The sequence below is a fragment of the Triticum dicoccoides genome, chromosome 4B (assembly GCF_002162155.2).
Source record: "Triticum dicoccoides isolate Atlit2015 ecotype Zavitan chromosome 4B, WEW_v2.0, whole genome shotgun sequence".
NCBI classification, from domain to species: Eukaryota; Viridiplantae; Streptophyta; class Magnoliopsida; order Poales; family Poaceae; genus Triticum; species Triticum dicoccoides.
This window is the reverse complement of record NC_041387.1, coordinates 461,758,630-461,830,718: the sequence shown is the minus strand read 5'-3', so window position 1 is coordinate 461,830,718 and position 72,089 is coordinate 461,758,630.

Genomic DNA, 72,089 nt, shown 5'->3' with positions numbered 1-72,089 from the left:
GCCTAAAACTTCTAAAATTCATAGAAATTCAACCGTAACTCCAAATTAAATAAATTATATATGAAAAATTATCAGAAAAATTCAAGGAATCCATCTGTACCATTTTCATGCATGTTAGAACAACTTATAGCTGCTGTTTAGCACAAATCAATTATATGGCATTTGAATAATCACATATGGAGTTTGAATTTGAATCTTGTATTCAAACCAACTTCATTTAATCTGTTGCTAGTTGCATTAGCCCAAAACACATTCATTTTGCCATGTCATGATCATGCATCATATTGTGCATTGCATTGATTGTGTTCCCTTCTGTGTTGCCGGTATTTGTCCCCTCTCGATAGACGTGATACCGATGATGTGATCGTTGACACTGATGAAGACTCAATGTTATCTTCAGAAGTGCCAGGCAAGCAAAACCCCCTTGTTCATTCCGATAAAATCCCACTCTCTTGCTCCTGCTCTCTTTTACTGCATTAGGACAACAACGATATATTTGTTACCTGCTGCGGTAGCTGAACCCCTTTATCCTTTGCATGACCTGTCATTCCACAGTAAATAGATGAAACCCACTAGCATGAGTAGGAGTTGTTTGAGCCCTGTTGTGCCTACTCATTCATGTTTGTTTGTCATGCCTGCTATTGCTTAGAGTTGAGTCAGGTCTGATTCATCGGGGATGAATCAGAGGCGTGTGAACATGTCCTACTGTGTGTGAGCTAAGTGTGTGAACACGATTTGGTAAAGGTAGCGGTGAGAGGCCATGTAGGAGTACATGGTGGGTTGTCTCATTGCAGCCGTCCTCAGGAACTGAGTTCTGTGTTTGTGATCCATGATTAGTTACTACCACACATTGGGCTCCGGGCGCTCCAAGCCCTCTCGACTTATTAATCAACTTGATCTCTGTCCAGGAGTTGCAACTAGTTTCTGGTGTTTGTAGGCAGTGTTAGTAGTCTACCAAGTGGCACCCGGTACAGGTGGGCTTGGGACAGACTAGGCACAGTGGCCCGGTGTACCAAGTGGCACCCGGTTGGTGGGCTTGGGAACCCTGCACACATCGTTTGGGGCCGTAAGCGACACCCCGGCCAGATCTCCTTGCGGATGGAACCTGAATAGGCGATAAACCTGGACTAGAGACTTGTTCGGTTAGTCAGGTCGTGGCCGACTCCCTCGCCCAGCTTCCGCTTGAAGGTTGCCGAGGTACATGACGTGTACAGGGCGGTAAGTGGCGAGAGCGTGTGTGAAGAAGTACACCCCTGCAGGGTTAACATCATCTATTCGAATAGCCGGATTCCTCGGATATGGAAACTTGGACCCCATTGCATAGTTCATAGACAAGTGAAAGTGGATACTCTAAAATACGCAAGATAAGCGTGAGTGCTATGGATGGCGTTTCCGTAGGGAGACGGAAGCGGATCCATAGTGGTGTATTGATATGGTGAATATGTGGACTCGTGTGCGCCACCTCAAAAGAGTCACTTGCAGTCGTAGTTTAGGATAGCCACCGAGTCAAAGCTGGCTTGCTGCAGTTAAACCTCACCACCCCTTTGTTGATAATGATGCATATGTAGTTAGTTCTGATGTAAGTCTTGCTGGGTACATTTGTACTCACGTTTGCCTATTTTATGTTTTGCAGAGAGACTACAGTCTCACTAGTAGTTCCGCTTGGACTTCGACGTTTAGCTTGATACCTCAGCTACGATCTTGTGCCCTTGGCAGGATCTGATAGATAGTCAGGCTTCTCAGCCTTTTCCATTTATAGATGTCTGTACTCAGACATGATAGCTTCCGCTTGTGCTTTGACTTGTATGCTCTGATTGTTGGGTCATAAGACCCATGTTTGTAATATCTCGCTCCTCGGAGCCTATTGATTAAAATACTTGATTTGTAGAGTCATGTTGTGATGCCATGTTGTATTTGCACATATCGAGCATATTGTGTGTATGTTATTGAAATGCTTGGTATGTGTGGGATCTGACCATCTAGTTGTTTATCTTTAGTAGCCTCTCTTACCGGGAAATGTCTCCTAGTGTTTCCACTGAGCCATGGTAGCTTGCTACTGCTCCGGAACACTTAGGCTGGCCGGCATGTGTCCTTCTTCGTTCCTGTGTCTGTCCCTTCGGGGAAATGTCACGCGATGAATACCGGAGTCCTGTTAGCCCGCTACAGCCCGGTTCACCGGAGTCCTGCTAGCCCAGTGCTACAGCCTGGATTCACTCGCTGATGACCGACACGTTCGATGCTGGGTCATGGATGCCTGTCCCTGTAAGTCTGTGCCACTTTGGGTTTACGACTAGTCATGTCAGCCCCGGGCTCCTTATCATATGGATGCTAGCGACACTATCATATACGTGAGCCAAAAGGCGCAAACGGTCCCGGGCAAAGGTAAGGCGACACCCGTGGGGATACCGTGCGTGAGGCCGCAAAGTGATATGAGGTGCTACAGGCTAGATCGATGTGACATCGAGTCGGGGTCCTGACACTTATGAACATAGCGGTTTGACGAAACACGCACATATTCAAAAGTCCGAGTATGATTTCCCTGCAAAACATTGGCAATAGGGTGACTCACGTGAGTCCTTTGTCTGTATGAAGCCTTTGGACCATATGAAGCCTTTGGTCTGGGATTTGTCTTCTTCCCTGGTGGTGTCATGACGACATTCACGGGAAGACTTTCTAGACAACGCTTGGGTATCCAGATCTTCTTAAGAGGTGGTCCATCCCTGCAGTTAGTACCAATATACCTGGCAAACACTTCACCATTCTGATTCCTGAATAGTTTATAGTTTGCATCAAAGGATTCATCAATGATAATTGGGTTAGCACTAGTGAATCCAGATAAGGTAGATGGGTCCACTGAAGGTTCCTTGGCAGCAACCCATGTGGTTTTGGGTACTGCTCATGCATCCAGTAAGAACCATCAACATTCATTTTTCTCTCGAACCCAACACCCTATTTTCTAGGGTTTCGGTTTAGAATCTGCTTTTTGAGGACATCACATAGTGTCTGATGCCCTTTGAGACTTTTGTACATTCCCGTCTCAAGCAATGACTTCAACCTGGCATTCTCATCAGCAACAGTAGTGGTGTCCTCAGCAGAGGGGTTAGTTACCACATTAGCGGTTGAAGATATTGCAATAGTAGCAGCAGTTGAACATTCAGCAACAGAGACAACATTATCACGCTCAAGACATTTTAGACATGGCGGTTCAAATTCTTCCTGAGCGGAACTGATCTGTTGAGCGCGGAGTGACTCATTCTCCTTTTGAAGATCTTCATGAGCCAATCTCAAATTCTCAAGTTCCGGCTTCCTTTGAAGATAATCATAGGAAAGCTTTTCATGAGAGGTTGAGAGCGATTCATGACGACTTTCAAGTTCCTCATACTTAACATGAAGATTTTTAATGTCTTCAATTAAGGACTGAGTTCGGGTCATTTCTGCGTCCAACAGGTCATCGCTTTTGTTTAACAGCTTTTGGATATGTTCCATAGCATTCTGTTGTTCAGTTGCAATTTTAGCAAGTGTTTTGTAGCTAGGTTTAGATTCACATTCACAATCATCTTCACTTGATGTTTTAAAGTAAGCAACACGTGAGTTTACCTTGGCACCACGTGCCATGAAGCAGTAGGTGGGAGCAGATTCATCCTCATCCTTGGCATCAGCGTTGGTGACGAGGCCATTGTCTTCAGTGTTGAAGATGGACTTGGCGACGTATGCAGAAACTAGAGCCAGGCTTGCTACTCCAGAATCAGATTCCTCTTCAGACTCCACCTCTGCCTCCTTAGATGCAGACTCCTCCTCTGAATCCATCTCCTTGCCAACAAATGCATGAGCCTTGCTTGATGAGCTCTTCTTGTGTGATGAAGACTTCGATGAAGATTTGGAAGAAGACTTTGAGGATTTCTTCTTCTTCTTGTCATCAGAATCATATTCCTTGCTCTTCTTCTTCTTCTTTGTCTCATTGTCCCATTATGGACACTCAGAGATGTAGTGACCAGGTTTCTTGCACTTGTGACAGGTTCTCTTCTTGTGATCATGAGAGGAAGCTTCATCATTTCTTGAGCTGGATCTTGAAGACTTTCTAAAGTCTTTCTTCTTGGTGAACTTCTGGAACTTCTTCACAAGCATAGCAAGCTCCTTTCCAATATCTCCAGGATCCCCAGAACTGCAGTCATATTCTTCTTCAGATGAGGAGACAACCTTTGCCTTCAAAGCGCGAGTACGACCGTAGTTGGGACCATAGATATCTCTTTTCTCAGATAGCTGGAACTCATGTGTGTTGAGCCTCTCAAGTATGTCAGACAGATCGAGAGTCTTGAAGTCAGGGTGCTCTTGAATCATCAGGGCCAGGGTGTCAAATGAGCTGTCAAGAGATCTCAGAAGTGTCTTGAGATTTCGTGCTTGGTGATCTCAGTGGCGCCGAGTGCATGAAGCTCATTGGTGATATCAGTGAGGCGATCAAATGTGAGATGAACATTATCATTGTCATTTCTCTTGAAGCGGTTGAAGAGATTGTGAAGAACACTGATCCTTGAATCTCTTTGTGTTGAGATGCCTTCATTGACCTTGGAGAGCCAGTCCCGGACTAGCTTCGCAGTTTCCAGAGCACTCATACGACCATACTGCCCTTTGGTCAGATGACCACTGATGATGTTCTTGGCAGTTGAGTCCAGTTGGATGAACTTCTTGACATCAGCAGGAGTAACACCTTCACCGGCCTTGGAAACGCCGTTCTTGACGACATACCAGAGATCGACATCAATGGCTTCAAGATGCATACACATCTTATTCTTCTAGTAGGGGTAATCAGGGCCATCAAAGACAGGGCACGCAGTGGAGACCTTGATTATCCCTACGATCGACATAGCTAAACTCCGGGTGGTTAAACTGAATCACACAGAACAAGGGAGCATCTTGCTCTGATACCAATTGAAAGTGCTAGTATTCGACTAGAGGAGGGGGTGAATAGGCGATTTTTATGGAAGTCTTCAAAACAGGGGTGTTTTAAAGACAAACAATAGAAATGAACCTATTGACATGCAGCGGAAGGTAGACTACACTAGACAAGCCATAGTCAAGTAAGCAATGTAGTGAAAGCACGAAGACTATCAGCAGCTAGGTAGTAAGGATCAGGATGGAAGATAGTATGAAGCCAAATAGTTAACAGTCTTCACACAGTGAAGTCAATCAGATCAGGCAAGAGGGCAAAGACTTCACGAAGACAAACTGTAAGTAAGGTGAGAGAGAAAGGATTGAACTCGGAAGGGACAAGGGATTTGTTGGACTAGTTCCAGTTGTTGTGAAAATTGTATGTCTGGTAAGGGAGGCTGAGATTCAACTCGGAAGACCGTGTCTTCACCTTATTCCCCTTGAGGTAAGAACTCTTAGTCCTCGCCCAATCACTCTGGTAAGTCTTCAAGGGAGACTTCCAAACCTTCACAGACTTCATTCACTAGCAATCTACAATGACTCTTGGATGCTCACAATGCGACGCCTACTGACTGGAGGATTCACAGTCCTCAAGTGTAATAAGTCTTCAGATCACGCGGACAGAAAGACTTCAGTGATGCCTAACACTCTTTGGCTCTGGGTGTTTTGGGCTTTGTCCTCACAAGGATTTCTCTCTCAACGGCTTCGGAGGTGGGTTGCTCTCAGATGACAAAAGCCGTGCATTAACTCTAAGAAACCACCAATTTATGGTGTAGGGGTTGGCTATTTATAGCCAGGAGGCAACACGACCTGATTTGTCCAAAATGACCCTGGGTCACTAAGGAACTAACACGTGTCCAATGATCAGATTTCAAACACACGCGGCAGCTTAGCTTGGGCTACAAGCAAAGCTGACTCATCCAGCTCTGGATAAGATTTGCTCTCATTGTCTTCGCTCGAAGACATAGGATTTGGTTGAGCATCACATCAGTCACTCTGACTTTGTTCACTTGGACCCCACTTAATAGTACGGTGGTTCCTATGACTCAACAAAGAAGAAAAGGAAACTATGAAACAACTATGTCTTCGCACTCCATAGTCTTCATGCGATGGCTTCTCCTATCATAGTCTTCAATGTGAATATCTTCACAGACCACCATTGTCTTCAATGTCCTCACACATTTTTAGGGGTCATCTCTGGTAGGTAAACCGAATCAATATGGGACTACTATTTGTGTTGTCCTGCAATTCTCACAAACACATTAGTCCCTCAACCAAGTTTGTCGTCAATACTCCAAAACCAACTAGGGGTGGCACTAGATGCACTTACACTCTGGTCGTGACGCTGTGGTGGGCTTGGCGATGACCTCCGTCCTGGCGGTCTTGGTCTCGTTGCACTAGAATGGAAACCTTTGGCTGATTCCTTGGGACTCCGCGTCTGCTGCTTGCCTCCTTTGCACCAAAGAGGAAACTGGTACTATGCGCCCGTTGGCGCCCGCCTGGCCTTGGTCGTCATGGCTCACATCAGTTGAGCCTAGTGAGGTGCACCTTGCATAGAAGTCTCCGCTCCTCGGGAGCTAGCCTGAGGTGGCTGATCCCCTTGGAGGTCTTGGCATTGCCCGCCTCACGAGGCTTGGCCCCTCGTAAGGGTCTTGAGTTTGTTGATGCTGAAGTTGGGCCGTATCAGGCCGTCGATGGAGCCACGCAGTGGGCTGCAGGAAGGCAAGTCTGGGTACCCCCATATCCAAAAAGCCGACATGGGCTGCCATGTCTTGAAGAAGCCCTTGACTGCTTTAGTGATGTTGGTCTTTTGGCCTTCGTGACTGATAAAGAACACTGGAATGAAGAGCTTCTCCTGCAGTTCTATGCCACCCTACACATTCGAGGCTACAACAGGGATCCGAAGACTTGGATCCTTGAGTGGATGACAGGTGATGTACATCATGAAGCCAAAGCTCAGGATATCATCGAGCTTACTTCCCTGCCCACTCCAGGTGAGTTATACAAACCTGGTTGTTCGCTTCATCAGAATGAACTGCAGAGCATATTTCAGAAGCTAGAACCAAACATGAGCCAAATTCTTAGCATGATGAAGCCATTGCCCCAAGACGCTGAATATCCAAAGGAGTTCTTTGTTAAGGACCCTGAGTACCTTCCACACACATTGTATCACATTCTGAGGCGTACTCTCTGGCCCATCAAAGGCCATTCTTTTGAAGCCAAATTGAAGGTGCCATGAAGACTTTGGTATTCTATATCATCAATGGCATCAGATTCAACACCCAGGATTTCTTCATCAGACAACTTGCTGCTTCGGGGATTGATCTGTTTGGTCTGAAGTTTTATGCTCCATGGGTGATGCACTGATTAAGCGTTATTCAACTATTGACTATCGGCCATCAGCACGCAAACACATTGTCTTTCTGCCTGATGTTGATATGTCCATTGAAGCCATCTACCCCGAGCCTGCCAAGAAGCCACTCCACCTTCAGAATGCTGAATTCCAGAGCTTCACACAGCCCATTGATGGTGTTCATGTGCCCAATGCTGCAACTCCTGCTTATTCTTTAGCTGGCAATCTCCGCCTACCGCACTGTGCCACTGAAGCCACTACAAGCACCATTGCTCAAAGGCCATAGAAGCGTCCTTGTGTTCTTAATGACCTTGAGCTTCTAGTGGCTTTACATCAAAAGCAGGACAAACATCATGACTGGTTGAAGCATCAGATGCAAATTATCTTGGTGGATGTCAATCGCATTCGCAACTTGGCCACCAAGAACTCATTTGTAGCCCATGAAGCCTGTCGGCGGTCCTGGAAGAGTCTCACCTTACTCTGCGCTGAAGATGAACTTCGCGCGGATGGCTTCACGGAGAATTTCAAGTTTGACTCCAGGCCTCCTCAAAATGCAAGTTGGCGTCGCACACCCTCCATTGAAGATTCTGAGTGCTCATCTTCGGCTGCAACTGTTGTTGCGAGAGTCGTCAATGAAGAAGATGACGCCACTTCGCCCGTTCTCACTGCATTGCATGACGATGTTGTACCAGCCCCGTCTGCGCCACCAAACTCCAACATCGACCCTACTGCTCCAACTTCGTCTCCAACTAGGAACGAGTAGATACTCTATGTCTTCAAACCTTTTTGGTCATTACTGACAAAAGGGGGAGAAGCATATGACTTGATAGTCTTCAAGCGGGACCATATGGGTGGTTGCTTAATTTTTGCTAAGTTCTTACAACTCTCGTTCTGAAACTTTTGGCTTTTGAGTTGTAACACTTAAACTTGATGGTCGTCTGCTACTCTTGCTGCCACTTTGTGATGCGATGATAAATTCCGCATGTAGTCATTCTGCAGATGTCCATTTCCCATTATGCATATCATTATCTTCATTACCTTTCTATATGCATGATGAATTGTCTTCACACTTTGAAGATGGCCTCCACAAAGCAAAACCTGCCATGTGCATTTTCATTCAAAAGCAAACTATTTATATGCACATCTTCAGGGGGAGCCTCGTCATATGTATGAAGACAATACTCACAACATTGAACTTTCACATACTTTTATCCCCATTGAAAACTTCAACCAGTTTGTCATCAATCACCAAAAAGGGGGAGATTGTAAGTGCATCTAGTGCCACCCCTAGTTGGTTTTGGAGTATTGATGACAAACGTGGTTGAGGGACTAATGTGTTTGTGAGAATTGCAGGATAACATAGGTAGTATCCCTCATTGATTCGGTTTACCTACCAGAGATGAACCCTAAAAATGTGTGAAGACATTGAAGACAATGGTGGTTCGTGAAGACATTCACGACGAAGATTATGACACGTGAAGCTATTCACTTGAAGACTATGGAGTGCGAAGACATAGTTGTTTCATAGTTTCCTTTCTTCTTTATTGAGTCATAGGAACCACCGTACTGTTAAGTGGGGTCCAACTGAACAAAGTCAGAGTGACTGAAGTGAGCTCAACCAAATCCTATGTCTTCCATATTCATTTGACTTCATTGAGTGAAGACTTCACTACAAAAAAATACACTTCCGTGATGATACGTGTTTGTCACAGTAGGTCGCGTTTTTTGTCATGCATGTACATCCATGACAAATTTATGATAGAATCAAGATAGTCATACCTGTGCTGTCGTAGAAGTGTTCCATGACATTACCAAAATTATCATCACGGAAGTGTCCACTTCCATGACGATAAATCGCGCGTCACAGAAGTGCTTTCGTCAAGGCTGACCGACACGTGGCATCCACCGTAACGGAATGCCGTTAAGCTATCGGGTCGGGTTTTGGATCCGATAACCCGTTAACAGCCCCGACCAATGGGGATTTTCCACGCGTAAAATCATCATTGGCTGGAGGAACCACGTGTCGGCTCATCGTTGGGACAGATGTCATCCACTCATTGGACAGAAGGCGCCTATGATACGTCGACACGTGGCACGGCCCATCAAGTTTAAATGGGGCAGCCCAACTAAAGGCCCACAAGATTTTGCGGACCATAATGGGCCGGCCCAGCTAAAGGCCCACGAGATTTTGCGGACCATAATGGGTTGGCCCAGCTAAAGGCCCACAAGATTTCACGGGCCATAATGGGTCGGCCCTGGTAAAGGCCCAAAAGATTTTTGTGTGCCATAATGGGCCGGCCCAGGTAAAGGCCCACAACATTCTTACGGATCATAATGGGCCGGCCCGGCTAAAGGCCCACGAGATTTCACCGACACTAATGGGCCGTCCCAGTTGTAGGCCCACAAGATTTTGAGGACCCTAGTAGCCGGCCCATTAACCGGCTGCCATGTTTTGGCCCAAATGCCGGCCCATATTTGATCCGGTCCATTAATGGCCTGCCATGTTCCAGGCCTAATAATGGCCCATATGAGATCTGTCCCGTTAAAAGCCTCCCACGTTCTGGGCCAAATCACGGCCCAGATCAGGTCCGGCCCTTTAAGAGGCTTTTGCCTCAATTATGGCCCATATCAGATTCGGCCCTTTAACTGAACGCGATGCTTTTGGGCCCACTTGCAAAAGGCCCATTTAGTAATTCGGCCTGATATTAGTTTCGGCCTGTTAAGGGCCCGTTCAACATTTCGGCCCTATATTAATTTTGGCCTGTTAAAAGCCCGTCATATAGTTGGGCCTAACTACGGCCCGGTTTGCATCCGGCCTGCTCGCAGCCGATATCTGATTGGGACAAACAAGGACCGAGACAATTTTGGCCTTATAAAAGCCCGTGATTTGATTCACACAATCATGGGCCGTGGTCCATTTCGGGCTGCTGCCGGCCCGTGACCTGTTCGGCATGTTTCAGGCCCAACCTACTTCTCCGCCTCCTAAAAGCCCAGTTAGTTTTCTTGCGAAAAGAGGGTTGGGGGTTACTCGGCCTATTAAAGGCCCGAATCTACTAGTGGGCCAGTTTGACGGGGCCCATGATGCGGATCATACATCGTGATTGCATGACGGCCCGATTATGTACTGTAATTTTACGGTTTGGCCGCTTTACTACGAAGACAAGATATATATACATTAAAATAACTGCAGCATCGTGAATAAGAAAAAACCCTAGACTATACAATAAAGAAATTACGGCATATTACATCCACTGGGCATCAAAGTTCACCACTATGATAATAAAGCACAAGCAGACAGCATATTACATACACTGGACATCAAAGACCGCCACCAGTGCAAATAAACACGCCGACAAAATAATATACAAAACCGACAGCACTTCAATAGAGTTCAAGAAAGGTTAGCCCTACTGGCGAGCTGCAACGCAAGCACCTGAGCAAGATGATCAGACGACAAAGTGCATCTAGTGCTACCCCTAGTTGGTTTTGGAGTATTGATGACAAAGTTGGTTGAGGGACTAATGCGTTTGTGAGAATTGCAGGATAACGCAGGTAGTGTCCCTCATTGATTCGGTTTACCTACCGGAGATGACCCCTAAAAATGTATGAAGACATTGAAGACAATGGTGGTATGAGAAGATATTCATATTGAAGACTATGACATGAGAAGACATTGCGTGAAGACTATGGAGCGCGAAGACTGTGTGGATTCGTTGCTTCCTTTTCTTCTTTGTTGAGTCATAGGTACCACCATACTGTTAAGTGGGGTCCAAGTGAACTAAGTCAGAGTGACTGAAGTGATGCTCAACTCAAATCCTATGTCTTCGAGCAAAGACAATGAGAGCAAACCTTATCCAGAGATGGATGAGTCAGCTTTGCTTGTAGCCCAAGTAAAGTTGCCGCGTGTGTTTGAAATCTGACCGTTTGAACACGTGTCAGTTCCTTAGTGACCCAGGGTCATTTTGGACAAATCAGGTCAGGTTGCCTAGTGGCTATAAATAGCCCACCCCCTACACCATAAATTGGTGGCTGCTCAGAGTTAGTTTACGGCTTTTGTCATTTGAGAGCAACCCACCTCGAAGCATTTGAGAGAGATAAAAATCCTTGCGAGGACAAAGCCCAAACACCCAGAGCCAAAGAGTGTTAGGCATCACTGAAGTATTTCTGTCTGTGTGACCTGAAGACTTATTACACTTGAGGACTGTGTATCCTCCAGCCGGTTAGGCGTCGCGTTCTGAGCATCCAAGAGTCATTGTGGATTGCCGGGTGAACAAAGTCTGTGAAGGTTTGGAAGTCTACCTTGAAGACTTACCAGAGTGATTGGGCGAGGACTAAGTGTCCTTAGCTCAAGGGGAATAAGGTGAAGACACGGTCTTCTGAGTTGAATCTCAGCCTCCCTAACCAGACGTACAGTTGTCACAGCAACTGGAACTGGTCCAACAAATCCTGTGTCTTCAACAAGCAACTGGTTCTATCCCTTTCCATCCTTTACTTAAGTTTGTCTTCGTGAAGTCACTGCCCATATGTCTATCTGTTTGACTTCATTGTTTGACTACTACTGTTGATTGGCTTCATACTATCTTCCATCCTGATCCTTACTACTTAGCTGCTATTAGTCATGTACTTTCACATCATTGCATACTTGACTATGGCTCGCTTAAGGTAGTTTATCTTCCGCTGCATATCAACTAGGTTATTTCTGTTGTTTGTCTTCTAAACTTCCAAGTTTTGAAGACTTTCACAAAAATCGCCTATTCACCCCCCCCCCCTAGTCGATACTAGCACTTTCAATTGGTATCAGAGCAAGGTACTCCCTTGTTCTGTGTGATTTGGTTTAACCACCTGGAGTTCAGCTATGTCGACTGCAGGATTGAGGAATGTATCTTGCCCCTCCTTTGACAGTCATGAGTATCCCCGGTGGAAAGCCATGATGAAAAAGCGACTCATGGCTATGGACAGTGAACTGTGGACCGTCACTGAGATTGGTCTTACCGATCTATGCAAGATGGCGGAGGCTGATGACATTCGCAAGTACACTCTACTAAACCTCACAGCGAAGGATGTCATCTGCTCCTGCCTGTCCCGAAATCAGTTCAGGAACATCATGCACCTCAATCACGCGAAGCTAATCTGGGACCGACTTTCTGAGGTCTATGATAGTCATCTTAATCGTCATGATCCTTGGCTTGATGACTACAAGGAGTCTCTTAAAGAGATGACCTTTCCACCTGAACCGTCTTCATCTTCACCATGCCTCATGGCAGGGGGTGCTAAGGTAACTGAATGCTATCTTTCTGGAACTAGTGATGATGAATCAGGTGATGAATTTGGCCCCAGCTATGTCAAACTTGCTTCCCTTGCCACTAAACAACAAAGAACTTTGGAAAAGATTCAAAACATGCTTAGTAAGAGCGATGATATGTTGGGCGAAGAAATGGATCAGTCAAAAGCTTTGGCTGAGAGTCTTCAGAGACTTCATTCCAAGTTTGACGCCCTTCAAGATCAACATAATGCTCTCTTATCTGATCATGAGAAACTTTCTTCTGAATGTCTTCAAAGAGAGCAAGATCTTGAAAAGATAAGAGTGGATTATGAAGTTCTTCTGAAGAAGCACGATTCATTACTTGCGCAACAGATCAGTCCCGCTCAGGATGAATTTGAACCACCATGCTTAAAATGCATTGAGCGTGATAACGCTACATCTGTTGCTGAATGTTCCACTGCTCCTACTGTTTCATTGTCTTCAACTACTGATGTGGTTACTAACCCCTCTGCGGAGGATACCACTAGTATTGCTGATGAAAATGCTAGGTTGAAGACATTGCTTGAAACAGGGATGTACAAAAGTTTGAAGGGACATCAGACACTCCGCAATGTCCTCAAAAAGCAGATTCTGAACCGAAACCCTAGGAAAGAGGGTGTTGGGTTCGAGAGGAAAATGAATGCTGATGGTTCCTATTGGAAGCCTGAGCAGTATCCCAAAACCACATGGGTTGCTGCAAAGGAACCTTCATTGGATCCATCCACTTTATCTGGATTTACCTGTGCTAATCCTATTATCATTGATGAATCCTTTGATGCAAACTATAAACTATTCAAAAATCAGAATGGTGAAGTGTTTGCCAGGTATATTGGTACTAACTGTAGGAATGGACCTCCTATGAAGAAGATCTGGGTTCCCAAAAGCTGCCTTGAGAATCTTCCAGTGAATGTCATCATGACACCACCAGGGAAGAAGACAAACCCCAGACCAAAGGCATCATATGGTCCAACGGCTACTTACGAACACAGGACTCACTTGAGTCACCCTAACGCCAATGTTTTGCAGGGAAATCATACTCAGACTCATGAATATGAGCATGTGTCTTCAAACCGCTATGTTCATAGAACTAAGAACTTTTCTGCTTATTCACATGAGTATCATTCATTTCCTGCAAGGCTATTTGCTACGGCTTCAAAGCCGAAATTCTCAGATGCTGCACTTAGACTCATTGCTTCTAAGCCACCCCTGAAAATGTGGGTGGTGAAGAAGAATTAACTCTCTTTTGCAGAATGTGGTCTCCAGCCAGCAATCAATGGCGTCCGATATTATTGCTGGGAACCTAAAACATAAAGGGGCGCATGATAAAATGACTTACTATGTATTCCACATATGAATCTCTTATCTGTCATACTGTGTGTTCTAATCTTGATCTATGCTGTGATAATCCTAGTATGCATAAAATGCTTATGCTTCACAACATACCTTGTGAAGCCTATCCTCCTAACTGCACGTAAGGCTCACGAAGGCTTCATGCTTGTCTATGGAAAGGACTCACACTCCTACAGAGTCTTCAACCTCTTTCTCTATAAGATTGTTGAAACTGTGGATGTGAAGTTTGATGAAACCAATGGTTCACAAAGAGAAATTCCGCCAAGCACACTAGATGAAGCTCCTTCCAGTGAATCTATCAGGCTGATGGGAACTGGTGAAATCATGCCTTCTGAAGCACAGCCTGAAGAGGAACTTATCATCTCTGCACCAAATCAACCTGAAGACACTGCTCAGACCGAAGACAATCCTCCCAATGATGACAATGATCAGCCAGAGCAAAATCTTCGTCCTGTTCATCCTCGTGTTGCAAATGAAGTACAAATCGAGAAGATAATTGACAGCATCAACGCGCCTGGTCCGCTTACTCGCTCAAGAGCAACATAGTTAGCAAACTTCTGTGGGCACTTTTCATTTGTGTCAATATCAGAACCCAAGAAAGTTGCTGAAGCTTTTATGGAACCCGAATGGATTCAAGCCATGCAAGAAGAACTTCAACAGTTCAAGCTGAATAATGTTTGGGAACTGGTCAAGCGCCCTGACCCTCGCAAGCATAACATTATTGGAACAAAGTGGATATATCGAAACAAGCAAGGTGAGCATGGTCAGGTTGTCAGAAACAAAGCACATCTTGTGGCTCAAGGATATACTCAAGTTGAAGGAATTGACTTCGATGAAACATCTGCTCCTGTTGCTAGACTTGAAGCTATTCGCATACTGCTAGCCTATGCTAATCATCACAACATCTTGTTATATCAAATGGATGTAAAGAGTGCATTTCTCAATGGCAAGATTGAAGAAGAAGTATATTCGCACAACCACCTGGATTTGAAGATCCAAAACATCCTGATATGGTGTACAAGCTAAACAAAGCATTGTATGGCCTCAAACAAGCTCCTCGTGCCTGGTATGATACAATCAAAGACTTCCTGAAGAGCAAAGGCTTCAAACCTGGATCCCTCGATCCCACACTCTTCACGAAGACATATGATGGTGAACTGTTTGTGTGCCAAATATATGTGGATGACATAATCTTCGGCTGCACCAACCAGAAGTGCAGTGATGAGTTTGGGTACATGATGCAAGAGCAATATCAAATGTCCATGATGGCTGAGCTGAAGTTCTTCCTTGGTCTTCAAATTCGTCAGCAACGAAATGGCATCTTCATATCTCAAGAAGAATACCTCAAAGATTGTCTGAAGAAGTTTGGAATGGAAGACTGCAAAGGCTACACGACGCCAATGCCAGCCAAACACCATCTTGGTCCCGACGACAATGGTAAAGAGTTCGATCAAAAGGTATACTGCTCCATGATTGGTTCTTTGCTTTATTTATGTGCATCTAGGCCAGATATTATGCTTAGTGTTTGCATGTGTGCTCGATTCCAAGCGGCACCAAAGGAATCGCATCACTTAGCTGTGAAGCGAATTCTTCGATATTTGGCTTACACCCCAACACTCGGATTATGGTATCCCAAGGGCTCAAAATTTGATTTGGTTGGATTCTCGGATGCTGATTATGCTGGTGACAAGGTGGATCTACATCAGGAACATGTCATTTTCTTGGTCGATCACTTGTCTGTTAGTCTTCAAAGAAGCAGAACTGTGTATCACTCTCAACTGCTGAATCTGAATACATTGCTGCTGGATCCTGTTGTGCTCAGCTTCTATGGATGAAGCAAACTCTCAAGGATTATGGCATCAACCTGAAACAAGTACCTCTCTTCTGCGACAATGAAAGTGCCATCAAGATAGCCAACAACCCAGTCCAGTACTCGAAGACAAAGCACATTGAAATACGTCATCACTTTCTCAGAGATCATGTTATGAAGAAAGATATAGATATCATGCACGTCAACACTGAAGAGCAACTGGCAGATATCTTCACAAAGCCCTTGGCTGAGAGAAGGTTTTGCAAGTTACGGTGTGAGCTAAATATCTTGGAATCCTCGAATGTCCTGTGATCAGGCACACATCCTAACACTTATGCATGTTGATGACTTAGATGTGCAACACACAAAGTAATGTATATCTTCAATCAATGAAGATTTACACTATGAGTGTGAATACATTAACATGGAATTTGACTTCAGAGCGCCACGATAATTGTGCACCGTGTCTAGGTCTAATACTTCCTATACGGTGGGTAACGCCACCACCAACTTTCTCTGTTTGAAGTGTTTCACTCATGGCGTTATATTGCAATGACTTCGCATTTGGTTTGTCTTCAGTTTCAATTTATCTTCATGATCTTCTACACTATGATGATTTGATTGTTTTCTGATATATATATATATGTACTAGTGTTCTGTCCTCTACAGCATTCACTTATAGCTATGTCTTCAAGATTGGATCTTTTGAACTAAGTGAATGTGATCGGACCCTAACCTCTCTATGCTTCCTATCTCAAACTCTATCTGTCCAAATCATATGCATTCTATTGAAACTGTTGAATGTCTTCTCTGCGTCCTAGTCAGCAGAAGGCAAAGAGACAAACATTAAATCTGTTTTAAATGACTTAGCTTTATTGTTGAAATCCGGAGAAGCCGGAACAACTCTCCGACATGCCTGGCGGGCGTGGGAACATGGGACAATTCTAAGTATGTTGCATGATTGCCACGTACCCCTCAGATGTGAACCGCCAGGGGCACCAGCGTAATTGCGTTGTGTCTCTCACCTACTTATAAATACTTGTCCCCTGCGGTAAAGAAATCCTTCTTCCACCTCTCCACCTCCGTAAAAACCCTAGCGCCACCGCTAGCTCGCGACGATGCCGGCGACGAAGCGCTTAGCTGCCGCGACTTCTCCGACGCCGTCCTCACGCCGGTCGCGGACATCGTCCTCTCCGCCGTCGCCGTAGGTGTCCTCCGTCGCCAAGTTAGGGCACGGTGGGCTGAACTGCTCGGTCTCCTATTCTTCCCATCTAGCAGTTCTTCGTGCGGTAATTATAACTCTATTTTTACCACCTTTTTGATCTTCATGATTCATCCTGTTTACCAAAAGTAGTTTCTGTCTATTCAATGTTAGATCTATTCTGTCTGCATCTCATACTGCCGGGTCAATTCACTTAGATTTCCTGTCTAGTTTGATTCCTCACTTGTACTCATTCATGGATTGGTACAAATCTGGAACCAACTCACCTATATAAGTGAATGTCTTCGCATCATGAGGTCAATATCTTCAAACTGATTTATCTTCAAAATCTTCTGAGAATGCATATGACCTCTTCCCCTTCCCTCGCATCTCTAATGCTGTCACAGGTACATGTCCGTGGGAGAATCCCTTGGTTCTCATAGTCTGCACTCGTTTGCAGAATACTTACAGCATCATATCAATTCTCCTGAAGCCAGTTCCTGCTTAACCAGCAAGCGTAAATCTCTGAAGCCTCTGAACGTATTGAAGCCATTCAGCTTGAAGTTCATGGCTGCAGAAAAATCAGCAAGGAAGGGTGGCAGACAGCGTCATGGGGGAACATCAAGGGATCTGCCTGATGATCTGGCAGAAATGTATAAAACAGATCCTGAAGAAGATTACAATCAGCGCAAGACTCGAATCCAATGGATTCGACGCTATTGGGCTGAACAGTGGTACAAGTACAAGTTTGTCACCCAGGAGTACGCAGAGAAAAATGCTGTCAAGAGCCCTTGGGGTGATATTCTCTATCGAGGCCTTTCCCCCAAGAACAAAGTTGAAGACATTGCGCAAGAATTCTATCCTTGCATGGTCCATGGACCACAGCCTGAAGAAGCTGACCCATCATCATTGCTCTGGTGTCGTGATGACAATCTCTTCAAGCGCAACTTCCAGTTTGCTAAGGCTTCGGCAAAGGAAAACAAGAAGTCACGGGGATTAGACTTCAATCCTGGTCCCTCTGCTCCCCGTGATGATGGCACACGTGAAGCTGAAGAAAACAGAATTGGCCCCTTTGCAAACCTTGATGGCCTCATCACTTACATCTTGGTCCAAGGTGCCAAGGTAGATCATTCTGATAATGATGTTGACACTGATGAAGCCCCAGCTCCTCCTTCGAAGCCACAGAAGCAAAAGAAGCTAACGGCTTCTAAATCAGCACCTTCAAAAGCTTTACGCGTGAAGCCTCTGGCCACTGCACCTCCTGAAGCCAGTGTGCAGTCTGAAGATCAATCTCGTATCTCCAAGAAGACGGAGAAGAAAAAGCAACTTGTCAGGCATACTGATCAAGCCTTGACTCCTGCCGCCATTCTGCGTGAAGAACCCATTGATCTATCAAGTGATGAAGATCTTGCTGATGATGCTCTTGAGCAGCTGATAAAGAGCAAGGAAGAAGCAGAAATCTTCAACAACTTGCCTCTCTTTGATGTGGCCATCATCCACAATTTCATTGATGAGTGGTTCGACACCCCCAATGTCAGCTTTGAAGATTTACAGCTTCCCATTGGCCTTAGTGTCGCCTTCAATGGTGCCATTGCTTCTGAGCTGGCTCTCGCTCAGCGAATCGTTGAGCTCAAGAACAAGATTGATTATGAGAAGGCTCAATTCAAGAAGCATGTGGCCAAGCTAAGTGTTCAAGACGTCCGAAACTTCAAAGTCATGCTGCATGAGCTTAAAGAAGCTTTTCTGAAGAAGCGCCAAGAAGCTCAAGGCTCTCGTGAGCGCATGAAGCGTTTGGCTGATAAGTGTGTGCTTGCCTACAATGAGGCTGAGAAGCGCAAGTCACTTGGCCGTCCTGGCATTGACCCCAGGATGGCTGCAAAGAAAAAGAAGAAGCTTTCTGCTGACCAGCCTGCACCTTCAAGCCAAGAATCCCCACGCATTATCTTCCCGAGCATCATGACTGGCTCGAAGCCAAAGGTCACCACAACTGCTTCTGAACAGAAGAAGACGAGGGCTACCGAGGCTGAAGCCAGAAAGAGGAAGAACACCGAAGCCTCTGATGCCGCTCCCTCCAAGAAGAAGCGCAAGACCAAGAAGAGTCGGGCTGCTCCCACAGAGCCCCTTGTTGTTGAACCCATCTCAGTGGTTCGTCCTGCATCTGCATCCCAAGAACTTCGCATGACTGTTCATGAGCCTGCTTCCACAGAGGCTCCTGAAGCTGAAGATATACCAGCAGCTGAACCCACCGCTGCTGAACACATTGGTCATGATGACAATGTTGAAGATGATGAAGTTCTTCCTTAGATCGAATATAATGTGGTATCATCGCCTGTTTGTACGAACAGCAAAAACATCAGCATTGGTCGTCCTCTGACGCCAATTGCTCAGGATGCATCGTGGGCTGATCACCACAGCAACAAGACTCCCCCAGTACTCCCCAACAACAACAAACCACCCCATCCGTACAAGTTGAAGAGGATGAGGACCTGCCCACTCCATCTCCAAAGGTGTCGCCTGTATTACAAAGGCTTCGCACAGGACCAAGGCCTCAAGTCCCTCTTCCAAGCGTTCCAGAAGGAGAAGTGCACCGTCAACCTGTTGCACGTCAAGTGTTCTCTGAAGCCACTCCAACTGTGAATGTCTCTGTGTCTGAAGCACAAGCTGCTGAAGACAATTCGGCTGCATCAGCCGATGAGGAACGTCAAGAAGAACGTGTCCAAACTCCCCCCATGCCTGAAGAAACAGTTCATGAAGTGAACGTGTCTGTGCCTGACCCTCCAGCTCCTCAAGTGGAGGTTGAAAATCCTGAAGCTGCCACAACCAACGCAAGTGAAGCCAATGATGTTGTCATGGCTGAAGCTAATGTGGAGCTTGAACCAACCAGTGTGCCTGAAGCTAATGAGGCCATTGCACCTGAAGCTAATGAGGCAACTGCTCCTGAAGCACCTGTTGTGCAGCCTGAAGCCTCAGCTGCTGCCACTGCTCCTGTTCCGCCCCCAAGGCCCTATACAATCAAGCAAGCATACAAACATGGGGAGCTAATCACAGTAAGATGGCCTGTTCTGGTCCCTCTGCCTAGTGTCTCTGGTCCTCAATTTGATTATCACATTGAGCATAGGCCTCAGGTCCAGAAGCCCAAGCCAAGACTGCCAAGGTTTCCTGGTACTGCCACCTCTGTCGTGTCCTTCAATGCAAATGGCTTCAAGAGCCACAACACATTCTTTGACAGCTCGAAGAACCCCTACACGAAGCCAAGAATATCATCAGATCGGTTCTGGAGTGATCTTTCTGCCAGAGGTTGATATGTCAGTTGAAGCTATATACTCTAACCCTGCCAAGAGGCCTCTTTGTCTTCAGAATGCCGAGCACCAAAGCTTCACTCAGCCTATTGAAGGTGTTCAAGCAGCAACACGAATCTATCCTTTGGCTGGAAACACTCGTCTGCCTCATCGAGCACCCACTGAAGCCACTGAAAGCACCATTGCACAAAGGCCTCGGAAGCGTTCTCGCGTTCTCAATGACCGAGAACTTCTTGTGGCCCTTCATCAGAAATAGGATAAGCATCATTTCTGGCTCAAGAGATATATGCAAAGCCTCTTGGTGGATGTCAATCGCATTCGCAACCTTGCCACCAAGAATGCCTTTGTTGCTCATGAAACTTGCCGGCGATCATGGAAGAGTTTGACCCTGCTCAGTGCTGAAGCTGATCTTCAAGATGATGGCTTCAATGAAAGATTCCAGTTTGACTCCACTCCTCCACGGACTGCTGTCCTACGTCGTACTCCATCTCTTGAAGACTCTGAATATTCTTCCTCCGTGGCAATGGTAAATGCCAGAGTGATCGATGATGAAGATGATGCTACTTCACCACCTCCTACTGATGCATGCATCGACACTGCACCAAGTTCATCTGCACCGCCACCCAACGACGACAACCCTGCTGCTTCACCTACTCATGTTGACGAGTAGATGCTCTATGTCTTCAAACCTTTTTGGTCCTTACTTACAAAAGGGGGAGAAGCGTATGAGTTGATAGTCTTCAAGCGGGTTCATATGGGCGGTTGCATTATATTTTGCTGCGTGCTTACAACTCTTGCCTTTTGAAACATTTGGTTCTCTGAGTAGTAACACCTAAACTTGATGGTCGTCTGCTACTTATTTGCTTCACTGTGATGCGATGATAAATTCCGCATGTGCGATGATAACTTCCGCACTTAGATCATTCTGCAGACGTCCATTTTTCATTATGCATGTCATTATACTTGCTATATCAGTTCATGCATGATAAATTATCTTCATAAGTTGAAGTGGATCTCCACAAGTACAACCTGCCATGTGCATTTGCATTCCAAAAGCAAATTACTTACATGCACATCTTCAGGGGGAGCCCTTGCAACTTATGAACACCATTTCCTATCCTTACAATTTCACATATTTATCCCCGTTGAAAACTTCAACCAGTTTGTCATCAATCACCAAAAAGGGGGAGATTGTAAGTGCATCTAGTGCCACCCCTAGTTGGTTTTGGAGTATTGACGACAAAGTTGGTTGAGGGACTAATGCGTTTGTGAGAATTGCAGGATAACGCAGGTAGTGTCCCTCATTGATTCGGTTTACCTACCAGAGATGACCCCTAAAAATGTATGAAGACATTAAAGACAATGGTGGTATGAGAAGATATTCATACTGAAGACTATGACATGAGAAGACATTGCGTGAAGACTATGGAGCGCGAAGACTGTGTGGATTCGTTGCTTCCTTTTCTTCTTTGTTGAGTCATAGGAACCACCGTACTGTTAAGTGGGGTCCAAGTGAACTAAGTCAGAGTGACTGAAGTGATGCTCAACTCAAATCCTATGTCTTCGAGCGAAGACAATGAGAGCAAACCTTATCCAGAGATGGATGAGTCAGCTTTGCTTGTAGCGCAAGTAAAGTTGCCGCGTGTGTTTGAAATCTGACCGTTTCAACACGTGTCAGTTCCTTAGTGACCCAGGGTCATTTTGGACAAATCAGGTCGGGTTGCCTAGTGGCTATAAATAGCCCACCCCCTACACCATATATTGGTGGCTGCTCAGAGTTAGTTTACGGCTTTTGTCGTTTGAGAGCAACCCACCTCGAAGCATTTGAGAGAGAGAAAAATCCTTGCGAGGACAAAGCCCAAACACCCAGAGCCAAAGAGTGTTAGGCATCACTGAAGTCTTTCTGTCTGTGTGACCTGAAGACTTATTACACTTGAGGACTGTGTATCCTCCAGCCGGTTAGGCGTCGCGTTCTGAGCATCCAAGAGTCATTGTGGATTGCCGGGTGAACGAAGTCTGTGAAGGTTTGGAAGTCTACCTTGAAGACTTACCAGAGTGATTGGGCGAGGACTAAGTGTCCTTAGCTCAAGGGGAATAAGGTGAAGACAGGGTCTTCTGAGTTGAATCTCAGCCTCCCTAACCAGACGTACAGTTGTCACAGCAACAGGAACTGGTCCAACAAATCTTGTGTCTTCAACAAGCAACTGGTTCTATCCCTTTCCATCCTTTACTTAAGTTTGTCTTTGTGAAGTCACTGCCCATATGTCTATCTGTTTGACTTCATTGTTTGACTACTACTGTTGATTGGCTTCATACTATCTTCCATCCTGATCCTTACTACTTAGCTGCTATTAGTCCTGTACTTTCACATCATTGCATACTTGACTATGGCTCGCTTAAGGTAGTTTATCTTCCGCTGCATATCAACTAGGTTATTTATGTTGTTTGTCTTCTAAACTTCCAAGTTTTGAAGACTTTCACAAAAATCGCCTATTGACCCCCCCCCCTCTAGTCGATACTAGCACTTTTAGTGAATAAGAAAAAAACCTAGACTATACAATAAAGAAATTACGGCATATTACATCCACTGGGCATCAAAGTTCACCACTATGATAATAAAGCACAAGCAGACAGCATATTACATACACTGGACATCAAAGATAGCCACCAGTGCAAATAAACACGCCGACAAAATAATATACAAAACCGACAGCACTTCAATAGAGTTCAAGAAAGGTTAGCCCTACTGGCGAGCTGCAGCGCAAGCACCTGAGCAAGATGATCAGACTGCGCTTGTTCAACACTTATATCTTCCTCACCCTGAAAGATAAACAAGCAGAAAGATCATAGGTTTTGCACATAAAAGTAGCAGTGCTGATAATTCATCACATTTCTTACTAACGAATAAAGTGACATAGTTTAAAAATTCATTAACACAATATGGTATTGTCTAGGTCAAGACATGGCAGGAAATGACATTGTGAAGGAGTTGGCAGCTTCACGACACCACTGGATTACAGATCAAGAACTCATAAGTATCAATGGTTAGTGTGCTGTCAATTTATCCCATTTCAGATTGGCAAATAAAGAGACGGTTTAAATAATAGTAGAATGATATGACATTGTTCATAGTTAAGACATTGCAGAATATGACATTGTGCTGTAGTGGGTAGGTTCACCACACCACTGGATTACGGATGAAGAACAGAAGCATACATGCAGTGCAAAAGAAGATCACTTGTTTTGTATAGTTTAATTTACATGGTGTGAAGAAGGAACTTGGTTGTACAACTGAAAACTTAAATTGAGAAGGACAAACTTTTGTTTATGAACTACATAATAAACTTTAAACATGCAATTTGATGCAAACACCAAAAATAAACAGTTGTTGCAGTCACGCCTAACCAAATATACACAACAAAGTTTGAAGGCTTGAGAAGGACAAACTTACATTACTGGTGAACACACGCTCTCTAAAGCCCTTGTCCATGCTGATGGGGGGGCAATTCAAGAAGTTTACCACATAATCTTCTTCATAAGCATTGCCTTTATTCTACATTTTGTTAATAGTATATATAGATGTGATAATATACGAAAAAATGGAGAATATTTCACATAAGATGAAGAGTGATGCTACATAACCAAGTAGCTATAAATGTATGTGCAGCAATACAGGCAAAAGGCACCGCCAAGAGCAATGCACAGCTAAACTTCTTCAGTACCAACCTTATGGTAAGAGTAAATATAGATCTGATGTGTAGAAAATGAAGGGCAAAGGAAAATAAGTTGCAGAGTGATGGTACATTGTAACACTCCAAAAATTTTGATTTGGTTTTATTTAAATTTGAAGGGGGTTATTTGAAATTTTGCTGAAAGAGGGGCTCTCCTTCTCAAACCCTTTTTATGTCAAATATTTTTTTGGAGTTCTTCTCAATGTTGATTTTTGGTCTTGAGGGTTCTTCAACATGTGTTGGGTCAACACAAATAATCTTGGGTGGTTTTAATATTTCTTTTATTAAAAAGAGTTTCTATAAAATTATGGTTTTACTCCTTCCCACTCAAAAATAAATTTTTCTTCCAAACCCACCTCCCTACTTTGGGTCAAGTCAAACACCCAATTCCAGCAAGTTTCAACACCTTTTAGATTTTTATTCTATTTATTTTTCACTCAAATCTTTTTTGTCATTTACTTTGGACTCTTGGGATTTACAAAGGAAGTATTAAATCCTTTGAGCTTTTAACCCCAAGCTAATTGCCCTAGCTAGTCCTTAGTACCCTCAACCAAGATCCATCAAGATCCACTGGTCCACAGTTCAATTTTCTCAAAATGTGCTTGCTGCAAGTTTGAACCAGATTTGCCATTTTTGATGAAATTCATTATTTTTCTTCTCCTAAAAATCTGAGAAAATTCAGGCAGTCCCCAGATGCTTCAAGAGACCACCTCACCAAGCCCCAACTCCAAAAAAATTCCACATGCCAAAAACATTTCGTTGAGCACCTGGCGTGCACTGTTCCTGTCAAATTCAGAAAGTTCAGTGATTCAGTTCTGTCATCAGTGTCGTTTCTTCAGAGCGCGGCGTCAATCTTGCCACTGCCCACGTTTGGCACCTTGCTCACTGCTCCTCCTTCTTATCCATCACGCCACACGATCGTTTGGACAGGCACGAGCGTCGGTGGCGACAGGTCTCGCCATCGCCGGCGTTTTCACGGTGGAAGAACCACCCGTGGCGGCCAACAGGGGCCAGCCCTGCCTTTCGGCGCCGGCCAGCACCGCCCACACCACCAGAAGCCTCCGTGTGGCCGTCCCCTTCCCTGTGCATGCTGCAGAGCCGTCGGTGTGGCCTGGAAAGCACAGGGCGCGCTCCCTGCCGACGACGTGCCCGCGAGGCCGTTCCGTCGAGAACTTGGAGTATCACCCAAGTCATGCCAAGTTTAGCCCTTGAACGGCACTAGTGGACCAACACGATGATGCCCAATCACCTAAACCTCCAGCCCGACCACCGCCTCGCTGTAATCACTCGCCGGAGTTATCCCGTTCTCGGCAACCGAGTCGGGCCGGCTATAAATGGCAACCCCGAGCTCGCCTTCGACTAAGCACCACCCCTCCACCTCACCAGAACCCTGCCCAGCCACTAGGAGGGCCTCGAGGAGGTCTTCTTCCCCGACTCCGGCCGCCCTGATCTGCCTCGGACTCCGGCACGATTCTCTCTGGTGAGGGCACCCCCGCCTCCCAAACCTTGCCAGCAGCCTCCTAGTGCACCCATCATTCTAACTCGCGCTTCAATTTGGCATCTACATCCCTCCCCGGTGAGATCCATCCTCGAACGAACCGTCGTCCGCCGGAGAAGAGGCCGCCATCGACGTGGTGCTCGCCGACGACCAACTCCGCCACCCACAGACACAGGAGAGCTTAGTGAGTCCGTAGGTACCCTCTGTTTCCTCTACCTCGTCGTGGATCGACGCCGGCGACTACCGCAAGCCTCGGGCGCCGGTGAGGCTCTGTTTTGGTTTTCAAAGCTGATGAGTGGGACCCCCTCGTCAGCTTTTTCTTTTTTGAAACGTTTTCTGAAAACGCCTTCGGGCAAAATACATCTTCTAACTGAAACGTTTTTCTGTCTTTTTTCTAAACTAGCCCCTGGAAGTTTTCTGTCTCATTATAGATTAGTCCCTGGACTAAAACCCTTATAACTTTTAAACAAAAGATTATTTTGATTTGATTCTTTTTCTGTCATCTTTATTTTTCTGTCTAGTTTTTTATCATATTTATATCAAAATTATTTGGAACAACTTTTATGCACGCACGGTATTTACGTTAGTATCCGAATTTTTTTATAACGTAGATACCGAAGGAGGTGACGGAGCCGCAAACTTCACCGAGCTAGACTCCGACTACTCTGAACCAGGCAAGCATGTTTGAACCTTTGATATGTGAGTGTTTTTTATGTTTGTTTGAGTAGTGTGCTCATGGCATGTTTATAGAAGCATGAGTGCATGTTATATTGCATGCAAGGTAAGCTACACGCGAGCTTCAAAACTTGATGTGGTCAAATGATGGTGAGATAACCTGATCATGTGCTGGCATGATAGGTTGCAAGCTGGTATTGTTGTAGCATGCCAGGCTTGTGCCAACCGTTTAAATCCAGCATTAACATATATCAAGTCATGTTCCCGTTCATCCCCTTTTTTTCGTGCTACCACATGCCTTATGCAAAGAATGCAGTCTAGTCAGTTGCAAACCTCTTTCCTTGTACACACCAAATAGAGAGGTCGTGATGAGGGATCCATGGCCCTGGATTAAAGCCCGTCATCCGGTCAGGGGGCATGGGTGTTTCCGGTTGGGACCAAGAGGGGGGCACCCCTTAGAGCGCGCGATATAAATTTGATCCCATGCTACTCGAGGTTGTGGCCTCCCTGTCTTAAAGTTTTTCTTGAACGTTGCCTAGGGTGATTCCTGGCAGCGGGATGTGGAATGGGTGTGTACTGGTTAGATGAGTTTCTTCTAAAATACCGTAAACGGAACTAGTCCTTTGTGACTACGGAAATCCGTTGACTATGGGTAAACAGTAGAAACTCTGCAGAGTCAAACCATTCGAGTAACTGTGTCTATGGTCAAGGACCGTGACCAACATATCACTGTTAGTGTCAGTGTCAGTCTCAACGTCCGTCTCGTCGTCAGTCTCACTGTCAGTTTCAGTGACAATCTTCGATGAATATACATGAGTTTTAAACCCGGTGAATGTTATTCCCGTGGATGGACTAACCCATTTACTATTATGCACTGAGTAATTCCCTTGGATGATTTAATGAGCTACTTGAATTCAAATGGTGAAGTATAAGCCCTTTATGTGATGTCGCTTAGACGTCCGACTATGGCATTCTCATTATTTACTTTTGATATAAGCCCTTTCTGCGATGTCGCTTGCACGTCCGACTGTGGCATTCTCGTTATTTACTTTTGATATAAGCCCTTTATGTGATGTCGCTCAGACGTCCGACTGTGGCATCCATGTTATTTACTTTCATTATAAGCCCTTTTCAAGATGTCGCTTAGACGTCCGACTATGGCCCGCACTGTCATTTACACTTCAATATAAGCCCTTTATGTGGTGTCGCTCTGACGCCCGATTGCGGCATGTTAAATGTATTTTTACCTATCGAGGCATCACTTCAGACACCCGATCAGTCTTCAGTTATTTTTTTGGGATTTCGGGAGGACTACCACCCGACTTCCTTTTTATTTAACATGTCTTGCAAATTTATTATTTGAGTGTGCATTACTAATCTGCTCATGTGCATCATGTTTGCATTTGTTATATCTTATGTCCAAACTGTCTTGCGAGTACATTCAAAGTTCTCACCTAGCTTGTTGATTTGGCCAGATATTGACGAAGGCGATCTTATGGACGAAGAGTACGATAGCGAGTCCGACGCTTAGAGGAGTCCCAGTCAGTCCCGTGCGATCCTGGAATTGGTCACTTGTACTATATACGCTTCCGCTACCCAAATAAAATCATCGAGCCTCACTCCGGTGCTCGATGAGCTGTAAGATTTAGGAGTCATGTCACCCACGTCACTGTGGCATATCCACCACCACTTTTATTACGAGTCAGTAGTTATGCCACCATATCCCTTGTGTCATATCTGCCTTTCTGTATAATATTGGCAGGCTTGTAATAAATTGTTGAGCAGCCTCAGCTCAACCATGTATAATATTTAGTACTACTGGATTTCTGTATCAAGGATTTGTCTACTAGTAAGGAAGATTTTCCTATACTGGTCTTATACAATGGACGGTTTCTCAATAAATGTTTTATTGGAAAACCGGTCCCGACAACCTTGGTATCAGAGCCAGGCTGACTGTAGGAAGCCACTAGGTGCGATTGTTAATCGGTTATTAGCATAATAAGCGCTATTACTTATCATTTTGCAAATGTAGCAATTTTCTGCTAGTCATCATAAATTTATGATTTGACTATTCGGAATTTTTGTCTACTTTTGTAGATGGCTGGCAGTGGTTGTGAGTCTCAGGTGTTCGCCAATGTACCTGAGGGGTTTATCAAGCTTCTTGTCTCCATCGTTAAAGTCGCGATCGAGCCATCGGCTCGTCCGGAGTTCACACTCTACCAGCACAAGATCAGTGATAGCGTGTCCATGCACCAGGCCACGGTGCAATTCAGGGGAGGACGTGCTGAGTCACGCCACTTCCGATTTGTGGGAAGGGCCATGCCTACGAAGAGGCATGCCATGCAGATGGCTGCCCGTGAGGCGATAACTCGTCTCCGGGATGCTCTTCCTTCGATGAAGACTCGTCGCTACCACTACCTTCCATGCCACATGTCACTATGCATTCGCTTGCGCTAGGGGAGAGAGAGATGAGGCTATTGAGATGTTGGTTGAATATCTCAAAGCTCTTGAGGCAGCTTTTGATAACCTCGTGGACGACTTTGTGGTTGCTCGTATGGACTTCGCGCAGGGCTGTTCTGCCAACAGGAGGGAGCTCCTCCATACAGCACCACCACTGACTTACGTCTCGTCCTCATCATCCTATGCACCTGCCATATTTGCCAACGCTCGCCGCCTGCCTACCCCTGAAGAGTTTGACCAAGTCATTGCTCCTACTCCAGTCAGGGCTGCACCACCTACCGCGCCCGCACCAGCTCCTCAACTCAGTACTTCATGCCTGGAGCCTGTTAGTGAGGAGGAGGTTGAGTCTCCAGCATCACTGGGTCTTACCCTTGGCAAGCCGAGGGAAGTTCTTACCATCTCCGACTGAGTACGCCTAGCAGTCGTGCGATGTACCAGCTTGTATGATATGTTTATATGTATATAGGTCTGGTGAGAAGTAGTTTGTGTGCGCATCATGTAGGAACTCGGAGAAGTGCACTAGCCTAAATAACATGTCAAGAATGTGTATGCACACCCTCAGTGATGTATTGTATAATTACTGCTTGCATGTAAGATATGTACTAAGCGGTCCTTCTCCATGCGCAATCAAGTATTTTCTTGAAAAATCTTGGAGTTTCGCCTTTGCAATATTATTTAATTTTGCCACTCGGTTTTTCTCATAAGTTTTGCAAAAATACCCCAGAGTGGAAAATGCCTCGTCCCTGGACTCGTTCCATGCCAAGTCCACCGAAAGAAAATTATGGTACCCAGACAAGTAACAATTTCACACAGGGGCAGTCAAGTCAGCAAGGCAGTGAAGCATCATTTTCTCAAGTATGCCGCCTTTATGAGCAAAGCCAGCAACAACATCAAGAAATGATGAACCATGTTATCAATATGGGAAATCACCACGGACCGTATCAGCAGCAATCCAAATTGTCTGAACTACAAAAGACACGTCCCCCAATGTTCTCTCACACTGATAGACCTCTTGAGGCCGATGATTGGCTTCGAGATATTGAAAGGAAGTTGATTATTGCATAATGTTCGGACCGTGAGAAGGTACTTTATGCACCTCATTACCTCACTGGAGCAGCTGCATCATGGTGGGGAAATTTCCTACACATGCACCCCAATGAAAATAACATCACTTGGGAAGAATTTAAAGAAGGTTTTCATGGGGCGCACATTCCCAGAAGCATTATGAAGATCAAGAAAAGAGAATTTGATGACCTCAAGCAGAGAAGCATGACAGTGACTGAGTACAATACTCAGTTTACTCAATTATCTCGTTATGCCAACAAAGGGCATATGACTGGAAATAAAAAGATGGAAAAATTCCTAGATGGTCTGGCACCAGCACTTAAATGCCAGCTAGTTGTACACACCTTTCCGGATTTCAAAACACTTGTGGACAAAGCCATTACATTGGAAAATGAGCACCGCAGCTTGGAGGATTTTCACAAGCGCAAAAGAGACAAGACTACTCATGCTCGCAACAACCGGAACAAGACTGATTTTCAGAAAGGTGGAGCAAACAAATCCACGAGAAATGTTCCACGACCAAACAAAAATTTTCATGCAAGGGACAAGGATTTTACATATCGCCCAGGTGTTACTTGCTACGCTTGTGGAGAGGAAGGACACTATGCCAAACAGTGCCCAAAGCCAAGAAACTCGACCCCCAAGCCGGACAACAATGGTAATAATTCAACACCCAAGCGAAACAACTTCAACCCCAATAACCATCACAAGAAGGGTCACTTGAACCATGTGGCCAAGGAGGAAGCATAGAATGCCCCGGATATCGTACTCGGTACGTTCCCTGTCAACACAATACCTGTCACGGTTTTGTTTGATTCTGGAGCTTCTCACTCGTTCATTTCAAAGAAATTTGCTTTGCAACATGATTTTTCGATGCTTCCCTTGGAAAAATCCATGATCATCAAGTCCCCCGGGATTAAGCAAATCACTCAGAGTTACTGCCAAGGTGTGGTTATTGAGTTTGAGGGACTAAAGTTTCAGGCAAACCTCATCATATTGGAAAATAAGGGACTGGATGTTATCCTAGGTATGGACTTGTTAACCACCAACAAGGGATTTATCGACTGCTTCAATCGGACTATAATTCTTACCCATCATCACAGGAAGACATTAAAAATTGCAGCTCAAGAAAGACAAATGTCACGGCAACCCAGGTTGAACAAGGTGGACGTTTCAGAGTTAAGAAAAGTTCTAGTGGTGTGTGAGTTCCCTAACGTATTTCCCGAAGAACTGCTCGTCATGCCACCAGACCGGGAAATAGAGTTCATCATTGAACTAGCACCTGGAACCACCCCCATTTACAAGAAACCCTATAGAATGGCACCCTCTGAATTGGTAGAATTAAATAAGCAAATAAAGGAATTACTGGACAAAGGATTTATACGAGCCAGCTCCTCACCTTGGGGTTCATGAGTATTATTTGCCAAGAAAAAGGATGGGACACTGAGATTATGTATCGACTATCGAGCACTCAACATGGTTACCATCAAAAACAAATATCCGATGCCACCGATAAATGATTTATTTGACCAGCTCGCGCAAGCTAAGGTTTTCTCAAAAATTGATTTGAGGTCGGGGTATCATCAATTAAAAGTACAGACAGAAGATATCCCCAAGACAGCATTCACCTCCAGATACGGACTATATGAGTTTACAGTAATGCCGTTTGGACTGACGAACGCCCCCGCATGTTTTGTCCACCTCATGAACAAAGTGTTTATGAAATTTATGGACAAATTTGTTGTGGTGTTCATTGATGATATTCTGGTATACTCCAAGACACCAGAAGAGCATGCTGAACATCTCAGGATTGTACTGGGAGAATTAAGGAAACATCAATTATACGTCAAATTCGGCAAATGTGAATTTTGGTTAAGACAGGTTGGTTTTCTAGGCCATGTATTGACCCAAGAAGGTGTTGCCGTAGACCCAGAAAAAGTCAAGGCCGTACTTGGCTGGAAACCACCAGCCAACGTAACAGATGTAGGAAGTTTCCTGGGAATGGCAGGATATTACCGAAGGTTTATTGAAGGGTTCTCCACCATAGCAAAACCAATGACACAGTTACTCAAGAAGGATAAGAAATTTGTATGGACTAAAGCTTGCAAGGAAAATTTCCAAGAACTCAAAAGGAAATTAACAACAGCACCAGTATTGGTTGTGCCAGACATACACAAAAGTTTTGAAGTGTATTGTGACGCATCCCGGAAGGGCCTTGGATGTGTATTAATGCAAGAAGGCAAAGTAGTCGCATACGCTTCTAGGCAACTACGAAAGCATGAATAAAATTATCCTACTCATGACTTGGAGTTGGCAGCCGTCATTCATGCACTCAAAGAGTGGAGGCACTTTTTGCTCGGTAATCGTTGTGAAATATATACGGACCATAAAAGCCTCAAATATATTTTCACACAACCAGAACTCAATTTACGACAACGGCGCTGGTTGGAATTAGTGAAAGATTATGATGTTGGCATTCACTACCATCCAGGAAAGGCGAATGTAGTGGCAGATGCTCTTAGTCGAAACCCCAGCTCGGGCAACGACAGTCTACAGAACTTGAGACCTGAATTTCAGCGGGAGTTCGCCAAACTCAACTTAGTGTTGGTCACTGAAGGCAACGTGTCAAATTTGGAGATACAGCCCACCCTAATGCAACAGATTAAGAAGGCTCAGCCTGGACACCCCAGCATCGAAGGCATAAAAAGAAAAGTGAGTCTGGGCAAGGCCTCAAAATTCGTCATAGACGATACGGGAATATTATGGTACGGAGACAGACTTTGCGTACCAAATATAGAGGACCTCAAACAGCAAATTCTAGTCGAAGGTCACACCGCTCCATATTCAATCCATCCTGAAGGAACCAAAATGTACAAGGACATTTAGGAAAAAAATTGGTGGCACGGTATGAAGAGGGATATAGCCACTTTCATTACTTGTTGTGATTCATGTCAGTGCATTAAAGCCGAGGACCAAAAACCAGCAGGACTATTATAGCCAAACAAGATACCTGAGTGGAAATGGGACGAAATTGGAATGGACTTTATTGTCGGACTACCTCAGTCACGACACGGAAATGATGCCATATGGGTCATCACAGACAGATTAACTAAGGTGGCACATTTCATCCTAGTGAAGACAACCCACACCACTCAGAAGCTTGCCAAGCTTTATCTCTCCCGTATAGTTTGTCTACATGGGATTCCAAAGACTATAATATCCGACAGAGGCACTCAATTCGTCTCTAAATTTTGGGATCATTTACAACAAGCTCTGGGAACTCAACTAGTATTCAGTACAGCATACCACCACTAGACTGGAGGACAGACCGAACGTGTGAATCAAATTCTAGTGGACATGCTAAGAGCATGTGTTCTCACCTATGGAACCAGTTGGGAAGAAAGTTTGCCGTATGCCGAGTTCGCATACAACAACAGTTACCAAGCCAGTCTGCAAATGGCACCTTTTGAAGCCTTGTACGGGTGAAGATGTCGTACCCCATTAAATTGGTCAGAAACGGGAGACAGTCGTATCTTCGGCCCCGACATACTCAAGGAAGCTGAGGAGAAGGTTAGACTAATCAGGGATCGACTCAAGATAGCCCAGAGCCGACAGAAGAGTTATTACGATCAAAAACATCGTGAAGTCAGCTTTGAACTACGTGAATACGTGTATCTGCGAGTATCTCCTATGAGGGGCCTGCAACGATTCAAAGTTAAAGGAAAGCTAGCACCACGGTTTATTGGACCCTTCTGTGTGACTGCACAAAGAGGCACAGTAGCCTACTAGCTAGACCTACCCAAAGAACTGTCGGACGTCCACGACGTGTTCCACATCTCACAATTGAGGAAATGTGTAAGCAACCCAGAGAAGCATGTGTCTCATGAGAGCATTGACGTGCAACCAGACCTCACCTACAGGGAGCATCCCATAAAAATATTGGAGGAGTCTGAAAGGAGGACCTGTCAGAAAACAATTAAATTTTTCAAGGTTCAGTGGAGCAATCACACCGAGGATGAAGCAACATGGGAAAGAGAGGATTTCCTCCGGACAGAGCACCCACACCTATTTGAGGATCAGCTGAAATCTCGGGGACGAGATTTTTCCTAAGGGGATAGGTGTTGTAACACTCCAAAAAATTTGATTTGGTTTTATTTAAATTTGAAGGGGGCTTATTTGAAATTTTGCTGAAAGAGGGGCTCTCCTTCTCAAACCCTTTTTATGTCAAATATTTTTTTGGAGTTCTTCTCAATGTTGATTTTTGGTCTTGAGGGTTCTTCAACATGTGTTGGGTCAACACAAATAATCTTGGGTGGTTTTAATATTTCTTTTATTAAAAAGAGTTTCTATGAAATTATGGGTTTACTCCTTCCCACTCAAAAATAATTTCTCTTGCCACGACCCATGTTGAATTTTTCTTCCAAACCCACCTCCCTACTTTGGGTCAAGTCAAACACCCAATTCCAGCAAGTTTCAACACCTTTTAGATTTTTATTCTATTTATTTTTCACTCAAATCATTTTCTGTCTTTTACTTTGGACTCTTGGGATTTACAAAGGAAGTACCAGATCCTTTGAGCTTTTAACCCCAAGCTAATTACCCTAGCTAGTCCTTAGTACCCTCAACCAAGATCCATCAAGATCCACTGGTCCACAGTTCAAATTTTTCAAAATGTGATTGCTGCAAGTTTGAACCAGATTTGCCATTTTTGATGAAATTCATTATTTTTATTCTCCTAAAAATCTGAAATAATTCAGGCAGTCCCCAGATGCTTCAAGAGACCACCTCACCAAGCCCCAACTCCAGAAAAATTTTCCACATGCCAAAAACATTTCGTCGAGCACCTGGCGTGCATTGTTCCTATCAAATTCAGAAAGTTTAGTGATTCAGTTCTGTCGTCAGTGTCGTTTCTTCAGAGCGCGGCGTCAATCTCACTAGTGCCCGCGTTTGGCACCTTGCTCACTGCTCCTCCTTCTTATCCATCACGCCGCATGATCGTTTGGACGGGCACGAGCGTCGATGGCGACGTGTCTCGCCATCGCCGGCGTTTTCCGCGGTGGCAGAACCACCCGTGGCGGCCAACAGGGGCCAGCCCTGCCTTTCGGCGCCGGCCAGCACCGCCCACACCACCAGAAGCCTCCGCGTGGCCGTCCCCTTCCCTGTGCATGCTGCAGAGCCGTCGGCGTGGCCTGGAAAGCACAGGGCGCGCTCCCTGCCGACGACGTGCCTGCGAGGCCGTTCCGTCGAGAACTTGGAGTATCACCCAAGTCATGCCAAGTTTAGCCCTTGAATGGCACCAGTGGACCAACACGATGATGCCCAATCACCTAAACCTCCAACCCGACCACCGCCTCGCCGTAATCACTCGCCGGAGTTATCCCATTCTTGGCAACCGACTCGGGCCGGCTATAAATAGCGACCCCGAGCTCTCCTTCGACCAAGCACCACCCCTCCACCTCACCAGAACCGTGCCCAACCACTAGGAGGGCCTTGAGGAGGTCTTCTTCCCTGACTCCGCTGCCCCGATCCGCCTCGGGCTCCGACACGATTCTCTCCGGTGAGGGCACCCCCGCCTCCCAAACCTTGCTAGCAGCTCCTAGTGCACCCATCCTTCTAACCCAAGCTTCAATTTGGCATCTACAGCCCTCCCCGGTGAGATCCATCCTCGACCGAACCGCCGTCCACCGGAGAAGAGGCCGCCATCGACGTGGTGCTCGCCGACGACCAACTCCACCACCCACAGACGCGGGAGAGCTCATTGAGTCCGTAGGTACCCTCCGTTTCCTCTACCTCACCGTGGATCGACACCGACGACTACCGCAAGCCTCGGACGCCGGTGAGGCTCTGTTTTGGTTTTCAACCCTGACGGGTAGGACCCCCTCGTCAGCTTTTTCTTTTTTGAAACGTTTTCTGAAAACACCTTCGGGCAAAATACGTCTTCTAACTGAAATATTTTTATGTCTTTTTCTAAACTAGCCCCTGGAAGTTTTCTGTTTCATTACAGATTAGTCCCTGGACTAAAACCCTTATAACTTTTAAACAAAAGATGATTTTGATTTGATTCTTTTTCTGTCCTCTTTATTTTTCTTTCTAGTTTTTTATCATTTTTATTTGAAAATTATTTGGAACAACTTTTATGCACGCACGGTATTTACGTTAGTATCCGCATTTTTTTATAACGTAGATACCGAAGGAGGTGACGGAGCCGCAAACTTCACCGAGCTAGACTCCGACTACTCTGAACCAGGCAAGCATGTTTGAACCTTTGATATGATGAGTGTTTTGCATGTTTGTTTGACTAGTGTGCTCATGGCATGTTTATAGAAGCATGAGTGCATGTTATATTGCATGCAACGTAAGCTACACGTGAGCTTCGAAACTTGATGTGTTCAAATGATGGTGAGATAACCTGATCATGTGGTGGCATGATAGGTTGCAAGTTGGTATTGTTGTAGCATGCCAGGCTTATGCTAACCGTTTAACTCCAGCATTAACATGGATCAAGTCATGTTCCCGTTCATCCCCTTTTTTTCGTGCTACCACATGCCTTATGCAAAGAATGCGGTCTAGTCAGTTGCAGACCTCTTTCCTTGTACACACCAAATAGAGAGGTCGTGATGAGGGTTCCATGGCCCTGGATTAAAGCCCGTCATCCGGTCAAGGGGCATGGGTGTTTCCAGTTGGGACCGAGAGGGGGGAACCCCTTAGAGCATGCGATATAAATTTGATCCCATGCTACTCGAGGTTGTGGCCTCCCCGTCTTAAAGTTTTTCTTGAACGTTACCTAGGGTGATTCCTGGAAACGGGATGTGGAATGGGTTCGTACTGGTTAGATGAGTTTCTTCTAAAATACCGTAAATGGAACTAGTCCTTTGTGACTATGGAAATCCGTTGACTGTGGGTAAAGAGTACAAACTCTGCAGAGTCAAACCATTCGAGTAACTGTGTCCATGGTCAAGGACCGTGACCAACATATCACTGTCAGTGTCAGTGTCAGTCTCAACGTCCGTCTCGTCGTCAGTCTCACTGTCAGTTTCAGTGACAATCTCCGGTGAATATACATGAGTGGTAAACCCGGCTGAATGTTATTCCCGTGGATGGACTAACCCGTTTACTATTATGCATTGAGTATTTCCCTTGGATGATTTAATGAGCTACTTGAATTCAAATGGTGAAGTATAAGCCCTTTATGTGATGTCGCTTAGACGTCCGACTGTGGCATTCTCATTATTTACTTTTGATATAAGCCCTTTCTGCAATGTCGCTTGGACGTCCGACTGTGGCATTCTCGTTATTTACTTTTGATATAAGCCCTTTATGTGATGTCTCTCAGACGTCCGACTGTGGCATCCATGTTATTTACTTTCATTATAAGCCCTTTTCGAGATGTCGCTTAGACGTCCGACTGTGGCCCGCACTGTCATTTACACTTCAATATAAGCCCTTTATGTGGTGTCGCTCTGACGCCCGACTGCGGCATGTTAAATGTATTTTTACCTTTCGAGGCGTCGCTTCAGACACCCGATCGGTCTTCAGTTATTTTTTTGGGATTTCGGTTGGACTACCGCCCGACTTCCTTTTATTTAACATGCTGTGCAAATTTATTATTTGAGTGTGCATTACTAATCTGCTCATGTGCATCATGTTTGCATTTGTTATATCTTATGTCCAAACTATCTTGCGAGTACATTCAAAGTACTCACCTGGCTTGTTGATTTGGCCAGATATTGACGAAGGCGATCTTATGGACGAAGAGTACGATAGCGAGTCCGACGCCTAGAGGAGTCCCAGTCAGTCTCGTGCGATCCTGGAATTGGTCACTTGTACTATATACGCTTCTGCTACCCAAATAAAATCATCGAGCCTCACTCCGGCGCTCGATGAGCTGTAAGATTTAGGAGTCATGTCACCCACGTCATTGTGACATATCCACCACCACTTTTATTATGAGTCAGTAGTTATGCCACCATATCCCTTGTGTCATATCTGCCTTTCTGTATAATATTGGCAGGCTTGTAATAAATTGTTGAGCAGCCTTAGCTCAACCATGTATAATATTTAGTACTACTGGATTTCTGTATCAAGGATTTGTCTACTAGTAAGGAAGATTTTCCTATACTGGTCTTATACAACGGACGGTTTCTCAATAAATGTTTTATTGGAAAATTGGTCCTAACATACATGAACAACTACCTGTCAATATAAGTACACTGATAAAGGACAGCATGTACTTACAAGAACAATGCAGAGCTAAAAAAATTCATTGGCATTGGATATATTCTACACTAATGTAACCATTCATACAGATCTGATAATTTGGAGCGAACAATTAATAAGCAAGCTATCATGCATACTCCTTTCACATAATGAACCAGGCATGTATGCAAGTACAGTGATACAGGACAATAGGTACTAACAAGAGCAAAGCAGCGGGCAGCATATTTGCGATATCATGTCGTTCTTTTCAAACCGGAATTCTTCTTCGAGTAGATTTCCTGCAAAAAAGATCCATAAGGCACATGCGGAAAAGTAGATGTTCAAATTGTCATGTGATTTCATAGACAGTACCTCATCCTGGGAACAAGACCAGTGCATAACAAGGTTTTTCCATTCAATGTCTTCTAAATTTAGCACAGGAGACTTCACCGGAAATCCGTTTATAGACTTGCCATCAAAGTGTGATTTCCTCAGATAACACCGATACTGCTGCAATGCTTCCTTGAAAAGCACAAGCAAGCTTTGCTCGTCATGACTATCCAGATTGACCCTCGCCTAGTTACAACAATGTAATGTAAATCATTGATGTGTTCGATCAGCAGAAAACAGGAAAATAATAACCATGAATAATAGCACTTACACGTAAGTTGGACAGGAAGATGTGAAAATGGTGTTTGTCTTCACTATGATCTTCCCATGATGGGAATATATGCACGTAGTCCCTAACAACATTGAAAGCATTGTCTTTAAAACTGGGAATAAATGGAATGGGGTTCCAATCTGCAGGAATTGGCCATCTCTGCAGTTGGGATAGGTCTTCGGCCGGTGGACTTGCTGTACTTTTTGCTGGAGTGGGATTTTTCTGTGGTACGGCTGGTGCTATGGCAAATGAAATCGGTATACCTTTTGCTGGAGTGCAGGTCCTGTGTGGTGGGGCTAGTGGTGTGGCCAGTGAAGTATGGGTACAGTCTGCTGGAGTCGCTCCTACATTTTGTGTCACTGGTTGTACAGCCAATATAAGTGGGGTGTTGTCTGATTTCTCTAGCACCACCAGGTTTTTCAAGGACTTTGCTGATGCTACTTCGGGTTCGGCAATCACCCTCTTCCTTTTTGATGTCTGATGCACAAGAACAGCATTTGAGTGGAAAAACATGGTATGATGACGGATGGAATATGTATTGATAATGGATGAGCGTGGCATCTTGAGTTATATGATGAGTAAACTAAGCAGATGGCGGTGCAACAAAGTAGAAGAAATGCAAGACAACACATGCAAGATATGCGCAATCAATAAAACCTTGCCAAATTAGAACAGGCACCTTGATGGGTGAACAGGATAGGCCATCTGCCTTTGACTCCTCGAGGTTAGAATAGTCATTAGGATGATATTCTGAACAAGAATCAACAGGTGGGGAGCGTATGAGTTTCATTGCTTCCAGAATGGCACTCAATGCCTTGGTGCCAATTTTGTAAGTCATTGCAGTGTTCCACAATATTCTTCTGATGTGCGGATTCTGATATTCACTATAATTGCGTATAATATCTGAGAACCATGAAAACATAAATAGTTGTGAGATTATCTTTGTAATGCAGATAATATTATAATATAGGGGCGCCCCTATAAACACTTGTGTGCTATCACTAGATTCTGATGAGAGAGCTCATGTGTGTTGTAATATGGTGCGTGCATTTATATAATCTGGCACGAGTACACAAAAAATAGGCTCCAGAAGTAAGGATAGCTGGCAGATGACAAGTTCATAATATACTGTATAGAGAGCTTATTGCCAAACCATGATAACAAGAGCACACAGCAACTAGGCAGATCACAGTGTACATAACAGGGGTACACCATAACCACGATATATAAATCGGGAAAGTGGAACTGGCTTGAAAATACGGTGTTGTATTGCCGCTAGTAATTGAAAGCCTATCGATCACGTACAGGCCAGCTCTATCAGCTGTTGACTGCAGATGTCCCTGCGCCCCTTCCTGACAAGGAACATACTGTACGTACTAAATACAGAATAAACAAAGAGGAACATGTTAAAGAACAGAAGAGGAAGCATATTCTTGAGGTTCCGCTTCATTGCATACAATGTTGGTTGCCCACTCATGATGAATCACAACGCCCAAAGAAATGCAATTCCATGATGTCTCTCTATATGTGGCAATTTTGAAAAAGAGTCATTAGGATCATATTCTGAACAAGAGTCAACAGGTGGGGAGCGTATGAGTTTCATTGCATCCAGAATGGCACCCAATGCCTTGGTGCCAATTTTGTGAGTCATTGCAGTGTTTAGCTTCAAGAGTGGACTGCTGCTAGTGCGGCACAAAGCAGCTACACAAATCATAGTGTAGATATAACGGGAAAACCTTAAGCATCAGAGTAAAATCAGCAAAGTGGAACTTGCTGGAATATATGTGCTAGTTTGCCGGTACGGCTAGAAAGGCTTCGGATACCAGCTCTCTTCAAGTGAAGGTGCGGTACTGTTAATATCAGTGTAACTCTCAAAGGCGACACATCTCCCCGCATTTCCTTGTTGTTCTTATAGGATTCAAGTGGGCAGGACACTACAAATCCTATTCCTATGTTTACAAGATGCTACGAATCAAAGAGGCTCAAAGTGTCCATCACAACCGATCGTATAGACCTTTACACTGCAAATGTCCCTGCTCATCTTCAGTACAAGGAACATATTGTACTACTATCAAACTCCCTCCATTCCAAAATATATGTCTTGGTAGAGATTTCCACTATGGATCACATACAGATGTATCCAGATACATTTTAGAGTGTAGATTCACTCATTTTGCTCCATATTTAGTCCATGGTGGAATCTATACAAAGACTTGTATTTAGGAACGGAGAGAGTACATATTAAAGAAGAACGGAAGAGGAACATGGTAAAGAAGAGCAACCAGATTTTGGATAATAAAATGTTGGTTGCGCAGTGCCCACACATGATGAACCAGAGCGCATTAAGAATGCAACTCCCAGTTGTCTCTCGACCATTTCAGGCGGTTGGATGAAGATCCTATGTCTCCTAACCCATCTTCTTCCTCGTCTCTGATTCTTCCCATACAGAACACCGCACGGGCCGCCGGCCGGACCACCGGCACCCACCGCTTGTGTTCGTCTGCCACCCCCACCACCCACCCCCGCCCCAACCCCCACCCGCATCGAGTTTTCTTCGTTCGGCGAGGCCCCACAACCACCCGAGCCCCTTCATTCGCACCGGCGAACTCCGGCAAGCTCTGAAAAATTTAGTCTACTGTGATTTAACTAGTGTGGAATATAAAAGGGGAAAACCATAAGCATTGGGAGTATAGTGTTGACTGTGCCATGGCGGATCTGAAGGTGCAAACCGGACAAAGGCAACTTCGCAACCAAGACAAGAAATCAGAGTAAAGCAGTGGCGATCTATTTTCTTGCTGCGATAAATAAGTTGAGCAGATACGAAAGAGTACCGCCTCTGGTGCAGTGCCGTGTACGCATCTGCTGAGAATTTGATGGTGCTGCGGTAGCGATGGCTGTCGGTGGCGTGGAACCAGATCTAGGAGGGTAGACGGTGGCAGCGGGGCGCGGTGGACGAGATGGTCGTAGGAGCGGCGCCGGCAAGGTGGACGATGGCGGGGATGAAGCGAGAGGACGGGATGCAAGGATCCCGGTCCGAAGCCATGGATGAGAGAGGTCGATCTCTTGTAATGGACGGTGGCATCAGCGTATCAGCTCCGGCATGGTGGAGGAGGACGGCGGTGGATGGGGTGGCGGGCGGCGGCGGACAGAGGAGGGTGGGGTGGAGAGGGTGTTTTGGCACCCACGGAGTACGAATGGGGAAAAGGGAGGTAGAGAGGAAGGGGGAACATGTATTCAGGGTGCGCTTGTCTCAAATGCGAGGAATTACAAACTTAGCCCCCATTTCAAATTTCTACTACATCATAGCAACATTAGTCGGTTGGGGATAGGGCGTTAATCTCACATACATCGAATACTTGCTGACGAGAGTTTGTTTTTGGTGCCCACCGTGTATATGAATATGAATCAGGGAGGGAGTCGATTTCGGCCGAGGACACACTGTGTTTTGGCGCCCACCGTGTATCAAAGTAAATGAAAAGACGAACATAAGAAGGACGAATAAAACGGCAAGGGTGAAGTGGGGGAGGAGAAAACAAGAGGCAAATGGCAAATAATGTAATGCGAGGGATAAGAGTTTGTGATGGGTACTTGGTATGTCTTGACTTGTGCGTAGACTCCCCGGCAACAGCGCAAGAAATCCTTCTTGCTGCCTCTTGAGCATTCGTTGGTTTTCCCTTGAAGAGGAAAGGGTGATGTGGGAAAGTAGCGTAAGTGTTTCCCTCGGTTTTTGAGAACCAAGGTATTAATCCAGTAGGAGGCTACACGCAAATCCATCGTACCTGCACAAACAAATAAGAACCTTGCAACCAACACAATAAAGGGGTTGTCAATCCCTTCACGGCCACTTGCAAAAGTGAGATCTGATAGAGATAATAAGATAAATATTTTTGGTATTTTTATGATATAGATTGAAAAGTAAAGATTGCAAAATAAAATAGATCGAAAACTTATATGATGGAAAATAGACCCAGGGGCCATAGGTTTCACTAGTGGCTTATCTCAAGATAGCATAAGTATTACGGTGGGTGAACAAATTACTGTCGAGCAACTGCTAGAAAAGTGCATAGTTATGAGAATATCTAGGCATGATAATGTATATAGGCATCACGTCCGTGACAAGTAGATCGAAATGATTCTGCATCTACTACTATTACTCCACACATCGACCGCTATGCAGCATGCATCTAGAGTATTAAGTTCATAAGAACAGAGTAACGCATTGGGCAAGATGACATGATGTAGAGAGATACACTCAAGCAATATGATACAAACCCCATCTTTTTATCCTCGATGGCAACAATACAATATGTGCCTTGCTGCCCCTGCTGTCACTGGGAAAGGACACCGCAAGATTGAACCCAAAGCTAAGCACTTCTCCCATTGCAAGAAAGATCAATCTAGTAGGCCAAACCAAACTGATAATTCGAAGAGACTTGCAAAGATAACAAATCATACATAAAAGAATTCAGAGGAGATTCAAATATTGTTCGTAGATAATCTTTAAAATAAACCCACAACTCATCGGATCTCGACAAACACACCACAAAAAGAGTTACATCGAATAGATCTCCAAGAAGATCGAGGAGAACTTTTTATTGAGATCCAAAGAGAGAGAAGAAGCCATCTAGCTAATAACTATGGACTGAAGGTCTGTGGTAAACTATCACACTTCATCGGAGAGGCTATGGTGTTGATGTAGAAGCCCTCCGTGATCGATTCCCCCTCCAGCGGAGCGCCGGAAAAGGCCCCAAGATGGGATCTCACGGGTACAGAAGGTTGCGGCGGTGGAAATAGGGTTTCGTGCTGCTCCTGGATGTTTTCAGGGTATATGAGTATATATAGGCAAAGGAAGTCGGCCAGGGGAGCCACGAGGGGCCCACGAGGGTGGGGGGTGCGCCTACCCCCCGGGCGCACCCTCCTTCCTTGTGGCCGCCTTGTTTCTTTATTGACGTCCACTCCAAGTCTCCTGGATTGCGTTTGTTCCAAAAATAACTCTCTCGAAGGTTTCATTCCATTTGGACTCCGTTTGATATTCCTTTTTTGCGAAACACTGAAATAGGCAAAAAAAACCAGTAATTTGGACTGGGCCTCCGGTTAATAGGTTAGTCCCAAAAATAATATAGAAGTGTATAATAAAGCCCATTAAACATCCAAAACAGATAATATAATAGCATGGAAGAATCAAAAATTATAGATACGTTGGAGACGTATCAACCTCTAACAAGGGAAGGTTATGCGCACGCTATCCTCGCCCGATAGGCGGCGATAACCTTGTGTGCCCGTAATTGTAGGGCCCCTTGTCCCCGTTTGGGATGTTTTTTGTTTTTTGCCACAATGGTGGCCGCTAGGTGTCACGAGGTGACATCGGGACCACCCAGGACTTTGCCCTAAGGGGAGTTGGTCGGAGTAGCCAGGAGAGTGTCATGGCAGTAGATTGGTTTTATCAGATTGCCATTGGTCCACCCGAATGGGAGCACGAGGCCATGGGATCTGTGATGTGGGTACAGTGTGCTAACCTCTGCACGGTGTGTTTAATCTATCGATAGCCGCGTCCTCGGTCATGGTCACAGTTTGTACTAGGTCACACCATTCGATCAACACTTACATGACGAAATGACTTTTATATGACTTATATATGTTTTTGTGAGCAGTAACAGTTTCGCACGATGTCGATGATGATATTGGGATGATCGTGAGGATGATCATTCAGTTTGTCATGTGGTCACGTGGTGATCACGTGGAGGTATTGATCACGAGGTGATCGAGGTGATATATTGCTTGGTCGGAAAGCCAAGAGTGAGATGGTTCTGGAGATTTTGGTTCATCGGTATTCTAGTAGTTCCTTATCATGCTTAGTATTGTTTCCTCATCATAGTTGTTGTTAACAACTTAACCTGATAATGTTATGTTATTGTCTTGCCTTGATGCATTTGGTTGTTGTGAGCTTGCAAGTACATTCAATGTACTAACCTGGCGTGTCATGCCAGATTGCAGGCGATGTTGTGATTGATTGTTCTTCGAGGTTACCAATCATGCGAGCTAGACCATGTCCCCGCCAGAGTCCCTGCAGAGTGGAGTTCACCATCGACACCGCTGTTCCGCTGCTATGAATTGTTCCACTGCTAGCATAGAGCTACCTTAGCAGGCATAGTGTCACCGTGCCGATGTGGTCCTTTGTAACATCAAACCCTTGTACCATTATCCCTTTGTAATAAGAGTTGATTTGTTCTATGTCAAGCAGTGTCGTATTCTAGAAGACCTGATCTCGGGGATGGAATGCGGGGTGTTCCGGTTCCTCTGAGCTGGGGTGCCACACTAAGGTATCAACTGTGATTCACAAAAGTAATATTATAGAACCTAAACCCTTTGAACAAATTAACGTAGAACCTAGTTGCTATGGTTAAAGATGTCTTGGTCGGAAATATTGATGGGCATGTTATTTACTTCTGTGATGAAGCTGCTAGAATTGTCAAACCCGATGAAAAAGATAAACATAGACTTTGTGGTTGGAATGCCCATTGTCTCAGTTAAAATAGGAGATCATTGCTATAGTTTATGTGACTTAGGTGCTAGTGTGAGTGCTATTCCTTTTACCTTATACCAAGAAATTATGAATGTTATAGCACCCGCTGAAACAGAAGACATTGATGTTACTATAAAACTTGCAAATGGAGGCACCATGACACCACTTGGGATTGTTAGAGATGTTTAAGTCTTGTGTGGGAAAATAAAATATCCTACTGATTTTCTAGTTCTTGGTTCCCCACAAGATGAATTTTGTCCCATTATCTTTGGTAGACCTTTCGTGAACATTGCCAATGCTACTATAGATTTCCATAAAGAAATTGTCAGTGTTAGCTTTCGTGATGAGTCTCATGAGCTTAATTTCCCTAAGTTTCATAGACAACCTCATAATAAAGAATTACCTAGTAAGGATGAAATAATTGGTCTTTCTTCTATTGCCATGCCTCCTACTGATCCACTAGAACAATATTTGCAAGACCATGAAAATGATATGCACTTGCGTGAAAGAGATGAAATAGATAAAATATTCTCTGAACAACAACCTCTCCTTAAAAACAATTTTCCTATTGAAACTCTAGGAGGTCCTCCTCCACCTAAAGGTGATCTTGTGTTTGAATTAGACAATTGCCAGACACTTTGAAATATGCTTATCTTGATGAGAAGAAGATATATCCTGTTGTTATTAGTGCTAACCTTTCAGAACATGAAGAAGAGAGATTATTAAAAATTCTAAAGAAGCATCATGCTACTATTGGACATACTCTTGATGATCTTAAGGGCATTAGTCCCACTCTCTGTCAGCACAAGATTAACATGGAACCTGATGCTAAACCCGTTGTTGATCACCAACGACGACTGAATCCTAAGATGAAAGAAGTGGTGAGAACTAAAATACTAAAACTTCTGGAAGCAGGTATAATCTATACCATAGCTAATAGTAGATGGGTAAGTCCTGTTCATTGTGTCCCTAAGAAGGGAGGTATTACTGATCATTACCCTCTACCTTTAATTGATCAAATGTTAGAAAGATTATCTAAGCACACACACTTTTGTTTTCTTGATGGATATTCTGGTTTTTCTCAAATACCTGTATCACAACCTGATCAAGAGAAAACCACCTTTACTTGTCCTTTTGGAACTTATGCTTATAGACGTATGCCCTTTGGTTTATGAAATGCACCTGCTACCTTTCAAAGATGTATTACCGCTATATTCTCTGATTTTTGTAAAAAGATTGTGGAGGTTTTCATGGATGATTTTTCTGTTTACGGAACTTCTTTTGATGATTGCTTAAGCAGCCTTGATCGAGTTTACCGAAGATGCGAACAAACTAATCTTGTCTTGAATTGGGACAAGTGTCACTTTATGGTTAACGAAGGCATTGTCTTGGGGCATAAAATTTCTAAATGAGGTATTGAGGTGGATAAAGCTAAAGTTGATGCAATTGAGAAAATGCCATGTCCTAAAGATATTAAAGGTATTCATAGTTTCCTTGGTCATGTTGGTTTCTATAGGAGGTTTATTAAAGATCTATAGGAGGTTTATTAAATGATTCTCTAAAATTTCTAGGCCTCTCACTTATCTTTTACGAAAGGATATTCCTTTTGTTTTTGATGATGATTGTGTAGAAGCCTTTGAAACACATAAGAAAGCCTTAATTTCTGCACCTATTGTTCAACCACCTGATTGGAACTTGCTTATGTGTGATGCTAGTGATTATGATATTGGTGTTTTTCTAAGACAAAGAGTTTATAAGAAATTAAATGTTATCCATTATGCTAGAAAACTCTAGATAATGCCCAAAGAAATTATGCTACTACTAAAAAAGAATTTTTGGCAGTTGTGTTTGCTTGTGATAAATTCAGATCATACATTGTTGATTCCAAAGTAATTGTTCACACTGATCATGCTGCTATAAAACATCTTATGGAAAAGAAAGATGCTAAACCTAGACTCATTAGTTGGGTTCTCTTTCTACAAGAATTTGATTTAGATATCACTGATAGGAAAGGAGTTGAGAACCCATAGCTAATAACATGTCTAGGTTAGAAAATATTCTTGATGACCAACTACTGATACGTCTCCAGCGTATATATAATTTGTGAAGTATTCATGCTATTATTTTATCCATCTTGGATGTTTTATATGCATTTATATGCTATTTTATATGATTTTTTGGACTAACCTATTAACCTAGAGCCCAGTGCCAGTTTCTGCTTTTTCCTTGTTTTTGAGTTTTACAGAAAAGGAATATCAAACGGAGTTCAATTGACCTGAAAATTTACGGAGATTATTTTTGGACCAGAAGAAGCCCATGGAGCATCAGAGATGGAGCAGAAGAGTCCCGATGCCACCACAAGGGTGGAGGGAGCGCCCTACCCCCTGGGCACGCCCCCACCCTCGTGGCTCCATCGTGGACCCCCAGGACTTGTTCCCGACGCCAACACCTCTTATATATCCTGAAACTTCCCGAAAAAAGGAAGATCAGGAGTTCCGCCGCCGCAAGCTTCTGTAGCCATCAAAAACCAATCGGGAACCTATTCCGGCACCCTGCCGGAGGGGGGGGGGATCATCACCGGAGGCCATCTTCATCATCCCGGCGGTCTCCATGACGATGAGGGAGTAGTTCACCCTCGCGGTCGAGGGTATGTACCAGTAGCTATGTGTTTGATCTCTTTCTCTCTCTCGGGTTCTTGATTCGGTACGATCTTGATGTACCAGGAGCTTTGCTACTATAGTTGGATCTTATGATGTTTCTCCCCCTCTACCTTCTTGCAATGGATTGAGTTTTCCCTTTGAAATTATCTTATAGGATTGAGTCTTTAAGGATTTGAGAACACTTGATGTATGTCTTGCATGTGCTTATCGGTGGTGACAATGGGATATTCACGTGATCCACATGATGTTTGTTTTGTTGATCAACTTGCGGGTTTTGTGACCTTGTGAACTTATGCATAGGGGTTGGCACATGTTTTCGTCTTGACTCTCTGGTAGAAACTTTGGGCACTCTTTGAAGTTCTTTGTGTTGGTTTGAATAGATGATTTGAGATTGTGTGATGCATATCATATAATCAAACCCACTGATACTTGTGGTGACATTGGAATATCTAGGTGACATTAGGGTTTTGGTTGATGTGTGTCTTAAGGTGTTATTTTACTACGAACTCTAGGGCTGTTTGTGACACTTACAGGAATATCCCAATGGATTGATCGGAAAGAATAACTTTGAGGTGGTTTCGTACCCTACAATAATCTCTTTGTTTGTTCTCTGCTATTAGTGACTTTGGAGTGTCTCTTTGTTGCAAGTTGAGGGATTGTTATATGATCTAATTATGTTATCATTGTTGAGAGAACTTGCACAAGTGAAAGTATGAACCCTAGATCTTGTTTCGAAGCATTGCAATACCGTTTTCGCTCACTTTTGTTACTTGCTACCTTGCTGTTTTTATATTTTCAGATTATAAAAACCTATATCTAGCATCCATATTGCAATTTTATCACCATCTCTTCGCCAAACTAGTGCACCTATACAATTTACCATTGTATTCGATGTGTTGGGGACACAAGAGACTCTTTGTTATTTGGTTGCAGGGTTGTTTGAGAGAGACCATCTTCATCCTACGCCTCCCACGGATTGATAAACCTTAGGCCATCCACTTGTGGAAAATTTGCTACTGTCCTACAAACCTCTGCACTTGGAGGCCCAACAAGGTCTACAAGAAGAAGGTTGCATAGTAGACATCAAGCTCTTCTCTGGCGCAGTTGCGGGGAGGTTAGTGCTTGAAGGTATATCTTTAGATCTTGCAATTGAATCTTTTAGTTTCTTGTTTTATCATCAGTTTAGTCTATAAAAGAAAACTACAAAAAAATTGGAATTGAGGTTGCCTCATATGCTTCATCTTTTTAATGTCTTTCGCAAAAATAAGGTTCCGATCATTGTGGCAAAGTGTTAGAAGAAGAGTGCATTAAATGTTTGGCACTAAATCTTTTAATGATGAGTGTAACATCCCAAATTTTCAATTTGGAATGTTATACATTAGGTCATCATGCATATCATGTTTTTCTCGCATTTTCCGATCCTAGAAAATTTCACGCAACTCAAGGACCCTCGGAGAGAGTTGGAAGTTTCATTATTTTCATATTTGGGATTTCTCAAATTTTGAAAATAGGATCATTTGGATTTATTTAATTATCTTCATAAAGTTTTCCTATAAAAATTTTGAGAGAGGGAATAATATGACTTTCCCAAATTTAGGAATAATGAAGATTTAATAAATAAACCCATTTTGGTTTTGCCGGAGTTTTATTTGCATTTTATTTGGATAGGGAAAAATGCGTGTTTTAAAAAAAAATTTGCATTTAGGCCCCGAGTAAAGTTCATTTTGTTCGACTCATTTTTAGGAGTCGGGGAAAGTTTACTGTATTAATTTTGGAGTTCGTTTAGATTTTTTTATTTTGTCGCTCTGCGCGCGAGACCGTTTAAAAAAAACAAAAACTGCAGCGCCTTGGGCCAAAGGCCCAAGCTGCTAGCCGCCGGCCGGCCAAGGCCAAGGCCACCGCGCGCGCACGCACCAAGGGGGCCAGGGAGCCACTCCTTTTTCCTTGTCCTAGTAGGACTCTTTTCCTACTTCGTTTATTCCGTATCTAATCCTAGATCTATTCCTAATCCTAATCTATTTCTTGCCCCCTACCCCAAGCAAAAACCCTCCCCTCCCCAATATAAATACCCAAGCACCCCCCCCTCTAAACCATCAAACCAACACCTCTCCTCTCCTCCGCCTCACCACCGCGCCACCCAACGCCGCCGCCGCCTCACCACCGCGCCACCCCACACCCAACGCCGCCGCCGCCTTACGCCGCCGCCGGAGCCCCTCGCTCTTCGAGGTACTAGCCCCGCGCCGCGTCACCTTTTCTTTTCTCGGATCGTTTTCTTCTAATCGTTCCGATTCTTTTCTTCTCTAAACCGTTCCGGTTTTCTAGATCAGTTTTTCGTTCGGATTTCTTCTCCGAAACCCTAGATCGGATTCGTTTTCTTCTCCGTTTTAGTTGCCTTTTTACCGTTCGCCGGACCGTTCGTCCTAACGAACGTGATCACCGGATTCTTCTAGGTTAATGAACGTCCGTTCGTTTAACCGTTCGTCGTTCTCTTTTCTCGTCGGATTTATTCCGCGATTCTTCCGATCGTGATTTCAGATCCGATCTTCTTTCTAGTCTATCTTCTTGCTCGTTTATCGGAATCAGGTGATTCAAATGCCTGGAGTTTCGCCTCGAAACCGCCGTTCCGACTAACCAACTTAAACTAAGTTTTGTTACTGTAAAATTTTGACCTAGTTTCAACTTGCTAGAACCGAGTTGTTTTCTTTCGTCGTTTGACTTTCGATGCTTTATTTGATTCAATTCTTTTGCAACCAGGGTTCTTAAGTTGAACTCTCTGGTTAGATCTTTTATTCGAGATTTCCCTGTGCATTAGATGAGTACTTATTGTATGCTTGTTGTTTGTCTGCGATAGATTACCCGGATTGCGCCGCTTGTTACTTCGAAACCCTAGGACTCGCGGATCATCAGCAAGGCAAGTAACACTTGATCATATCTTTCCTACTACCTAGTTTTATTGCATTAGATCAAACCCTCAAACACTTGCATTGTTAGGATCTAATTAAATTGTGGGTTGGGAAGTAGAATTGAGGTAGTACCTATTACCTGTTACTTATGAAACCTTGGGAGTTACTTCTACGTTTGCTTATTATGCTATGCTATGCTAGTAGACGTGGATTGGGTGAGTGAATATCCATGACAGATGTGAGATTGTTAATTAATGGCTTATCTAAGGTGGCAACCTAAACACACATCTGGGTGGATTGAGGCACCTGATGTCTATCAGGACTTGCCTGTTTTTTTTCGGACCGCCACCCAGGCTCTAAGGGATCATAAGATCTTTCATGCTAGAAACTTCCGTGTGCAGCCACATGCTACTATGGGCTCTAGCATAGTTGACTAAGTTGTGCGAACTCTTACAGGGTGGACTAGCAGATGTAGGGGATGTAGGTGTACCGGTCTACCCCACATGTAAGGTGCTAGTGCTTCTGAAAGACTATGTCTCGGTCATCCGTTTCTCAAACACCATGTAGTGCGAGAAAACAAACGGAGGCGATCGAGTCATGTGGGGAAAAGTGCGCAAACCTCTGCAGAGTAACAAACTAATCATGATTAGCCGTGTCCCCGGTTATGGACATTTTGAGTATCTAGTACTTGAATATCTTTGTGAATCTCAACATGTTACCTCTAATAAAAGCTATTGGGTTTTAATGAGTACTTTTAAATTGGGATTGAGGATGCTGTCAACCATTCTCAATGTTTAACAACCACCATGATAGTTAAACAAAATTATTCCTTTGATGTAGGGAAAATTGGCTTTTCGCAAAACTGTAACCATAGAGCCTTACCACCAGCCATAATGCATGTAGTATAGGCTTATTGTTTCATTACTCTCTATGTGTTACATTGCCAGCATATTCCATGTGCTGACCCGTTTTCGGGCTGCAACATTAATGTTGCAGACTTTTCAGACGACGATTGAGGTGCGTTTAGGTCGTGGTTCTATACTCAGTGATGCCGATGGAGTTGATGGACTCACTTATCTTCCAAGCTTTCCGCTGTTATCGTTATTAGATGGCCTTAAGCCATATTTATTGTAATAAGTTCTTTTTGAGCCATCGATGTAATAAGTGTGTGATTGCAACTCTGCTATAAAACCTCGATGTACTGTGTGGTGTCAGCATTACTGATCCAGGGATGACACCGTAGCACAGTAGACGTGATCCATTCGGGTCAGGTCGCTACAGAGATGGTATCAGAGCACACGCTGACTGTAGGACACGACCACTAAGTTAAGGCCATAGATCACTACTCTCCTCTCATTTTCTAACTCCTCATCTATTCTACTCTTTAGGATGAAGGACGTGAAGATCAAGTACACCCAACCGGATGAAGGCACACCATTTGGATTTCACTTGAAGGAAGTTACCAAGTACCTGAACATTGGACTACCAAGTTTCACCGGGACTTTCAACGCCACTCTGCCTGAAGAGGAGCGCTGGAAGATTCACGCTCACGTTCCGGGAAGAACATTCGCGCCAATCACGAAGCCCATAGATAGTATTTTCAGTGCACCAACTTGGAGTCTGGGAAAGAGCATGGCAGCTCACATCACCATGGGACGCATTGGAGAAGTTTATCAAGAAGACCTCAAGGACACCATCTACCAGATTTGCGGACGCCGAGACGACAAATGGGACATAGTCAGCCCCAAGAAGGATAGATCCATTGCAGCTTTTATCCAGGAGTTAAACCAGCACATTCGACGCCATGAGAACCAGATGTGCAATGATATGGTAGAGTTGAAGAATGCGAAGGCAAGGATCATCGAGCTAGAAGGAGAGATGAAGAATCTACGCAAGGACTACATGGACGAGATCGTAGCTGTCGTAAGGCACAATAACGATCTTAAGTATGAGATTGAAGAACTCAAGAAGAAATTGGAGCTCAAGAATGAAGACAAGTACGTCGCATGTCCACACGACTACATCATCCTCGACGACACCGATTCGGATCCAAGTGAACCCGATTTTGAAGACGAAGCTGGAGCAGACATCATGGAATCTTCCACCGGTTCAAATTTCTAGAAGTCCCCCACATATTAGTAGTATTTCCCCCATGTAAACATTATAGTACACGCACTTGCGATAGATAGATCGTTGTAAGCCTTGTTTGATTGAATGGAGTGATTTTGTGTGCTTTTGCTCATGTGCATTTGGGTAGTGATTCCCCTTAGACCTCATTCTATTCTAAAATTCTCTTCTTTTCTAAACCCATCAGATGCCTCCGAGACGTGACAATGGATTTCCACCAGAGCTCACTCAGTTGATCCAGCAGCAGAATCAATTGATGCAGATGTTAGTTCAGAATCAGCAGAACAACAACAACAACCCACCACCACCACCTGCGGATCATTTGACTCGTTTCCTTAGACTAAATCCGCCGGTGTACTCCAGTAGCACCGAGCCGATTGTAGCAGATGATTGGCTCCGCAAGATAGGAAGGGAGTTGACCACTGCAGGATGCACAGATGGAGAAAGAGTGAAGTTTGCAGCACACCAGCTTGAAGGACCCGCAGCCGCATGGTGGGAGAATTTCACAGCCACTTACCCGGTAGACACTGTCACATGGGATCAATTTCAGCAAGCTTTCCGCACTGCCCATGTTTCAGCAGGAGCTATGGCCATAAAGAAGCGTGAGTTTCGCAACTTACGCCAAGGAGGAAGGACTGTTGGCCAGTATGTGGAAGAGTTTAGTAAGCTAGCCCGTTATGCCCCAGATGACGTTGCTACGGATGTAGCTAAGCAGGAGAAGTTTCTGGAAGGACTGAATGATGAGTTCAGCATGCAGTTGATGGTAGCAAATTTCAATAACTACCAGGAGTTAGTAGATCGTGCCATCATGATTGAAGGGAAGCAACAGCAGATTGAGAACCGTAAGAGGAAGTATGGACAGGGGAAGTATAACTCTGGAGCCCAGCAGAAGCCCCGTTTTACCCCTAAACCGGGATTTAAGTTTCAGCACACCCATGGAGGAGGTAGCTCGCACAACCATAATGGCCACAAGAATGGTAATGGGAATGGAGGAAGCAACGGCCAGAACCGAACAACCCCATCAACCCCAACCAAGAGAGACCTGAGTCAAGTCACCTGTTTCAAGTGTTCGAAGACCGGACATTATGCCAATGAATGTCCTGAAGGCCAGAATGGAAATGGCAATGGAAGCTCTGGGAAGAAGCCGAACCCTTTCAATAGGGGACAGGTGAACCACGTTAATGTTGAGGAGATTGAAGATCAGCCCGATGCAGTAATCGGTAAGTTTTTGGTTAAGTCATTTATTGCACTCGTTCTTTTTGATACTGGTGCATCGCATTCATACATATCAAGGGGATTTGTGGAAAAGCATAGCCTGCCCACTAGGATTCTTAAAACACCTATGCTAGTAAGCTCGCCAGGAGCAGAATACATGGCCAGACAAGGATGTTTTCAAGTACCATTGAGTATAGGAAGGCATGTATTCCCAACGGATTTAATTATTATGGAATCCCAAGGTCTGGATGTGATTCTTGGTATGGATTGGCTGTCGATGTATGGAGGAAACATCGATTGCGCCAGTAAGACAATTTTGCTTACCACACCAGAAGGAAGAAGGATCAAGTATGTATCCCGGCATGTGCCAAACAGGACACAAGTGAATTGCTTATCAGGAGTGGTGCAGGAAGAAGTACCAGTGGTGAAGGATTTTCCTGATGTATTTCCGGAAGGGTTGCCAGGCATGCCACCGGATAGAGACATTGAGTTTTTGATTGAACTATTGCCAGGAACAGGCCCGATATCGAAACGACCATACAGGATGCCAGCACAAGATTTGGCAGAAATCAAGAAGCAGATTAAGGAGCTATTGGATAAAGGTTATATACGCCCAAGCTCTTCACCTTGGGGATCACCCGTTTTGTTAGTAGAGAAGAAGGATGGATCTTTGAGAATGGTTGTTGATTATCGTGAATTGAATGCGGTAACAATCAAGAACAAGTACCCACTACCAATGATAAATGATCTGTTTGATCGTTTGCAAGGAGCCAAAGTGTTTTCCAAGATCGACTTGCGATCAGGGTACCATCAGTTGAAGATTCGGGAGCAAGACATACCCAAGACTGCATTTACCACGAGATATGGACTGTACGAGTATACCGTTATGTCATTTGGACTGACTAACGCACCTGCCTATTTTATGAACCTGATGAACAAAGTGTTTATGGAGTTTTTGGATAAGTTCGTCGTAGTGTTCATTGATGACATCCTAGTTTATTCAAAGAATGAAGAGGAGCATAAGGAACATTTGCGTTTGGTTTTGGAGAAATTAAGGGAACATCAGTTATATGCCAAATTCAGCAAATGTGAGTTTTGGCTAAAGGAAGTTGGATTTCTCGGACATGTTATATCCGGAGAAGGAATAGCAGTTGACCCCACAAAGGTTGAGACCGTAACTAATTGGGAAGCACCAACGACAGTTGGAGAGATTCGGAGTTTTCTTGGACTCGCAGGATACTACCGAAGATTCATTGAGAATTTCTCAAGGATTGCTAAGCCTATGACTGAATTGTTGAAAAAGGATAACAAATTAATATGGACTGAGGACTGTGAGGCAAGTTTTCAGGAGTTGAAGAAAAGATTGGTTACCTCACCAGTTTTGATATTGCCAGATCAGACTAAGGATTATGAGGTGTATTGCGACGCTTCACGTCGAGGACTTGGAGCAGTGCTTATGCAGGAAGGAAGAGTTGTTTCGTATGCTTCACGACAACTTAAGCCCCATGAGTTGAATTATGCCACTCATGATTTGGAGTTAGCAGCCGTTGTGCATGCCCTGAAGACGTGGAGACATTTCCTCATTGGAAATCATTGTGAAGTATATACGGATCACAAGAGTTTGAAGTACATCTTCACACAGAAGGAATTGAATCTCAGACAAAGGAGATGGTTAGAACTTATCAAGGATTATGATATGAGATTGCATTATCACCCCGGAAAGGCTAATGTCGTAGCAGACGCATTGAGCCGTAAGAGCCACGTCAATACCCTAATGATGGGAGAAATACCCAATGAGTTAGCCGAGGACCTTCGAGAGCTATGTTTGGAAATAGTTCCGAGAGGCTACGTAGCAACATTGGAGATTCAGTCGACACTGATGGACAAAATCAGAGAAGCCCAAAAGGCAGATAAGGAAGTTGCCTCTATAAAGGAGAAAATGGGCAAAGGAAAGGCTAAAGGATTTCGTGAGGATGAACACGATACCCTATGGTTTGAAGACTGTGTTTATGTGCCCAATAACCCAGAAATCAGGAAGTTGATTTTACAAGAAGCCCATGATTCACCCTATTCGATTCACCCAGGAAATACCAAGATGTATTTGGATTTGAAGAACACTTTCTGGTGGACCGGAATGAAGAAGGATATTGCGGAATATGTAGCTATTTGCGATGTATGTCAGAGAGTAAAGGCAGAACATCAGAAGCCAGCAGGATTGTTACAACCGTTGCCAATACCCGAATGGAAGTGGGATAAACTAGGCATGGATTTCATCACAGGTTTGCCAAAGACCCGTTCAGGATATGACTCGATTTGGGTTATAGTCGACCGTTTAACAAAGGTAGCTCATTTCATTCCAGTCAAGACTACCTATAGCAGTGCTAAGTTGGCAAAGATATACATGACCAGAATTGTGTGTTTACACGGAGTTCCGAGGAGCATCGTATCAGATAGAGGAACCCAGTTTACCTCGAAATTTTGGAACCAATTGCACGAGACATTGGGAACTAGATTGGAATTCAGTACAGCTTTCCACCCACAGACCGATGGACAGACTGAGAGAGTCAATCAGATTTTGGAAGATATGCTGAGAGCTTGTGCACTAGATTATGGATCTAGCTGGGATGATAATTTACCATATGCGGAGTTTTCTTATAACAATAGTTACCAAACCAGTTTGAAGATGGCCCCTTTCGAAGCTTTATACGGAAGGAGGTGCAGGACACCGTTATCATGGAACGAAGTTGGAGACCGTCAATTCTTTGGACCAGATTTGATTAAGGAGTCTGAACAGAAGGTTAAGTTGATTCGAGACAGGCTCAAGGTAGCCCAGTCCAGACAGAAGAGCTATGCCGATTCAAAGCGCAAAACGATTGAGTATGAAGTTGGAGACAGAGTATATCTCAGAGTATCCCCGCTTCGAGGAGTTAAGCGTTTTGGAGTTAAAGGAAAGTTAGCACCCCGTTTCGTTGGACCGTATAAGATTTTGCAACGTATGGGAGAAGTTGCTTATAAGTTGGAATTGCCAGAAGGACTGTCAGGAGTTCATGATGTATTCCATGTTTCTCAGTTGAAGAAATGCCACCCAGAGATAGCAGAGGTACCGTTAAGAGACACAGTGCCACTGGAAGCAATTCAGTTGAAGGATGACTTGACATATGAGGAAAAACCTGTTAAGATTCTCGATTATGCCAGCAGGGTTACCCGCAACAAAGTTATCAAGTTTTGTAAAGTTCAGTGGAGCCACCACACTGAGGATGAAGCCACCTGGGAAAGAGAGGAAGTTTTGCTCAAGGACCACCCTCACCTATTTTCTAGCCAACCCGAATCTCGAGGGCGAGATTCATCTTAAGGGGGTAGGTTTGTAACATCCCAAATTTTCAATTTGGAATGTTATACATTAGGTCATCATGCATATCATGTTTTTCTCGCATTTTCCGATCCTAGAAAATTTCACGCAACTCAAGGACCTCCGGAGAGAGTTGGAGATTTCGTTATTTTCATATTTGAGAGTTTCTCAAATTTTGAAAAGAGGATCGCTTGATTTATTTGTTTTATCTTCAATAAATTTTCCGGTGTCAAAATATGAGAGAGGGAATAATATGACTTTCCCAAAATTTAGGAAAATGAAGATTTAATAAATAGATCAATTTTTGTTTGCCGGAGTTTTATTTGCATTTTATTTGGACAGGGAAAAATGCGCGTTTTAAAAAATTGCATTTAGGCCCCGAGTAAAGTTCATTTTTGTTCGACTCATTTTAGGAGTCGGGGAAAATTTACTGTATTAATTTTGGAGTTCGTTTAGATTTTTTTTATTTTGTCGCTCTGCGCGCGAGACCGTTTAAAAAAAAAAACTGCAGCGCCTTGGGCCAAAGGCCCAAGCTGCTAGCCGCCGGCCGGCCAAGGCCAAGGCCACCGCGCGCGCACGCACCAAGGGGGCCAGGGAGCCACTCCTTTTTCCTTGTCCTAGTAGGACTCTTTTCCTACTTCGTTTATTCCGTATCTAATCCTAGATCTATTCCTAATCCTAATCTATTTCTTGCCCCCTACCCCAAGCAAAAACCCTCCCCTCCCCAATATAAATACCCAAGCACCCCCCCTCTAAACCATCAAACCAACACCTCTCCTCTCCTCCGCCTCACCATCGCGCCACCCAACGCCGCCGCCGCCTCACCACCGCGCCACCCAACGCCGCCGCCGCCTCACCACCGCGCCACCCCACACCCAACGCCGCCGCCGCCTTACGCCGCCGCCGGAGCCCCTCGCTCTTCGAGGTACTAGCCCCGCGCCGCGTCACCTTTTCTTTTCTCGGATCGTTTTCTTCTAATCGTTCCGATTCTTTTCTTCTCTAAACCGTTCCGGTTTTCTAGATCAGTTTTTCGTTCGGATTTCTTCTCCGAAACCCTAGATCGGATTCGTTTTCTTCTCCGATTTAGTTGCCTTTTACCGTTCGCCGGACCGTTCGTCCTAACGAACGTGATCACCGGATTCTTCTGGGTTAATGAACGTCCGTTCGTTTAACCGTTCGTCGTTCTCTTTTCTCGTCGGATTTATTCCGCGATTCTTCCGATCGTGATTTCAGATCCGATCTTCTTTCTAGTCTATCTTCTTGCTTGTTTATCGGAATCAGGTGATTCAAATGCCTGGAGTTTCGCCTCGAAACCGCCGTTCCGACTAACCAACTTAAACTAAGTTTTGTTACTGTAAAATTTTGACCTAGTTTCAACTTGCTAGAACCGAGTTGTTTTCTTTCGTCGTTTGACTTTCGATGCTTTATTTTATTCGATTCTTTTGCAACCAGGGTTCTTAATTTGAACTCTCTGGTTAGATCTTTTATTCGAGATTTCCCTGTGCATTCGATGAGTACTTATTGTGTGGTTACTATTGTTTGCTTACGATAGATCGACCGGAGTGTGACGAGTAGATCTATCACGAGTTTTGAGTGCGAATCATCTTCATCAACATTGCAGGCAAGTTCACACTTTGATCATACCTTTTCTACAACCCATGTTTTATTGCATTAGATCAATCCTCTCACACTACATGATTAGGATCTAATTAAATTGTGGGATGGGAAGTAGATGAGGTAGTACCTATTACCTGTATTATTATCAAACCCTTGGGAGTTACTTCTACGTTTGCTTATTATGCCATGCTATGCTAGTAGACGTGGATTGGGTGAGTGATATCCATGACAGATGTGAGTTGATAATTTTAATGGTTTATCTAAGGTGGCAACTTAAACACACATCTGGGTGGATTGAGGCACCTGATGTCTATCAGGACTTGCCTGTTTTTTTGGACCGCCACCCAGGCTCAAAGGGATCATAAGATCTTTCATGCTAGAAACTTCCGTGTGCAGCCACATGCTACTATGGGCTCTAGCATAGTTGACTAAGTTGTGCGAACTCTTACGGGGTGGACTAGCAGATGTAGGGGATGTAGGTGTACCGGTCTACCCCACATGTAAGGTGCTAGTGCTTCTGAAAGACTATGTCTCGGTCATCCGTTTCTCAAACACCATGTAGTGCGAGAAAACAAACGGAGGCGATCGAGTCATGTGGGGAAAAGTGCGCAAACCTCTGCAGAGTAACAAACTAATCATGATTAGCCGTGTCCCCGGTTATGGACATTTTGAGTATCTAGTACTTGAATATCTTTGTGAATCTCAACATGTTACCTCTAATAAAAGCTATTGGGTTTTAATGAGTACTTTTAAATTGGGATTGAGGATGCTGTCAACCATTCTCAATGTTTAACAACCACCATGATAGTTAAACAAAATTATTCCTTTGATGTAGGGAAAATTGGCTTTTCGCAAAACTGTAACCATAGAGCCTTACCACCAACCATAATGCATGTAGTATAGGCTTATTGTTTCATTACTCTCTATGTGTTACATTGCCAGCATATTCCATGTGCTGACCCGTTTTCGGGCTGCAACGTTAATGTTGCAGACTTTTCAGACGACGATTGAGGTGCGTTTAGGTCGTGGTTCTATACTCAGTGATGCCGATGGAGTTGATGGACTCACTTATCTTCCAAGCTTTCCGCTGTTATCGTTATTAGATGGCCTTAAGCCATATTTATTGTAATAAGTTCTTTTTGAGCCATCGATGTAATAAGTGTGTGATTGCAACTCTGCTATAAAACCTCGATGTACTGTGTGGTGTCAGCATTACTGATCCAGGGATGACACCGTAGCACAGTAGACGTGATCCATTCGGGTCAGGTCGCTACAATGAGAAGATTGCAATGTTGTTAGTATGAATTCTTTGAATATCGATGATGCTAATGATATGCAAAGCCACAAGCTTGGGGATGCTATGTTTGATAAATATGATATTTTTAGTCCCGCAAGTTTTGATGAGATCATTTATTATGATGAAAGCATGCCTCCTATTTATGATGATTATATTGATGAAAGTGGGTTTGGAAGAGTGTCAACTTTAGGAAGTAATGATCCCACTATTTTGTAGGGTGTTGAATCTTATCGTGATAATTATGAAAGTGGATTTGGAGAGGTCATGACTTTATTTAGTGATGAATCCACTATTTCGGAAGAGGTTCCAATTGATTATGAGTAAAAAGTTGCTATCTATGATAATATGATGACATGTATGCTATAAAGAATAATGATAACCATGAAACTTGTCATCTTGATTTTAATTTTCAATTGGATTATGCCTCACATGATAGTTATTTTGTTGAGTTTGCTCCCTCTACTAGTCATGAGAAGAAATTTGCTTATGTGGAGAGTAATAAAATTTCTATGCTTGTAGATCAAGAAAAGAATGATTTATGTGATGGTTATATTATTGAATTCATTCATGATGCTACTGAAAATTATTATGAGGGAGGAATATATGCTTGTAGGAGTTGCAATAATATCAAGTTTCCTCTTTATGTGATGAAAATCTTGAAGTTATGCTTGTTTTGCTTTCCTATGCTAGTTGATTCTTGCTCCCACAAATTGTTTTCTCAAAAAATACCTATGAATAGGAAGTGGGTTAGACTTAAATGTGCTAGTCATATTCTTCATGATGCTCTCTTTGTGTTTCAATTCTTATCTTTCATGTGAGCATCATTGAAATCATCATGCCTAGCTAAAAGGCATTAAAGAAAAGCGCTTGCTGGGAGACAACCAAATATTTACCCCTACTTTTTTTTTGTGTTCACATGATTAAGCTACTGTAGTAATCATATTTTATAGATTTTATTTCAATAAAGTGCCAAGTAAAGCCTTTGGGATAGTGTGGATGATAGTTGACTTGATTCTGTGCAAAAACAGAAACTTTTGCGCTCAGTCCAAGAAATTTGAAAATTCACAGTAACGTGATTTTGATCTGAATTTTCTACACAATATTGATATACAGATTGCCTAGGTTGTCCTAATTTTCAGAATATTTGGACTTACAGAGGTATGGAAAGTTTCCAGATTACTACAGACTGGTCAGTTTTTGACAGATTCTGTTTTCATTGTGTTGCTTGCTTATTTTGATGAATCTATGAGTAGTATCGGAGGGTATGAACCATAGAGAAGTTGTAATACAATAGATATAACACCAATATGAATTTAGAATGAGTTCACAACAGTACCAAAGTGGTGATTTATTTTCTTATACTAACGGAGCTTATAAGATTTTCTGTTGAGTTTTGTGTTGTGAAGTTTTCAAATTTTGGGTAAAGATTCGATGGACTAAGGAATAAGGAGTGGAAAGAGCCTAAACTTAGGGATGCCCAAGGCACCCCAAGGTAATATTCAAGGACAACCAAGAGCCTGAGCTTGGTGATGCCCCGGATGGCATCCCCTCTTTCGTCTTTGTTCATCGGTAACTTTACTTGAGGCTATATTTTTGTTTACCACTTGATATGTGTTTTGCTTGGAGTGTCATTTTATTTTATTAGTATTTTCTTTATGTTATTCAGAGACATGTTTTATATCTTTTAGTTCAATAAAAAGTCAAGTATAACCTTTACCATGGTTATTTTACAAGTCTATACGTTGCTGTTTCGAAAAAAGAAAGTTTGCTGTTATGTTTTGAATATTGGTGAATAGTCAGAACATGATAAAATCTTGAATTTTTTTACACAATGAGTAACAACAAATTTTCTACATTGTGGTAATTTTTCAGAATTTTTGGAGTTAGGGAAGTGTGATTTCTCTTGCATTCTTTACAGACTGTCCTGTTTAGATGGATTGCTGTTATGTTTGCATTGTTTGCATATGTTGGCTTGTTTAATGATTCTGTTTGAAGATAGGAGTGTTAAATATGCAGAGGCATTTAGTAGGCAATATCAAATAATAATTTTAGTGATTTGCTATAGTAGAGAATGATAAGGTTATTGCTTTGATTTATACTAACTTATCTCATGAGTTCTTCTTGAGTTTTGTGTGGATGAAGTTTTTAACATTTAGGGAAACCGTGATATAAAAGGAACTAAGGAGACACAAAAGCTCAAGCTTGGGGATGCCCTGGTTGTCATCCCACCTTTCTTCTTCAACAACTATCAGTCAGTTTTGGTTGAGCCTAAGTTATTGCTTCTTCACATGATATGTGCTATCCTTACAATGTCATTTTATTTTGTTTTGCTTGTTGTTTGAATAAAATACATTAGATCTGATTTTTTAAATGAGAGAGAGTCTTCACATGGTTACATAATTATTCGACTACTCATTGATCTTCACTTATATTTTTTGGAGTAGTTTGTCATTTACTCACGTGCTTCACTTATATCCTATGAGTAAATGGTTGAATGAATTTATTATCATAAATCTGAAATTATATATGTTTCGTATGCTTATCCCATGGGGGAGTAATGACTTCACATATAAGGAGTATAGGTGGTAAATTTATTGAAAGTAAGCAAACATAGTATTGGTCACTTGAACAATTCATGAAAGAATACTGAAGGAAGAGAGATTTCACATATAAATATACTATATTGGACATCTTCTATGATTGCGAGCCCCATTAATTATTTTCATACTTGATCAAATTAGCTGAAGTTGGACAAGGAAGACAACTTAATGAGTTATGCTTGGGTATATTTGTATAGAAGTTATATTGTTATAGATCTCCAACATGTGGTGCTTGCTATTTAGAATCCTTTGCTAGCCAACATTTCTGTACTAAGCGGGAATACTGCTTGTGCATCCAAAATCCTTGAACCAACTTTCTGCCATGATTGTCCACCAGATCTACCTTTATGCGGTATTTACCTGCCGTTCCAAGTAAATTTGCATGTGCCAAACTCTAAACCTTCAAATAATAATCTGTTTTGTATGCCCGAATCGCTCATGTAGTGACTAGGGGGCTGTCAGTATCTTCCATGCTAGGTGGGTTATTCTCGCGGTGAGTGGACTCCGCTCATCATTCATGAGAGAGTGGCTGATAATTGGGATGCCCAGTCCTATGATCAAAAGATCAAAAACAAAATCACAAATAATTAAACAGAACTCCCCCAGGATTGTTGTTAGTTGGACGGTACCCGTTGTTTTGGACTAGCCGTGGAATGTGCTTGTTGGTGGTGGGGGAGTAAAAACTTTACCATTATGTTTGGGAATTGTCTATAATGTATCTAGTATGGAAGATATTGGGAACTCTCGGTTGTTATGTTGACAATGAAAGCATACCTCTCAAAATTAATTTCATCTCTATTTTAAAAGAGAGCTCTAGCACCTCTGCAAACCCTGCTTCCCTCTACGAAGGGCCTATCTTTAACTTATATGCAAGAGTCAGCAGTGTTCCTTCTCATTCCAACCTACTCTTTAGTTGGCAAGCATCATGTGATGGGGAAAGATCTAAGCATATATGGCAATTCAAATATATTTGATCATGAATTATTATTGTTGACAATTATCTATATGATAAGTAAGTTGGGAGGCAAAACATTAAGCTCCTATCTTTCTCTGTGTTCGATGGATGCTATTTGTTCTAAAAATATGCTTTGAGTGGTAGCAATCATGGAATACTATATGATAGTTGAGTATGTGGGATTTTCTGAAACAAAGCTCTTACATAGACCCTTCCTGAAAATAAGATGAATTGCAATTGTTTGATGACTGAGAACATAGTTTGTTAGTTTTCAAGAATGTTTATGGTCTATGATTTAACTTGTGAATAGCTTGTTACTTGATCATGAGAAGCTTTATGATATGAGCTACTGTTATGATATATAATGATGCTAGAAAAAGTGATTGAAATTAGCATTGATCAAACTTGCGCATTTGCTAGAATTCACACTTCATAAATTATTTCTTTTATCATTTACCTACTCGAGGATGAGTAGGAATTAAGCTTGGGGATGCTGGTACATCTCTGATATGTCTCCAACGTATCTACTTTTCCAAACACTTTTGCCCTTGTTTTGGACTCTAAATTGCATGATTTGAATGGAACTAACCAGGACTGGCGCTATTTTCAGCAGAATTGCCATGGTGATATTTTCGTGCAGAAATAGAAGTTCTCAGAATGACCTGAAACTTCACGGAGTCACATTTTGGAACTAAGAAAAAATATTGGCGAAAGAATCAACAGATGGGGGCCCACACCCTAGCCACGAGGGTGGGGGGGGGGCGCGCCCCCTCCTAGGGCGCACCCCTGCCTCGTGGGCCCCCTGGACCTCCACCGACCTCAACTCCAACTCCATATATTCACGTTCGGGGAGAAAAAAATCAGAGAGAAGGATTAATCGCGTTTTACGATACGGAGCCGCCACCAAGCCATGTTCTTCCTCGGGAGGGGTGATCTGGAGTCTGTTCATTGTTCTGAAGAGGGGAATCCGTCGCCATCATCATCATCAACCATCCTCCATCACCAATTTCATGATGCTCACCTTCATGCATGAGTGATCCCATCGTAGGCTTGCTGGACGGTGATGGGTTGGATGAGATTTACCATGTAATCGAGTTAGTTTTGTTAGGGTTTGATCCCTAGTATCCATTATGTTCTAAGATTTATGTTGCTATGACTTTGCCATGCCCACACGCACACTCTCTCTGTCGAACATGCCCACCCCTTTAATTCCGCCCACCCACAGCCACTAATGTCTCAAAGTATAATTATGTCTCTCACACATATGCCTAAGGTTAACTCGAGTTCCGGAACCATATGAATACATGTAATGGGATTCCAGCAGAGCACCTATTGTTTTGAGATTTCTCTCTCTCTCTCTCTCCCTCTCTCTGTCACACATACACACACACACATGCGCGCGCGTACACATTGTTTCTCGCTTCATTTATTCCGGCACTTGCATGCACACCGTTTGTTTATCTTCGTGGTGCTTTAAGTATGTCTCGCACACATGCTATCTACCTATCCCTTAATATAGCTAGATATGTGTCACACAACCTCCTTCTCCCTACTAGCAAGATGCCCATGCGTTGCACGGAACATCAAGATGCATTTGTATGAGTATTTTATCTTGTGGGAGAAAAGGATGAATGAGGGAATGCCTTATTTGCAAATGTGGAGAGGGGTGTGGGTATCTTTTTTGCAAAATTGCCATAGTTTCCTTCCTATCCGTTGGATATAAATCAGATGACCTATATTGCAGGAAGGCAGGAACACCATCATCACCAACTCTATTTTTATAAGAGTAGAGATATGTAAGTGTCACTGCCCCTCCCCCCCACACACTTCCCAACACCGTAGGAGTAGGGTGACACCTCAATCTTGATACTAATCTATGGACTGGCTTCTCTCTCAAACACAACCCGGCACCAAAGGAGTAGGGTGGCTCCTCGATCTTGATAGTAATCTATATACTCCTCTTTCAAACACACACACATACACACACACACACTCGCTAGTTGTGCCTCTGTGCCTATTGCACACACTCTCGATACATCTTTCTCTCCCTCCCCGTCCCCCAACCCAACAATCACAACAGAAGGATGACAACTCGATCTGATCTTAATCTGTCAATTGGTTTCTCTCTCAAACATTGTGTCTCTGTGCCCCCTCGATGCATTGCATGGAACATCAAGATGCATTTGTATGAGTAGTTTATCTTGTGAGAGAAAAGGATGAACGAGGGAAGGCCTTATTTGCGAACGTGGAGAGGGGTGTGGGTATATTTTTGCAAAATTGCCATAGTTTCCTTCCTATCCGTTAGATATAAATCCGACGGCCTATATTGCAGGATGGCACGCACACCATCATCACCAACTTTGTTTTCTACTCCCTCCATTCCTAAATATTTATCTTTTTAGAGATTTCAACAAGTGACTACATACGGAGCAAAATGAGTGAATCTACACTCTAAAATATGTCTACATACACATCTGTATGTGGTAGTCCATTTGAAATCTGAAAAAGACAAATATTTCGGAATAGATGGAGTATAAGATTAGACATGGAGATATATCTCCAGCATGGTATACAACAAAAATGTGCTGGACTGGTTAGTGTCGGATGCTCGCAACATGATGACCTGAGTTTGAATTCTGTCTTTAACTTTAGATTTTTATATTATATATTACTTATTTAATATATACTTCTTTCACTACTGTAGGGATAGTGGAACCCATAGAGTACTTAGAATACAAGAATAAGGATGGACTTGTTTCTTTTTAACTTTATGTACGAAGCTGTAGCCACCCTGCAAGTCACGTGTACACTATACATGCAATTAACTTTTTATAGAGGGAGAATCATACATGCAATTAACTCAAATGGATTGGATGTCACTCTATTATTTCCAGCATAAGAGCATCTCCAGCGGCAGCCGGCAAATTTCCTCCCGCTTCCTTCCACGAAGGACGACATCAAACGCCAGCGGCATACATTTTCACAGCTCTAACCAACCAGATGAAATTCGTGCAAACACAGACTGATTTCATATAAGCATGAAGTGTTTCATAAAAAAAGCCGGATCTTTACATAAACATGATGGATTTCATTACATTTACATGAACTAAGCGGTGCTAATCCGGCTCTCTTGGATAATTAATACTCCCTCCATCCAGAAATACTTGTCCTAGAAATGGATGTATCTAGACTTATTTTAGTTATAGATACATACAATTTATCCATTCTTAGAACAAATATTTCCCGCCAGCTGGAGAGGGAGTACCTAATCTAAATGGCCGCCCGCGGATCCCTTTGTCTTCCTAATGTCCAGCAAACACTTGCGGGGTCAACGAAGGTCCTCGAAAGAGACGAAGCAGCAAAGAAACCACCTGAATGCGCAGTCGTCGGCTCGGGGGAGGCCTTCATGGGACCCAAGTGGCGGCGGCCTCCCGTGTTCTACTTCTCCTCTATGATGGCGGCGGACACGGAGAAGCTGTCCACCGACTTGTCGCTCTCCATGCACCCGGCTTCTGTCTCTGCCTGCATGGCGCTGCCACAGGCACGGGAGGCGCGCCCACAGACACGGGAGGTGTGGCCACTGCAAACACTGGCGCGATACGACGCGGCAGCGACGATGCCCATATCGGCGTGCTCGCATCCATGTCGGAGTGGAGCAACTCGCCACTCCTCATAGAGCTGAACTGGAGCAGTGAGTTGCTGAACCACGCACCTGCTTGGGGCGGCAACTAGCCCCGTCGGGCCAAGAGAGGTTGGTGAAGCACCGAGCGGCCTCGCCCGTATCCGGAGGGCTTGGCGGGCCACCCAGCCTAGTAGTATGCTGGAGAACGGCTCCTCGGAAGCCATCGGAAGAGTGGAGGAAATGGTGAAGGAGGAGATGGGGGAGCGGCGTAGGGGTGCGATTCTTGCCCGCTGTCTGTCTAGACTCGTTTAAATAGAGGGCGAACGGTAGGAGCTTGGCCGGCTTCTAGCCTCGTCTAAACTGAGGGCGGACGGGAGTAGCTCGGTCGGTGTTGCATTTAATTCTGGCCCGCTCATGAACGGACGTGTGGCTAGAGTATGTTTCTTGGTTTGCATGCGGGTTTAACAGAGGGGTTTGATGGAGGCGAGGAGGCATGTTCAGCCAGGCGTATAGCGGGCGGGGCAGTACTATTCGATTTGACAGCAGGCGGCACCGTTCTTGATATGGCTTTAATGCTGATGAGGGAGGGGGTAGCGGTTCCTGAAATGTTGAACGACCAATTCATCCTCCTTCAATTAATGCATATGAGGGAAGTAATGGGAGGAGGACTAGGAAACGAGGCTACATGATGTGAATGCAACGCAGTTTGCACTCCTATAAAGACGCCCCTCCATTCCAATGCATCTAGCACATCATACACACCTAAGCATTTGCCTAAGCACCTACACTAAGCGCAAAAGTGCTCACTCCAGACCCATGGTGGCGATGCGCGCGAGCAGCCAGCGGCTGTGCCAGATGGTCCATGACGCCAGCCTGCGGCATGGCACCGAGGATCGTCTCCAGACGGTGTTGGCGACCTGCTGGTGGATGGCCGCCGTCGACGCCAACTACGACTCTTAGTTGGACCAGATGATCGTTGCCGCCACCAACAAGTTCACCATCCTCAAGAAGCTCGCGGATGACATCGCCGTACTCCTCCAGCCCGTGCGCCCGGGCTTGTCATTGCCTGCCACCCTAATCGGCCTCCATGGACAAAACCTCTTTCAAGCACTGGTGGCCCTGCGGCTGCCCGCCGACGCCACGAAGAATGTCCACCTGGAGGTCGCACTTGCCGCGAGGCGCCTCGCCCTGCAAGAATTCGTCGACCTACACATCCACGTGTATAAGCAAATCATGTACATATGTATCTACAAGGCTAGTGATGATGCTACAACGTTGGCCTTCCTCAACCGGCTGGAAGCCTTGGATGCCTTTGCTGAGAAGCACCTTGACCTCGCCACAAAAGCCGCCGCTCCTTAGCCGCCGGTCGGTGGCCCGTCGCACTAAGTTGAGGAGGAGGGGGTCGTACGTTGATGGATGCATCTTTGTTTTTGCCTCCTGTAACCACCACTACGATCACATCATCGTGGCCTTAATTCTTATTGTGCTATTGCATTCTCGTTCCAGTCAATACCGACATGTGCGATCCCTTTGCTTAATTATATGCATCACTGCAACTAGTACTCCATCTGTCAATTTATAAGTTGTGCTTACCTTTTCCATCAACTTCGTGCAACGCACGGGCTTCTTGCTAGAAACACTAGAACATGGCGGACCGCATGTGACCAAACCGACGGTGCGCCAACCTAGCTACTACGTACCCTGCTTATCTGGCAGAAATAGCCCCGCCCTAGCGTTTCCAATCGTTATTTCTATCCATCGATCGTGCCAAGGAGCAGAACCAAATGTTACAATTTATACATGTTTCTCTACTCCTACTCCTATAAAAGACTCAGTTGGTGATGGTGGTGTGTCTGCCATCCATCGATTCTGACCATTAGATCTGCATCTAACGGCTGAGAGGTAAGTTGTGGCATTTTTGCAACAATAGCCCACTTCTCTACTCCAATTTGCAGAAAGCCCCTTATTATATTGAAAGCAACCACATCCCTCCCTCACCTCATCAAAACAGCCTGAGAAATATATTTGAGTGAAACGTAATATATTAGGAGTATATCAAAACAAGAGTGATTTCTTTCAAGTTTGTGAACAAGTACTACTATTCTACTACTTTGGATCTATCGCAATGCACTGGTACATTGCTAGCAAAAGGAAAAGGCCTGCTGCATTCGTGTCGCACCCCCACACGCTCGGGAATCGGGAGTACTCCATGGCCCGTCCGGCACGCCACATAGCTTAGGGAAGGCGTGTTGCCTAGCATTTTCACTTTCATGTGGGACCGCCGTTGAGCAAACCGACTATTGGCAAACCGCACACCGCCCGCCACCGGGTTGGAAAACAGAAACGAGGGGAAGATCTAGCTGTAGCATGGAAGCCAAGAAATTTGGTGTCATATGGGTCTCATTGATAGAGTAGGAGCATTCTTTACTACTATTCCTACTAGTACCAAGTTTGTACTATACAACTAGTACTACCACTATAGAAACTAGGTACGTGCATGACACAACATCGTAGGAACAAAAAACGGGAAGATATTGTTTTGGGTGATTTATCTTTTTTCAGGCAACAGAGTGTGAATAATATGATGTGGGGGGCACCCATGAAGCATATGTGGCTTAGTTGCATGGTTACGAAAGGTTAGAGAAAATTAAATAGATAATGTGTTTAGAGTGCACTCCACTAAATAGATATACTTTGGATCCATTGCAATGCACGGGCCGGCACATCTATATCTATACCCCCATATAGTGTGTGAATAACTTTGAAAGTTGGTCATCGGATGAAGCCAATCTGATGGTACAAAGATGGCAAATCCGAGCACTATTGGCCGTTTGATACCATCTACATTCCACTAGATTCTGTCACATGTAGAATCTAGAAGACTCCATGGTTGAACTTTGGGTCTATTTGGTTCATGACTAACTTTGCCACAACTAAGCTTAGGCAAAGTGTGGATTCTACAAAAAGTGTGTCTAACAAAATGGCCACCACAAGTGTGGCAAGAAGTTGAGTCTATGACATGTGGACCATGTAGCTAGAAAAGTTTGGCAAGCCACTAGTGTGGCAATGAACCAAACACATGCCTAAGATATTGTGGCACGCCTAAGCTTAGGCGTGGCAACTGATGACCCCCAAGTATAGGGGATATATCACAGTCCTTTTGATAAGTAAGAGTGTCGAACCCAACGAGGAGCATAAGGAAATGACAAGTAGTTTTCAGTAAGGTATTCTCTGCAAGCACTGAAATTATCGATAACAGATAGTTTTGTGAGAAGGTAATTCGTAATGGGTAACAAGTAACAAAAGTAAATAAGGTGCAGCAAGGTGACCCAATCCTTTTTGTAGCAAAGGACAAGCCTAGAAAAATTCTTATATGAAGGAAAGCGCTCCAGAGGACACATGGGAATTATCGTCAAGCTAGTTTTCATCACGCTCATATGATTCGCGTTCGTTACTTTGATAATTTGGTATGTGGGTGGACCGGTTCTTGGGTACTGCCCTTTCTTGGACAAGCATCCCACTTATGATTAACCCCTATTGCAAGCATCCGCAACTACAAAAGAAGTATTAATGTAAACCTAACCATAGCATAAAACATATGGATCCAAATCAGCCCCTGATGAAGCAATGCATAAACTAGGGTTTAAGCTTCTGTCACTCTAGCAACCCATCATCTACTTATTACTTCCCAATGCCTTCCTATAGGCCCAAACAATGGTGAAGTGTCATGTAGTCAATGTTCACATAACACCACTAGAGGAGAGACAACATACATCTCATCAAAATATCGAACGAATACCAAATTCACATGACTACTTATAGCAAGACTTCTCCCATGTCCTCAGGAACAAATGTAACTACTCACAAATCATATTCATGTTCATAATTAGAGGGGTATTAATATGCATATAGGATCTGAACATATGATCTTCCACCAAAGAAACCAACTAGCATCAACTACAATGAGTAATCAACACTACTAGCCACCCACAGGTACTAATTTGAGGTTTTGGGACAAAGATTGGATACAAGAGATGAACTAGGGTTTGACAGGAGATGGTGCTGGTGAATATGTTGATGGAGATTGACCCCCTCCCGCTGAGAGGATCTATGGTCATGACGATGGTGATGATTTCCCCCTCCCGGAGGGATGTTTCCCCAGCAGAACAGCTCCGCCGGAGCCCTAGATTGGTTTTGCCAAGGTTCCGCCTCGTGTCAGCGGTGTTTCATCCCGAAAGCTTGCTTATGATTTTTTCCAGGGTAAAAGACTTCATATAGCATAAGATGGGCACCGGAGGACTGCCAGGGAGCCCATGAGGCAGGGGCGTACCCAGGGGGTAGGGCGCGCCCCCACCCTTGTGGACGGTGGGTGGCCCCCCTGTAGTATTTTCTTCGCCCATTATTTTTTATTAATTCCAAAAATAACTTCCGTGGAGTTTCGGGACTTTTGGAGTTGTGCAGAATAGGTCTCTAATATTTGCTCCTTTTCCAGCCCAGAATTCCAGCTGCCGACATTCTCCCTCTTCATGTAAACCTTGTAAAATAAGAGAGAATAGGCATAAGTATTGTGACATAACATGTAATAACATCCCACAATGCAATAAATATCGATGTAAAAGCATGATTCAAAATGGACGTATCAACTCCCCCAAGCTTAGACCTTGCTTGTCCTCAAGCGGAAGCCGATAACGAAA